General features: G+C 35.1%; 5 protein-coding genes and 2 pseudogenes across 7 annotated transcripts; 5 read left to right on the top strand and 2 right to left on the bottom strand.

The window, feature by feature from the left end:
* Positions 1–2,903: 2,903 nt before the first annotated feature.
* On the bottom strand, positions 2,904–4,396 carry LOC145606187 (uncharacterized). Its single transcript, XM_081662236.1, has 4 exons — positions 3,884–4,396; positions 3,610–3,795; positions 3,324–3,473; positions 2,904–3,248 (listed from the first exon to the last, which is right to left on the bottom strand). The coding sequence occupies exons 1-4, from the start codon at positions 4,394–4,396 to the stop codon at positions 2,904–2,906; spliced, it is 1,194 nt and encodes a 397-aa protein (XP_081518362.1).
* Positions 4,397–12,481: 8,085 nt separating this feature from the next.
* On the bottom strand, positions 12,482–16,539 carry LOC145603772 (polyadenylate-binding protein RBP47B'-like). The gene is made up of 8 exons (XM_081659753.1): positions 16,319–16,539; positions 14,650–15,133; positions 14,448–14,533; positions 14,231–14,361; positions 13,902–13,998; positions 13,637–13,792; positions 12,941–13,041; positions 12,482–12,832 (listed from the first exon to the last, which is right to left on the bottom strand). The coding sequence occupies exons 1-8, from the start codon at positions 16,451–16,453 to the stop codon at positions 12,721–12,723; spliced, it is 1,302 nt and encodes a 433-aa protein (XP_081515879.1). The 5' UTR covers positions 16,454–16,539; the 3' UTR covers positions 12,482–12,720.
* Positions 16,540–17,527: 988 nt separating this feature from the next.
* Positions 17,528–21,938, top strand: LOC145604793 (1-acyl-sn-glycerol-3-phosphate acyltransferase PLS1-like). The gene is made up of 11 exons (XM_081660747.1): positions 17,528–17,684; positions 18,568–18,690; positions 18,794–18,833; positions 19,015–19,088; positions 19,366–19,425; positions 19,963–20,040; positions 20,130–20,288; positions 20,553–20,678; positions 20,923–21,015; positions 21,260–21,346; positions 21,466–21,938. Exons 1-11 carry the CDS (start codon positions 17,604–17,606, stop codon positions 21,694–21,696), a joined length of 1,152 nt encoding a protein of 383 aa, XP_081516873.1. The 5' UTR covers positions 17,528–17,603; the 3' UTR covers positions 21,697–21,938.
* A 2,893-nt stretch (positions 21,939–24,831) lies between these two features.
* On the top strand, positions 24,832–35,625 carry LOC145603466 (xanthine dehydrogenase 1-like; annotated as a pseudogene). Its single transcript, XR_014104865.1, has 14 exons — positions 24,832–25,198; positions 26,251–26,350; positions 27,264–27,372; positions 28,438–29,934; positions 30,308–30,550; positions 30,675–30,989; positions 31,131–31,370; positions 32,334–32,618; positions 32,752–32,973; positions 33,381–33,540; positions 33,637–33,771; positions 33,861–34,097; positions 34,600–34,773; positions 35,236–35,625. The product of XR_014104865.1 is annotated as a xanthine dehydrogenase 1-like (transcript).
* Positions 35,626–36,130: 505 nt separating this feature from the next.
* LOC145603467 (1-acyl-sn-glycerol-3-phosphate acyltransferase 2-like) lies at positions 36,131–38,051 on the top strand (annotated as a pseudogene).
* Positions 38,052–39,967: 1,916 nt separating this feature from the next.
* Positions 39,968–41,280, top strand: LOC145606186 (uncharacterized). The gene is made up of 4 exons (XM_081662235.1): positions 39,968–40,315; positions 40,404–40,589; positions 40,702–40,851; positions 40,945–41,280. The coding sequence occupies exons 1-4, from the start codon at positions 39,968–39,970 to the stop codon at positions 41,278–41,280; spliced, it is 1,020 nt and encodes a 339-aa protein (XP_081518361.1).
* A 1,389-nt stretch (positions 41,281–42,669) lies between these two features.
* On the top strand, positions 42,670–58,348 carry LOC145603781 (xanthine dehydrogenase 1-like). 2 transcript variants are annotated; one of them, XM_081659763.1, is made up of 14 exons: positions 42,670–43,022; positions 44,520–44,619; positions 45,362–45,470; positions 45,981–47,489; positions 47,790–48,032; positions 48,166–48,480; positions 48,620–48,859; positions 50,192–50,476; positions 50,625–50,846; positions 56,162–56,323; positions 56,423–56,557; positions 56,637–56,873; positions 57,327–57,500; positions 58,040–58,348. In XM_081659763.1, the coding sequence occupies exons 1-14, from the start codon at positions 42,884–42,886 to the stop codon at positions 58,280–58,282; spliced, it is 4,113 nt and encodes a 1,370-aa protein (XP_081515889.1). In that variant the 5' UTR covers positions 42,670–42,883; the 3' UTR covers positions 58,283–58,348. The 2 variants fall into 2 exon arrangements, with proteins under 2 accessions (XP_081515889.1, XP_081515890.1); XM_081659764.1 differs by lacking the exon at positions 42,670–43,022 and having other exon boundaries at positions 44,550–44,615.
* The last annotated feature ends 2,728 nt before the right edge of the window (positions 58,349–61,076 follow it).

Genomic DNA, 61,076 nt, shown 5'->3' with positions numbered 1-61,076 from the left:
ATCAAACACAGTAAAAAAATTGACTCAAAATAATAACGTGTCAAATCGAGCTACCCTAAGACGAAGTCGAGCATTAATTAATCATTCCCCTAAGGCCCTAAGTAGTGGAACACTCCGTTATCTATCTAAGAACGAACCCATGCCTAATTGCCAATTCCAATTTCAAAGACGCGCGCTAACTCTCTTTCAAAATCGATTTAAAACTTGGAATCATAACAACAACAGAGTTTGTTACAATTTGCTGCCTCATTTTCTCTCTCTAAACTCCACTCAACTTCTCTCTGTAAACTCCACTCAAATTCTCTCTCTAAACTCCACTCAACTTCTCTCCCTAATATCAGCAACTCGTATACATTCAACCTCTCTTTCAAAATTCAGCTAATCAACAATGGAGGAATTCACTAAAACAGAGGAGAAAACGACAATTTCTCAAGAAACAGAGGAGACTGTCGCAATTTCTCAAGAAACTGAGAAGAATCAGAAGAAATCCTCTCAAGAAATCGCCGAAACAAAGGAGATGAATACAATCGCTGACGAAAAAGCTGATGATCAGAAAACAGAGAAGAAAGAGGTAAACTCTGAAAAAGCAGAGGAGAAAACACTTTCTCCAGAAGAGGCTGCGAAAATGGCGGAGAAGAGGAAGATGATCGCTAAAGGAAAAGCTCCAATGGAGGAAAGCAGACCTGATAAGGCCGCTAAAACGGAAGAAACGGAGAAGAACCAGAAAACCGCTGAAATGGAGGTAATCTGTGAAGAAGCAGAGGATATGATGATTTCTCCAGAAGAAGCCGCTAAAATTGCGAGGAGGAAGATGATCGCTAAAGGAAAAGCTCCAATGTTGGAGGAAGAACAGCTATTCCAGGTTAATGTTGAATGTTGTGATGATGATTTAGACGATTTTGAAGATTTATATGAGGAATTTCTCGCCGAACCTAATTCGGAATCTGATAGTGACGAATTCAACACTGCTGGTAAGTTTTTTAACGCTAATCTGGATTTAATTTACAGTTTAATGATTAATTTTATCAAGTTTAATCTAATTGAATGAACCTAGGGTTAGTAATTGAGGAAAATAATCCTGTCATGATCAATGTATGGTTTAATTACATAATCTAGGGTTCGTATGAAATTGTTTGATTCAAAGATTATTACGTTGTATTGATGAAATTGAAAGAATTGCAGTGTTAGATTTGATATAAGCATGCAGTAAATGTGTTTGATATAATGTGTACTAGTCAATTTTTTAATGCGTTGATGAATTTTTTGATTTCCAGCTTTAACGATTAAAAGTACTTTGAGATTGAATCAAGTTTACTGTTAACTACTAGTTTTCTTGAGGAAATTAAAAAAATAAGAGAGATTAATTGATGGTTTATACTATTATATTGATGTCTATAAAGAAATCACACGTTGTATAGTATTACATTGCATGTTACAAGAATTAAATGTCCGTCTTGGCAATTCAAAAATAATGACACGAAAATTTAAATTTCGAGATTTGGATAATTTGGCACGCGTGCAATCATAAACTTATATACATATAAAACTTAATTTGAACGTGTTTATGTTTGAATTTTTCAGTAGGTTGGAGCCTTGCTGAAGACTTTTTTCAGAAAATTGGAGCATCGAATGTTTACTGGAATTTTAGAAAAGCTCTGGACTCCGGCAACATTGAAGCTCTCAGTCATGATGAGCTCGAACCTCATCGACCTTTCGCAGGGATTCTGATGATATTTGGTGTGCATTACCACAAGAAGGAGAAGAAGAAAGAAGTGGTGCTGACAATTCTCAAGGAATTCATGATAGGTAATGGATCGAAGTGTGATGTAATTGGTTTCGTTAACAAGTATAATGTAGGAGAGATTCATCAGGCAGCCCTGCAACGCGCTATGTTTCTAGTGATGTGCATTTTTGAGGAGGCGGGTAAGGTTGATGAACCTTCAAACCTGGTTGCTGAGGCTTTTTTAGATGCTTATGATACAGGGATTTGGGGTGATGAAGTTTTCGGTACTATATACCGTTTTTTGAGGTCTCCATATAAGACTTTAGTGGTGGTTGGACTGGTCTTAGCGACTTCCTTGGCATTGGTTTGCAAAGACAGAAACAGTCCTGAATTGTCCAAGGTGATCCACCAAAACAAGTTTGTTGAAGTTGTGCACAAGATGGACACAGCTAAACTCGAAGAAGAAGTCGTGATGCGTGTAACAGCCTGTGTTGATGCCTTTGAAGAAATGCCCAAGCCATTAGACAGTTCGTCGTCTGATGAATGAATCACGTATATACCTGCTGTAGAGAATAAGCTAGCTGATAGATGTTGTTAAGTGTATAGTAAGAGTACGTATAACCTTAGGACATGTTTGCTGATGATATAGCCAGCCTGCTACGAATTACGAAACATTAATTCTTTCTAGCTGTTATTGCTTTGTTTAGTTTCAATATCTTGAAATCATGGTATAAAAGTATATATAGTATATAGTTTCTGTTATTAGCTGTTTTGCTCAGGTATAATGTTGCATTGATGTACCTAATGAATGGTATATACCGCTTTATTTGTGAGATTCAATTCAGGATTATAGATCATAACTTTTGTATGCTCTACTGTTGACCAGGATTGCTATTATCAATCTGATATGCATCAGCTGAGGAAGATGAGAATTTACCTAGAGAGAACGAATGCAAATTTCTGGATTATAATCTTATATAGAGAGCTTTGAATTGAACCCCAAAAAACCCTGTTTGCAAGATTTGATGTTGGGTCTTAAAAGTGTAAACATATATCTACAAATCGAAAAAATCATAGTAGAGAAACAATAAACATAAATTTAGAAATCAAAATTTACAATCCTAAAACAATACGAAGTATAATTTTATTTTTTAATTTCAAAAGGAAACAATCATATTTATTATAAAATCACCACATCCACACCTTCTCGAATTCGCTTTGCAAGTACCTCTGCTTGTCTTCTCCAAAAGCTGATATTTTCAAGTACAAAATTTGCAAAGTCCACATACATGTGTGTATTTCCACCCGTTTGGGGTTGATAAGGATCAAAAATTAACTTGTTAAGCATGGGTGCATGCTCGGCCAGAAAAAGTACTAGATTCACCTCTGATTCAGTTCCTGAAAAACGAGCGAACTCTACAACATGAAGGTGCTTATGGGCACGTATTGTTTCAATTTGAACATCATTTTGTACTGACATCGCGGATGATCTTGATGGATTACATATTGTTTCAATGGTAAAAAGCTGCAAGCCAACATCAAATAACATTTCAAATAATTAATTAATTAATTAATTTCTAGGTCAAAGTAAAATATTTACCTTCAACTTTAAGGTGTGCAGCACCGGGCATGCCTTAATGAAAGGGATCAAAGCAAAAAGGTTGTCTTTTCCATCGTCTGAAATCATAACATATATCTCCAATTGCTTAACATTAGGAAAACTCGGAAAATTAGTTGGAAGAGATGTTTCCTACATACAGCGTTGGAACAAATCAAACCCGGCAGATGGTTAAAATGGTTGAAAATAAGAGATAAATACTATACAATATACAAGAAACTGATTTCGACACATAACAATTAAAATAGTTAAGCATCAAACGACTAACCTTTAGAGACCAGGATAGAGAGAGTTGCTTCAGTTGAGTAGAAAATTTTGAAAAGACATTCAAATTGCAATTACGATACCAATATCCACCCTCAAAGGTTACATTTACAAGTGCCGGAACACTAGTATATTGTATCTTTGTTTTAACACCCAAGAACTTAAACCAAGTAAGATTTGGAGCTGAAATCTGAATTGATTTAATGTTGGCGCAACCATAAAACTCTAAGTGTTTCATCTTAGAGGAGGAAACAACAACTAACTTGTGTTTTAGGTACCGATCCACACAAGTAAAATTCACAATTCTTGACGGTTACACGATCAAGATTAAGACTGTTTGACAAAACATATTCAACCACATCTCCCTCGACTACTAATGCTTCCAAGTGAATAGTTTTCAGGGTAGTAACCCGATTATTGAACAGAAAATCCTGCCGAATTATGTACCTAGTCTTTGCTCTAACACGGAAGCCCCTACCAGTTGACAAGTTCAACTCCAAGTTGCATACATTTTTGCTCAAGGCCATAGCTATCCACTTATCGATATCAGCAATAAACGATCCCCAAAGAGGAAAATGAATTTTGAAGGTGCTCACATATGAGGCTCGATTCCCATTCATAACCTGATTAACCCATTTACAATACTTACTACTCTTATCATCATCGTAATACCATTCAGTAGAGTCGCGGAACAAGACAAAAGGAGGGTGTTCGAAATCAAGATGAAGTAAGTATGTCCAAACATATCTCCACCTTGTGGAAACAAGGCTAGTTCTTCCTGCTGATTTCATGTCCACAAAAGATAACAAGTGCAACAATACATCATTAGGCAAATCACTAATTCTATCCACATTGTCATTATTATTATTATTAATTAATAAGTTAACATCATCATCATCATAAAACCTAGTTAGCACTAAAATTAGTGTTAACGTAAGTATGTACGTACTATTAGTGTTGAAAAATTTGCAAACAATTCGGCAATGACAGCAAATTAAAATTGCACACAAACCTTCAACATTAATTGCACATGGAAAAGTTCTAGAGTCGAATTGGATAATTATAAGCGTACATAGTATTAGTATATAGTTCAATTACGACCCAAATCTAATACCCAAATTAATAGTATTGTACTAATATGAAAGTACACCCTAGATTATACAAATTCCGATCCAATGAAAAAAAAAAAAAAAAAAAAAACCATACCTCAAACACAAATTTTTGTATGCGGCTGGCCACATGGTGCGGCAGGGGTTACTTGTATGGCGTTACTATAGGTGTTACTTGTTTCTGGGGTTACTTGTATGGGTGTTACTGGTTTTGTCAGGGGTTACTTGTAGGTGTTACCTGTATTCTGGGGTTACTTGTATGGGTGTTACTGGTTTTGGTTAGGGGTTACTTGTAGGGTGTTATTGGTTTGGTACGAGATTTTGATCTCGGGTTACTCAACCCATTCAAGTGTTCCATACAAGTAACCCTAGAATACAAGTAACTCCAGAATTGAAACAAGTAACCCAGAATACAATTTTTTTTTTCAAGTGTTACTTGTACGATGTTACTGGTTTTGGTCCGGGATTACTTGTAGGGTGTTACTAATTTTGGTCGGGGTTACTTGTAGGGTGTTACTGGTTTGGTATAGGGCATACGTACAAGCAACCCTTGAACAAGTAACTCATACAAGTAACCTTGAATAAGTAACTCATACAAGTAACCCATGCATACAAGTAACCCTTAAATAAGCTAGTAACTCATATAAGTAACCCTTGAATAATTAATCATACAAGTAACTCTTGAATTAACTCATACAAGTAACCCCTGAATAAGTAATCCACACAAGTAACCCCTTAAAAAAAACAAGTAACCCCTAAAAAATACAAGTAATCAGTAACTCCTGAAAAAAAATAAAACAAGTAACCCTTGAATAAGTAATCCATACAAATAACTCTTGAAAAAAAAAATTATAAGTAACCCCTAAATAAGTAATCATACAAGTAACTCCTGAAAAAAAAAAAAAAAAAAACAAGTAACACCTGAAAAATACAAGTAACCTTGACAATACCAGTAACTCCCATTATTTTTGCTGACTTGACAGCAGGCCACACCATGTGGCCTGCTGCACCAAAAAGGCACTGTACCTCAAAAGAAGGGTGTAGGGTGAATAGAATCGATCTGAATTTGCAAGGCAAAAGCTTGAAGGCTATATATTAATTATTGAGCAATCAAAATATACGTAGCATATAATATAGAGAGTATGGCAAAAGTCTTAATTAATCTTTTTGTTTATTTGAAGGAAAATAATATTATCTTGGAAAACAATCATAAACATTACTAATACATATGTACCCTTAAAAAATAAACCAATGGAATTTACCTTTTTGACCCTTGAGATACAACTTATGTTTCTTTTTGTAAGAAAAATGCCGTATATATAATCTGAATGAAGTATGTGTGCATTTCATAGAAAAAAGAAATTACAAAAATAATAAAAAAAGAGTGTAAGGTAGAACAAAGTACAAGGAGATCAACTCAATTAAATTTAATTAATAAATTATTTGATAAAAAAAAAAAAAAAAAAAAAAAACTAGAAATGATAACATGTCAAGTGGACTAGTCGAGCACTCGAGCTAGCTACCCAAACACGAACTCGAGCATCGTAAGCATATTAAGCAAGCACGCCCTAACTAATACGGAGTAAATTTAAGAAGCCATGCCCAAATAGGCAAATAATGCCCAATTGCTGATTCCAATTTCAAAGACGCGCGCTAACTCTTATTGTTTTTCAAAAACTAGGAATAATAACAACTGAGTTTGTTATTCTCCTTTCCTCTCTATAAATACTCTATTCATCTTCTCTCTCCATAATCTGTTATTCATACAACTCACTTCTCTCTCTAAACGCCACTCTCTCTTCAACTTCTCTCTCTCTCTCTCTCTTCAACTTCTCTCTCTTCTCTCTCTTCAACTTCTCTCTCTCTCTCTCTCTCTCTTCAACTTCTCTCTCTTCAACTTCTCTCTCTTCTCTCTCTTCAACTTCTCTCTCTTCTCTCTAACATCAGCAACAATGGAGGAAGAGAATTCTGCCATTTCTCAAGAAACAGAGGAAGAAAAGTTTGCCGAGTTCACCGATTCACTCCAAAATTCACTCGAGGAATTAGACGAGGAAAAGTTGAGTGCTACAAGTAAGTTTTCTAATCACTTACTGGATTTATTTTTCTGATAATCTAATTGGATCAAACAAAAAATTCATAACGTATGATTTAATTACCAGCTAACTCTGGAAAAGCAGAGGAGAAGATGACTTCTCCGGAAGATGATGCTAATATGGCGCAGAAGAGGAAGATCGATGCTCCCATGGAAGACAGTAGACCTGATAAAATCGCTAAAATGGAAGAAACAGAGAAGAAGAACCAGACAACCTTTCAAGAAATGGAGGAAATCTCTGAAAAAGCAGAGGATATGGCAATCTCTTCAGAAGAAGCCACTCCAGCGGCAGAGAAAGATAAGCTTGCAGTAGAAAACAACTTCGACGATTTAATCGAAGAATTCGTCGCAACTGCGGAACCGGACAATGAAGAAGATGATATTCGTAAGTTTTCTAACCCTTACTTCATTTATTTTTCAGTTTTTCTTTGATTTTTTTTATATAATTAAATTGAATAAACCTAGGTTAGTAATTGAGGAAATAACAAAATCATCATCAATGTATGATTTGATTATTTGATTAAACAACCTAGGGTTCGTCTGAAAGTGTTTGATTCAAAGATTTTTATTGATTAAGCTGAATTTAGTACTTGAATAAATCATAACGTATGATTTTATTATTTTATATGTATATATGAAATTGTTTGATTCAAGTATTATTATGGATGAAATTGTACTATTTTAGTTAAATCGCAGTGTTAGTTTATTTTGAGAAGAATCGCAGTGTTAGTTTGATATAAGCAACTAAATTATGATCTCCGAAATATGATTATTTTTATTGCCTTAATTGTGTTTGTGTACTAGTCAATATTCCAATTTGTTACTGTGTTAAATTCCAGCTTTAACGACTAATAATACTTCAAATTAAATTCCAGCTTATTTCTCTAAGAAAATAACGAACATGCAATTTTGATTTTTGAATAGTGCGGCGGAGGGCTGAAGATTTTTTTAAGAACACTCTTGGAGTGCCGCGTGTTTACACGTGTTTTAGGGAAGCACTTATCTCCGGAAACAGTGAAGTTCTCCGTCAAGAGTTCAAAGGCCTCGAATCTGATCGACCTTTCGCAGGGTTTCTGATGGTATTCTGTTTACATTACCACAAGAGGGAAAAGAAGAAAGAAGTGGTGTTGACAATTCTCAAGGAATACTTGATAGAGAAGGGATCAATCGATGTGGTTGGATTTGTCAAGAAGTATGAGTTAAAGGAGAATTTGATTGCACTGGATACCTTGCAGCGTGGTTTGTTACTAGTGATGTGCATTTTTGTGATGGCAGGGAAAGATAATGATCCTGTTAAAATTGTTGCAGAAGCTTTTCTAGATGCTTATGATGCACAACTATGGGGAGATGAACCATTCGTGACTCTATATCGGTTTTTGAGGTGTCCAGACAAGACTTTGAAGGTTGTGGGATTGACCTTTGTAACTGCATTCGCCACGCTTTGCACAGATAGAGACAGACCAGATATGTCAGTGGTGCTCTCTAGAAGCGGAATTGTTGAAGTTGTGAAGGAGATGAACGAATACCGGTTAGCTATTCAACCATGTGTTAATGCCCTTGAAGCAATGCCGTAGCCATCAGAGAGTTCATCATAATTTTACTCGAAATTGATAGTACTTGGAAATGGTTTGTTGTGGAAACTGTCCTTGGGTGCTATAGGGGATATACTTGGAAGTGTTATGTGTAGTGAAAACCTTGCTTTTTGGTATTATTTTGGAGTTATGAGCAACTATGTTAGTAAATGTTGATAACTGAGGTAGAAAATTGAGGCTAGCTGATGTTTTAGTAGTGTCTATAGTAAGACTGTAAGAGTCATATATAGATGTTGGTATAGTATGACTATTTGATTAATGTCTAAATCATGTCTAAATGTCTATAGTAAGTCTGTAAGAGTCATATATAGTAAGACTGTAAGAGTCATATATTGAGTCATATGTAGCCTGCTTAACATTCAGTATCTTGCATTATAATGGTATAAAAGTATGTAGTATCTTGCATTATAATGGTATAAAAGTATGTAGTATATAGTTTCTGTTATTCATTGTTTTTTTGCTCAAGTATAATGTTGCATTGCATTGCTTTGTTGTACCTAAAATAATGATCGAATGCGGTGTACCACTTTTGAAAGATTCATGATATGTCAGATAATTTTCATTACTAGTCATTAACTCATTATACTTTTGTATGCACTACTGTTGATCAGGATTGCTAATTACTAGGTGGTAAGCTAGTACAGTATTATCTGATGTGTATCAACTGAAAAATATGAGGATTTACCTAGAAAGTGAATGAAATCAAATTTTATGGACTATCTAGAAAACTTTGAATTGAACTCCCAATTCAAGGGTCTCGTTTATAAGATTTGATTTCGGGGCTTAGAACGTGTTAGTAAGGTACAAGAAGGGCGTAGATTTTGAAATATGGGTAGCATTTTAATGTTTGACAAAATTAAAAATCACTATAGACTCGAATCCGATTAGAAATGTTTATAAGGTAGCTAATGAGAAACTCATTTTTTTTTTAAATACAATTTTTCTCTAAGCTAGTAAGAATAATTAATAAAATGTGTAGTTTATATATACTCATAACACCATATTTGTATTACTCACAAGGCAACTAAAAAGAGAAGGTATTATGCACTTTTCAAAGACTTCTACGCTCCTACTTAAACGTGACAAATTATAAGCTACTTGACTACTCAAGATTGACTATATTCTATAAGGCCCTAAGTAGTAGAACACTCCGTAATTATCAATATATCTAAGAACAAACATCATAATTTATATTCCATCCATTTTTTATTGTTGTAATATTATGTATTGCACAAAATTCTAGGATAAAGACTATATGATGAAATATAGATTTTTTTTTTCTCATCATTACATAATATGAAGTATACTTGCATTTCATAAGAGAAAGGTAATATAATGCGAAATAAAGTACAACTACTTGAGATCAGCTCAATTAACACACAATAAGGAAAAGAAAAAAAAAATCAACTTAAAAGTCAAAATTATAACGTGTTAAGTCGAGCTACCCCTAACACGAACTCGAGAAATCATAAGCAATAAATCACCCCCTAAATAGTGGAAGTGTAGAACACTCCGTAACGAACCCATGCCCAATTTCAAAGACGCGCGCTAACTCTCTCTTTTTTTAATTCAAAAAACGTACTGTATTAAATACTCAGAGTTTGTTATTATCAACAGAGTTTGTTATTCCTCCTCTCTCTCTCTCTCTCTCTCTCTCCATTTTCTCTCTCTAAAATCAGCAACTCAAATACACTCAACTTCTCTCTCTAAATCAACAATGGAGGAGAACAGACCAGCTAAAATCGCTAAAGTGGAGGAGAAGACTCAAGAAACAGAAATGGCGGATCATCAGAAAACAGAGGATCATCATCATCATCATTCTTCTCAAGAAACAGAGGAGAACACCAAAATCTCACCAGAAGAAGCAAAGGAGAAGAAGAATATCTCACCACCTAAAATGGCGGAGCAGCAGATTACTGAGATTGATTTTGAATATTATGATGAAATCGATCATGTATTCAATGAATTCCTCGCTGAAAAAAGTTTGATCGAAGAAACTGACGCTGATCGTAAGTTTAATTTTCTGACGCTTTCAGAATTTCAATTCCAGTTTATACGATTAATTAATAATATCAAGATTTAACTTAAATAGCCTAGTGTTAGTCCTTGAGGAGGTCACAAATTCATGAATGATGTTATTATTCAATTAATTTCAGGTTACTAGCTTAATAATTTATTTGTTTCTAAGTAAAAATTAGGGTTCTTAATCAAGGAAAAGAAAAGAATTATGATCGATTTTGTTATCAAGACTATAATTATGTTTAATATACTCCGTTTGAAGTATGTTAGTCGTATAATAAGCACATTATATGATATAAGCATATTTTGATGTTACTGTTAATACATTGTTACTTTGTTAGTCGTAAAATCACACTAATTGCTTATTAGTCATTACTTGTTAATTTACTAGTATTAAATATATTTTGATATAAGCATCTTAATATTTCAATTTGCTGCTATGACGAGATGTTACATAAGGTTATAATCATATTGTAAATTATAAGTCACAAATGTATGTTATACTTGTATATGCAATTCGTGTTATACTGTAAATATGTTGGATGAAATCCGGAAAAAGTGTAGGATAAGATGCAAGTGTCCAATTCGATTATTTAAAGTAATGGCCATTGGAACTCTTTTCAAGATTTAGACACGATCACACGGGACACGACAATCATTATACGTGTATATAAATATATAATTATATACGGAATAGTAATTAGTAAATATATTTGTAAGGAATTTTTAGAAAGGAATATGAAATTAATTATTCCTATTAAAAATTATTTTTTTTTATTACAGAAAATTGGATCTCTGTTGATGAACTATTTCAGAAACTTGGAGTTTCGACTGTTCTTGCGTCTTATACAGAAGCTCTGGAATCCGGAAACATTGATAAACTCGGTCATAACCTTGAACCTCATCAAGCTTTCGCAGGGATTCTAGTTATGCTCTGTGTTTATTACAAGCACAAGTATACAAAGGAAGAAGTATATTTGGTGCAGAAAATTCTCAAGGAACACATGATAAAATCCAAGTTTGATGTCGTTGGTTTCACTAAGAAGTTTGGTTCAGAAGAAATTGAGCTGCAGGAAATCCTGCAACGTGCAATGTGGTATGTGATGTGCATTTTTAATCTGGAAACCGAGGTTGATGTACCTGCAAAAATGATTACAGAAGCTATTATAGACGCGTACCTATCAAGGATTTGGGATGATGGAGTTTTTTCTACTCTAAGCAGTTTTTTGAGGTCTGAATACACGACTTTACAGAGAGTTGCATTCGTCGTAGTTACTGTCTTGGCAAAGATGAGCAAAGAGAGAGGCAGTGAAGAATTGTCGTCGATGATCCATAAAGCCAAAATTGTTGATGCCATAGACAGGATGGACTCAACTAAACTCTCTGAAGGAGTTCGAAAGCAGCAAGAGCCTGTTGTGAAGCGCTTGGAGAAATGCCAAATCCAACCCAGAGTTTGTCGTCTTTGATGGCTGCTCTTGCTGGTAAAGCAGCTACTGTATTGGAGAAGCAGGCACAATGACTGCATTATTCTACTTGAAATCGAATCATGGTTGTGGAAGCATGCTGTAATGGGGATACTTGGAAGTGTTGCATATGTGTAGAGAAACCTTACCACCTTTTGTATAAATTTTGGAGTCATGATCATCTATGTTAGTTGATAACTGTAGTAGAAATTGAGGCTGCTGATGGTGGGAAGTGTCTATAGAAGAGTCATATATGTTGGTATACAGAGTAGTATAATCTTAGACGATTTGATGAATGTTTATAGCATGTAGTAGAATGAACCTGCTAAACATTCTTTCCGCTATTGCTAAGTTGAGGTTCAATATCTTGAATTCATGGTATAAAAGTATGTAGTATATATACTAAATTCTGATAAGCTTAGATTAATACTCGTACAAATTAGCTTCTTTCATGTTATCCTTAGCTAGCCGAGTGTCCCACTTCCTGGGAATTCGAGTGACAATGCCCTCAATCTACTGAATCTAGTGGCCACCAACCTTAGTCCTTGAAAATGTGAGAAGTAGCTACCATTGTGACCAGCACCCAGATCATACAATTAGCTCAAAACAGATCATTATAAAGTAAATGCCTTTGCGTATATTACGTTTAAATGTATAATACAACGGCAAAAATTCAATCACTAGAAGACTGCCACAACATATTTATGTATTGTTAGTTTGTTACTGAATCTACTTTCTGCAGCAACATCTGAAAAACTAGCTGCTAATGATGGAGCTTGCAGGACTTGTAGCTTGTTAATAGAGACTAATGAAAACTGAAAACAGTCGAAAATGATATAACTACTGAGGTCTATTTACAACTGAAGCCTGTCTTGCAAGTGAAGAGGTTGTTGACCACATTGGACGACCCAGAATTGCACTTCCATGGACAGAAAGATAAGCTGCATTGAGCCTGGACGGAGTAGGGAAAAAAATAAAATTAAATAAATAAATAAAATTATAAATAAAGCTAGTATCAGAATTTGCCATGAAAATACAGCAGAAAAGAAGCTGGCAGTACCGATCAACATCTGGTGTAGCCAGGGGATCAGAGAGATCCTCCCTCTGCTCCATTCCTGGAACAACACTGGCTGCAGCAGCCATGTCTTGAACACCTTCAGGCTGTAATCAACACCACAACAAGTAAAGATGAATACCCGAGCAATAAGAGGACACAAGACTGACAATTTTAGCTATCTACTGAATTTCAACCTCTGTGTGTCAGCACAGGTCATGTGTCCTAGGTAAACACTCCGTTCCCATCCCCAGCACCCAACAAAAATGAAATTTATAGCAGAAAGACTCCGCATATTGCTAAGTCCAGCATCCAAGCTTCAAACATTATAATTAAATCTTACTTTTGTGCTTTTATAAAGGTTCAGAGGTCCTATCAGCTCATCAGTCCTCTAGCAAGTTTAAATTATTATTGATGTTATTCCGATCAAATGATTTATATCATATGTTCACTTATTCATGCCAGTTTTTTAGTAAGTTACCAGTATTCCCATCTTTATCCATCTTGCTAATGGATGTTCTCTTTTCAATTCTATGCAAAATTCATCAGAAACAGCATTCATATATCATCCCCAGACCCTACCCAACTTGAGAAGTTTGTATCATGGTATGTTACATAAAAGTTGAGACAAGGCTCAATTCCATTTCCGTTGTGACAGAAACAAGCAAACAACTGTATAAGAGCTTAGGGTTAAAACCACACCTGTTGAGGATATTGAGCATACCCAGCATATGCATTGTACGCATATAAGGATGGGTCTTGAACAGCACCATATGCATAAGCATCATAACCTTGCCCATAGCCATAATATGCACCCCACTGACTTGGATCCACTTGCTGACCCCATGCAGCAGAGTCCTATAGATATTTTAGAGTCAAGTATCAGCTTCTGAATTTGCTTAAAAACAAAGCTGAAAGCAAATGTACTCCAAAAGGATGCAATATACACAGAGGGGGGAAACATTACCTGCTTAGCAGTTGGACTCTTGCCCCATGAAGCACGCACTACTTGCTGACCAATCACAGTTCCTTGCAGCTTCTGCATAGCTTCTTCAGCAGATGCCCTGCAAACAGCACCATTTATTTCATTGCTAAGTTATTAGTCAAAAGAGAAAGATAACACAGATAACCAGAATATAATCGAAACAAAGTTAAGTCTTCAGGTAATCTTTAAGAAGAATCCATTCAGAAGAGGCTAAAAATAAGCAGAGAAATAGACAGTATATCTATAGTAAAATCCTGCAATGTTGGCATTTCAGAACAAGATTCCAGCTTCGGAAAGCTAAATACACCTACCTAGTTGCAAATTGCACAAAGCCACATCCCTTACTAGCTGGGATCTTGACATAGCCAATCTCTCCAAACTGCACGCAATGCTGTCTAAGCTCTTCTTCTGTCACGTTTGGGTCCAAATTGCCGACATATATCTGCCATAAAAAAAGTACATGTCAAAGCAATAAGAAACTTATAAAAAGTCGAAATTACACATGGTCAATCTCTGAATCCCACTTACCGTAGTATTGTTCGGATCATTTTCTACTGGCAATGGTTGTACTGGTTGGATTGGCGGCACTACGTATGTTGGAGCAGGATATAAGGCTGTCACAGTAACAAAAAGTTAAATCCATGCTGCATAATCAAACTCGCAAGGGAAAAGTTCCAGATGCAGACTGGCAAATAAGTATTGATATGCTATATGCCTAAAAATAGGTTACCTTTAGCTACAGCATACTGCTGCTGGATCCCTGGTGACTTTTTAGGAGTGGCAGCACTAATGCGCATGGGCCTTGACAAACAATATTGACCATTCATTTCAGTCATGGCTCTGTTTCTCTCCGTTTCATCTGCAAATTTAACAAACCCGTATCCCTTTGAACGACCAGTGCTCGGATCAGTTACAACCTTTGCTCCCCTAACTGAAGGATAGTGAGCCCTGAATGTCTCTTGCAACAAATAATCTGAAACATCAGGGGCTAAATCACCCACAAAGATAGAATGCTCAGGACCTGCATCAGGTCTTCTTTCTCCAATCCCAAAAGATGCCCAATTTAATCTGAAAGGCTGCTCAGTTCCTGGCATGGGAGTTCCATTATATGATTGCAAAACATGTTCAGCAGCTGCATGTGAAACAAATTCAACAAATCCATACCCCTCTGGATGGCCAGTAAGCTTGTTACGTATGACTTTCACAGAAATAACCTACAAAGATAATTCAGAACATTTTATTACGACATCAACATTACCAATAACAATAACTGTTAAAACAACCACCACACCCTGTATCAATTTCACAGAAGCAAGGTCAGGAGAGGCCAAAATGTACACTGCTTTTCTCCTAACTCGTCATAGAAACTTTCAATGATTCGAGAGGGAGCCCCTTCCCATGAACAAAGCATTAAAATCAAGTTTAACTAGTCTTAGCCAGGCTACTCAATCCGTAGCTTCTCAAAGTGAATTACTAGAGATCCTCAGGAGCATTCTTGTATGTCTTTCAACAGAACATCCACAAAGCAATTTTCTACACTCTCTAAGTGTTCTAACTCCTATATGTGAGCTTTTACACCCACATCTTTGTTCCACCAACAATTGCATTTATTTTCAAGTGACTAGATGCATTACTTGTCGATATGATAATGTGTTCAAACTTAAAACAAGTGACACGCCATTTTCATATTGTTACAGGAGAAAATGAGAAAATTGGAGAGGCCTAACCGCCTCACTAGGTGGTGATATATGTTATGACAATAAAAGGCATATAAGGTACATACTCCACAGCTTATTTTACCATGACAATCTTTGTAATACCTGAAACCAAACCCTGCCCCCTAATGGCACCCACATATCAGGCTCTCAGCCAGTCAGTCCCCACCAACCGCCTCACCGGACCTCCAAAACCTAATATCTGAACATCTTTTTAACTCCCGATGTGATTATTCGACTTACAATAGGAGCTTAAGATCATACAAGGTCATTAAAGAAAAAGTCTCAAATCGACAAAACTAAGCACTACATATCACAAATTCAAAACAAAAAACTGGTTTTAGCTCAAAGAAACAAGGCTCATTCAAAGTAGCTTTATTCTTGCTATTAATCGTTGAAAAATCGAACTTAAGTCACAATTTCTTCAGTAAATAATAGACAAAGCCAAATTAAAACTTTAAAACATTCACAATCAATTAATTTAATCCCAACCCATCAATTAAACAGCTCATACCCAACAAAATTAATGGATTTCTGCTTTTAGAAACAGTGTTTGAATTATAATTAACAACAAAAATCATAAAACCCACAAAACCCCACATCAAAAATCATAAAAGGAACATCAAAAATGATAAATTTAGCAGTGAATTGAAATGAATGAAGAAAGAAAGAGAGAGATGATACCTCGCCAGTTTGGGCAAAGCAACTGTGAAGATAGGATTCATCGACCCAAATTTGAAGGTCACCAATCCAAAGGGTTCGCACCTCTTCTAGGGTTTGTGGTTGATGATGGTGCGGTTGAGGGTGAGGAGCTGCCATTGTTGTTCTTTGTCTTCGCACTTGTTAACTTTCCTAAGGTTTAACTTTCTTTTCTTTTCTTTTCTTTTTCGTTTTGTTTGAGTACAAGTAGAGCGGCAGAACTGTTGTGTAATGGCCGGTTATTGATCCTCTTAATCGAAAATGTAAAACCCGCTGCTATTATAATTGTGTACACCAATTGATGGTTGGTGTAGTGATGATTGAGACTAAAACTTGATAGGGAGAACTAGTGTTCTATCCCCCGCGACAACAAATTTGGAGGGGATTCAAACCTAACCACCCAGAACTAATCCCCAAATTCAGATTAGCCCATAAGGGTGAACAATAATCAAAAGAGGGGTGTGTAAGAAAATACGATGTTTAAAAATAATTCCATTAGGTACAATTACACAAATACAAATATTTGTCAAGAATTACTCTAAAATAAGAACCATTACAAGTTCATATAAAATAAAGCTTCAATCGCAAAAATTATGGTTTTTAAGAAATTTGTATTAGATCCAGCAACTCTTCAAACCATCTTTTATGCCAATATTTGGTAAAATCAACACGATTACATGAGTGATCTTTAATTTTTTGTAGCCATGAAATTAATTTTCATCTAATTTTAGTCTTTGTAAGTGACATTTTGTTTCCAAACTAGAGAAATTATTATCATCATATTTAACAAACATACTTACACATAGGCTTAAACTATCGGAAAATCTCAATGCATACAACCCCGTTGTTTATGAGCTAGACCTAGCACCTAACTAGCCTCAAATCAGACTCAAATCACACTAGTTTACTTGATACGGCCCACAACCATCAATAGATACAAGTCTACAACTTTACAAGGTGTGCTCATAGAGCCCAATACCAGAAGTCATATCATTTTCAAGACAAGAGTCAACTCCAAAGTAATGATGCTAATGATTATATTATTATGCTGTAATTAGAGTACTTAATGAGTTAATTAATCATTTTGGGTTGTTGCTCACACGTCATGTGCATACAAAATTACAAACAATGATAATCCCAGCATTTGAACTTTGAAATTGGTCTCCCATGTTTCTCTTCAGATCGTTGCCTCCCTAATTATTTTTCTTAATTTTATTTAAGAAGCTAATTTAATTTTAAGCTGAAAATTTAAATTTAAGGTGTCAAAGTAATGGAAATACCTGTTATTTTTGTTATTATTCCAGTGGGATTAATTTTCCTTCTTTCAGGCCTCATTATTAATCTCATTCAGGTAACAAACCCCAATTCATTTGCTGTAGTTTATAATTTGTTATTATTTTTATTTCTTTATAGTCAAATTGATTGTTGAATATACTTCTGAATTCTGATGGGTTTTTCCTAAATAATGAGTTGAATGTTGGTTTTGCTGAATAAAATTGTTTGATGGGTTTTTAGTTTTGGGCAAAATTGATATCCTTGAATTTATTATCTTTGAATTAAAAACTAATTAGGCTACTAATCATCTGGTGGATATTATTTTACATGCATTGTGGGTATATTAGTGCAATTTACACTAAGTTTAGCATTTACATGTATATGTAAATATGTTTGATTAAAAAGGGAAGTAGTTCATATGTTCAATTTGTCTGGACTACAATTGAATAGAAGTTGGAATGAAATGGTGATTGTGTAATGGTTGAAGGTTGTTTATACTTTATAGGACTTGGGTTTTTCGGAACGTGTCTCAGTATTGACCCCCCATTTACCATGTACCTTATAATCTTCAATTCTAGAGAAAGTGGGTTCAATAATGGGATTCAAGTTAACTTGTATTACTTGTTGCTAGGAGAATAGGACATGGTTGATATATAATCCATTTATCATGTGCTTCTTGACTTAGAGGTGGCTGGACCATTGGATTTAGACTTTCCCGTGCTAAGCGAATTGAGATGTGACGATTTTGTGTCACTGATGTTGTGTAGTATGACCCAAGGCCATGAAATAATATAAACACAAAACATCATGTATGTTGACATGTTGTTTGTCTTAAAACAGAATCATGTCACTTTTTCTTTGCTAACATGCTGTCTAATTGCTTTTGTGTGTTGTTGTTGATGATTTTCTTTGACTGATGCATATCTTCAACCCTTACTTTGTTTTGCTTGTGTTTTCAGGCTATTCTTTATGTCTTAGTTCGACCCCTGTCAAAGAATATGTATCGGAGATTTAACAAAGTAGTAACAGAACTGCTATGGTTGGAGGCTGTTTGGCTCTTTGACTGGTGGGCTGGCGTGAAGGTTTGAATTCGACATTGACAGTTTGCTATTAGAAACATTAACACAATTACCTTTCTGTTTCTGTTTTTCCTTAGTTAAAAAATTGGGTTGTTAATTGTCATAGGTGGAGCTGCACACTGATTCTGAGACATTTCATCTAATGGGTGAGAGACTCATTAGGCCGGTCTAAGAATTCCTTTATTTAAGTACTTCATAAATGTTTTGAAATATCTTTTTCTTGTACCTCTTTTTTTTTGTTGCACAGGCATTAGTTAACATTGCTTCCAGATTTGGGTTAATATATAATGTATTTCCTTTTTTTCAACTTAATGACACCTTTTTCAGGTAAAGAACATGCTCTTCTTATCTCCAACCACAGAAGTGACATTGATTGGCTTATTGGATGGGTTTTAGCTCAGGTGCTCTTCAAAAACTTTATTCTAGATCCTAGAACTACTATAACTCTATGAATGCAGCACTCATTTTGCATTTGTAACTCTTTTGTTGCATTTTATTACCTTTGTCTGGTACCACATTGCTGAAATGACTGTATGCCTATAGAATTTTGTGATGTTATTAGATATACTGCACTTGTTACGGCCGGCTGCTATGATAACACAATTATTTTAATTGTTTGATCATCATCCACATGTTTACTCTTCAGTCATTAACAGCTGTGTGTTTGCCCTATAACAGAGAGCAGGTTGCCTTGGTTGTACTATGGCTATCATGAAGGATGTCTTAAAGTATCTTCCGGTGAGTTTCTTTTGCTTCAACTGTTGTGAGAAATTGGGAATCCATTTATCCATGTAATATGGGTGAAACTGTGAAAGCTTTTTACAAGCTGTAAACTAGAATTAGGAATTTTCATATCTGAGATTTTCAACTTCCGGTGACTTTCTATGGATGAGACTACTGTGTTTCTCCGGTATCAGATCTACATTCATGCAACTGATTTATAAGTTCATCTTTGATGATTTATATGTTACTCTGAAATCTGAATAACAATGTTAAAAAGAGACATTTGAATAACTTCATACATCTCTTGAGAATTTGAGATTGCTAATGATAATCTTTGGTAACTTGCAGTCAAAGTATTTTATGTATGATTATGCAGTTCATTAGTTCCTTACAAATTGATATATGATGATTCCAATACCATTAGACCCCTTTGTACTGTGCAATTTATCACAGGGTGACAGTCAGTCCGGGGTATGATAATATGATAGTTGTGCATTGATAGGTAGGTGTTCCTTTAAATTTTGAATCAAAAATTTCGTGCACCAAATGCAGGTTATTGGTTGGTCAATGTGGTTTTCTGAGTATATCTTTGTGAAAAGGAGATGGACTGAAGATCAAAGCATCCTAAAGGTATTCAAGAATCAAGATGCATCTTTATTATTTATTGGTTGAGTTGTTTCTTGTTGTAAAATAATTATTCGATGGTAAATATCACACAGTCAGGATACGAGAAATTGAAGGATTTTCCTTTTCCCTTTTGGTTGGGTCTCTTTGTTGAAGGAACTCGCTTCACACACCCAAAATTGCTAGATGCTCAGCAGTTTGCTATTTCAAAAGGATTAGCTGTCCCCAGAAACGTTTTGCTTCCTCGTACAAAGGTTTCTCTATTTTTACCTATTTTCTACAGCTTGCTTTTTTCTTTTTCTTTTTTTTTTTTAAATTCCCTATTTAGCTTGTGTGTGAGTGCATGCGTGTATGTGTGTGCCCCTATTGCCTAATTTACTCCTGTTGCCTGTTCTAGAGCGTATAGCCTTCCGTCTGATTGATTTCAGGGTCTTATTCTAGCTGTTATCTGGACTATCAATATGGTTTGAACTACCTTCTAATGATGTATACTGTTATTTCCATCTGGGTGCTTTCAGGGTCTAATTCTGGCTGTAAAACATTTGCGCTCATTTGTTCCAGCAGTATATGATATTACCTTCACTGTAGCAAGAGATAATTCCCCACCTTCATTGCTAACTTTACTAAAGGGCAAATCTTCTGTGGTAAGTAGCAGACATTTCTGTCATTATAGTAAGAGAAGTATAAAAAGAAAATGAGCTTATTGTGGTAAGTAGTAGACAATTTTGTCATTATAGTAAGAGAAGCATAGTAAAATAAATCTAGCTAATATAGCAAAAAATGCTGAATTTGGTCTTCCCCATTTTCTTTCTTTCTTTTGCTATGATGTGTTATTAGTGCCTTTTAAGACTTTCTTGATGCTGATGTGCTAGCTACTCTATGTTGCAGGTAAAAGTGCAGGTTAAGCGGCATTTGATGCATGAATTGCCTGAAACAAGCGATGATATTGCACAGTGGTGCACAAACTTGTTTGTGGCCAAGGTGAGGAGGCTAAGAGCTATAGTTAGAACTTAGAACCGATAAAATTAGCAGCACCTTAAAATAATGTCTACACTTTATCTAAGTTGCAGCAAATATACTTGTGAATTTGCATTGAAACAAAAAAATAGATCATTCTTATCAAGAAATTTTCCAAAAAAGAAAAGAGAACTAGCTAGTATATCCTCAGTTGATTCTTGTGAGGCTGCTTGATGTGAATCCTGTTTCCTTTGAACTCCACCACTAGGATGCATTTTTGGACAAGTACTTTTCAGGCGGCAGTTTTGGCAATGAGGAAATTCAAGATCTTGGTCGACCAAAGCAGTCGTTAACTGTAAGGCATTAATTGTTGGCTTAGCTTGCAACATCTATCTCTAAACGTACTGATTACTATACTCACTCTTTTGGTGTATGCATGGTTGATCTGCTTTTGTTGGTATTGTTTACGAACAGGTGATGATTGTTTGGTCGTGTTTAGTTAGTATTGGTGCTTTCGGATTCTTGTTATGGACCAGCCTCTTCTCAACTTGGCAAGGAGTAATAGTATCGGCTGTGTTTCTGCTACTTGTTATAGTCACAATGCAGATCCTCATTCTGTTCTCTCAGTCAGAGCCTAATATTGAATCTATGCCTATCTCGATACTGCCACAAGATCCAGTGAAAGAGATTCTTCTTCAAAGATGAACAGATTATTCATAGCAAAGATTGAAAACCCTTAGGCTGGGATGAACTTTTCTGTAATCATAGGTAAATGCTGGCCATTCATTCACTTGAATTCCTTTCATTTAATTTTTTGTTCAACCAATTTCTTTTTAGAGTATATCATTTGATTGTTGTATAATTTCTTCGTTTCTAAAAGTTATTCCTGTTTGGATGACGATTGTGTGACAAAAAAGTCGAATCAGGAATAATTTTGTAGATGTGGGGACTAGTGATATACGAAGTATATAGCAGTGTGATACTCATTTATAGGACATGGAGCAGCCGGGAAAGTTGCTTAATACTTTGTATGTAGAAGATGTTTTAAGAGCTTGATTTAACACTCTTAAGACCTTAATTCATATTCTTGTACTTTCAAATACTCCAAATTACATTATTACAACAATCTTTGAAGAGTTGTATAGGTTGATTTGGCACTCTCAAGACTTAATTCATATTCTTGTGATTTAAATACTCCATATTACGAGTTACGACCATCTTTGGGAGTTGTCTAGGGATTATGTTGTGTTAAATAATACATTGATAATTTGATACCATTTATTTCCTGTGATAATCTTCGTTACATCTTCTTCTTCTTCTTCTTTTATTTATTTATTTTTTTATATTTTTATTTTAATTTTTCTTTCTTTTCTTTCTTTTCTTTTGAAGACACATTTTTTTAAGTTTAAATACTACGTGTATATAGGAAACACCAATTCTATACTTCACTTTTTTCTTTTTTTTTTTTTTTTTTTTTTTTTTTTGGGTTATAAACTTAAACTTTTTTGCGATATTTACGTGTTATTCCCTCTATTTCGTAATAATCATAGCATTTTCCTTTTACATCCGTTTCATAAAAACTAATGTGTAGCCTGAGCGCTGCACCGGTTGCTACTTTAATTAACATTTATTTACATATTTATAATGTAGTTTATGAGTGACTTAAATGGTTAAATAACTATTTTTCTTATAAAAGGTTGGGTGTACGAAGACGTTCTTAGTAACGCCTTTTAATAGATTAGTATAGATTACAACACTTTCTTGTTTGGTCTACTATTTTATTATTTATCTCTCCTACCAACCCCAATTACACTACTTTTTTTTTTAATTTTTTTTTTTTTTATATTTACTCTTTCCTAATAACAATTAAAAATATCTCACTAATTGTCGTACTTCATATGAAGTATTATAAAATTCATCTTTTGGTCTAGTCCCACTTTATAATTCTCCTAAAACCTTTTAGCCATTATTACGAAAATGTAATATTGATCTATAAACAAATTATTGCACTCTCACCGGATTCAAAATACTAACTAATGTCACACAATATATATTAATAATAGTATTAGAAAGAAACTACTCCGTAATTCCTTTTTAATTTGAGAATAATTTAAGGTGCCAAGCTAATGTTGCTTTTATAACCAAATCATATTTCAACAATACAAAACCAAGGCGTTTGAGTACAAAAATATTACTTTACGATTAATTAATTTTTTACATATCATTCGAAATTATTTGGCTAATGTCCAAGACTCCAATTAAGTACTCAAATAATCCATATTTAAATAAATACTTCATAAACCCAATTATATATCCAACTGAATAATTGGAAATTTAACCAACAAGCTTTTAAAATTACGATATAGCCCCTAACAACTTAGGGCCTGTTCTCATTGACTGAACTCAGCTGAACTGAACTGAAGTGAAATGAATATTTTATAAGAGAAGGAAATTAGGAGCTGAACTGAACTGAACTGAATTAAACTGAACTGAACTGAACTCAGCTGAACTGAACTGAATTGAGCTGAACTAAATTAAACTGAGCTGAGCTCAGCTGAGCTGAACTGGATTGAACTGAATTCAACTGAATTCAACGTAACAAGCCCCTAAAGTCTTCTTATTTCCTTTCTATTCAAAAGTACGTAGTATAATGCAAGACTTTCATAGTTTCATGCATGGTCAACGTAACATAACAACCATGTTTGCCAAATGTCACAAACAACGTAAACTCTTTTCATGCATGCATGCCACTAATCCAAACTATTTTCTTCCTCCTTCAAAAATAACATTAACAATTTTAACATGATCTCATCATTGCTTACGTTATATATTAAGCTTCATCAATCCTTTATAAATAGCCATGCATGAAGAATAGCCCATACCACCGCAAACCAAGTATCAAAAGTAAGTAAAGCAAAATATATATACAAGTTAATATACTACTATAAGAGATTGATATAATTTGGTATGTGTACAATTAATTAATCCAATAAACTTCCTTGCACCTTGTTAGGTTATTGCTCTACAATCTCCGTTACAACCACCGCCCCCACCATTGTGTGACCATCGGAGAAGCCACCCTTGCCCTGCCGCCGTTTGTGAGACCAAGAATTATTGGTCTCCAACAACAAATGTTAGTATACTCCTTTATTTGATTATTTCCCAAAGTCTTACTCACTTTTGTTAAAACCAATATATACTCTTACGTTCATAATTATTTTAATTTACTACTATTTTGTTTTGCTTTGCATTTTACTTGTTTTTACTTAATTACTAAAATACAAGTGGAAAAGACTTGCACTGTACTTCGTATTAGTCTTCTACACTTGACTTACTCATTTGCGTATTTACTCATTAAATTGGTATGAGGTATAGAATCCATATCATACAAGTATGACCGTATGAGTATCCATACCGATCCATTTCAGCTTAATGAACCAAACGACCCCTAAAATATTTGGGTATAAATATCCAATGTGGTACACTTGATCACCAATGGATCGGGTTGAGCTTGGGTCAAACAAGTTGGCCCATTTAGACCGGGCTAAATTTAAGGCAATAAACTTGTACTCGAGTCCACTATTTTGAGCCCTAAAACAAAGGTGCCTTTTTCAAGCTAAGCAAGCCCGATTTGGGCCCGAAATTCCCCTCACCGACCCGGCTGACGGGCTCTTCCTCCTCTATCTTCCTTGTTTCTGTGTTTCATCACCACCATTAAAGTTTTCATGTTGAGGTTTTAATGGTCAAATTTTACCACGAAAACTCTAGATCTAGTGTTTTCATGCTCAAATTTGAATAAATAAAGCCGTTGTTAATGGTGAGAAGGTTTTTTTTTTTTTTTTTTTTTTTTTTTTTTGGTAAATAATGGTGGGATTCATGGAGGTGGATTTTTCTGGGTGAATGTTAGGTGGTGGCTAGGTAGAAGATGCTCTTTGATTAATTAAACTATACTATAAATTCCCAAATCAAATACTATTTGTTTTTTTTTTTTTTGTTTATTTCTTTCTGAATTATGGATAATTGATTAATGTAAAAGTAGAAATTTACAGTGATCTTCGGGGGGGAAAAATGGGATCTTTGATGAGTGAAGAAAAAGTTGGATTAACCGAAGAAAAAGAATCATATGAAGCTATTGTTTACATCAATGGTGTTCGGAAAGTTCTTTCTGATGGTTTAGCTCACTTGACTCTTCTTCAGTATCTCAGAGGTATAATACTAAACTAATTACTGTATAATTCTTCATTGTTGTTTTAAATTTGTAATCTTAATTCTACTTTTTTGAGTTCAAGTATGTATTAAGTTCTGTATTTTGCAAGTTTATGATCATGACTTATTCTGTTGTTACTGTGCTTTGTTGTTGAGAAATGATTTAGGGGGTGTTTGGTTCAAGCAGATTAGGTATAAGGTATGGGTTTGGAATGACCAAAACCCATACCTTGTGTTTGTTTCCTGAAATTTCAATTTTCAAACCCATACCTCAAACCCCCAAGGTATGGGTTTTTGAAACCCAAGGGGGGAGGTGGATATGGCTCATACCCATACCTTTAGGTTTAAAATTAAAAGGAAAACTATCATTCCTAGATAAAAACCAAACACATGAAATCAAGTATCAAGTTCCAATCCCATGGTTTCATTCCTCATTCCAAACCCATACCATTGTTTGAACCAAACGCCCCCTTAGTTTAATGATAGTCCCCAACTCCCTAGAATCCAAAATTAATGTCCAATGAAGAAAAAAAAAAAACCAATTGACGGTTGGTGTAGTGGTGATTGGGACTACACTTGGTAGAGAGGACCTGTGTTCGATCCCCACAACAACAATTGGGAGGGGACTAGAACCTAACCACTTAAAACTAATCCCCGAATCCGGATTAGCCCAAAGGGTGTTATGCATAGTTTGATGCATTGCGAATGCAACTGGCATCGGAACAATCTGTTTTTCTTATCTCCTATAGTGTAAGGAAGAGAAGCAGGGAAAGAGACTGTGTAAGGGAGAGGTGAGTCAAGGGAAGAGGAAGTAAAAGGGGGATATAAAATGAACCCATTTATCTATATCCTATGAGAAGATAGGCTCATTGCTCTTTTTCATACGGTCATACACTCATGACTCATTACCTTACAAGTGGCTGAAGGGTTTTTAAAATTTTTGTTGATTAATTTGGTGATTTGACTGTAAGTATTCATGGCTATAGCATTATATTCATGTTGCAATTTGATTGGTTTGTTTAATGATGATGTGATCTATGCTTTTTGATGCAGATCTTGGTCTAACTGGGACAAAATTAGGATGTGGTGAAGGAGGTTGTGGTGCTTGTACAGTTATGGTCTCCTACTATGATCAGCAGCACAAGAAATGTGTGTGAGTCTCTGTTTAACTAAATTATCTGCTTGTTTGCTCCTGTTTGGCTTGATCTATGCCCATTAATTAATATTAATTATAAGAAACTAAAGTGGTTACTGTCATCATCTATAAGTTGGGTATTGCTTAGAAGGGTTAGGAGGTTCTTTGCTTGGAGAGTTTTATACTGAATTATAATAAAATGGCAAACTAATAGCATGGTGTGAAAAGCAGCTGTTATTTTTGGTGGCTATGAGTGAAAGTAGGGAGCATTGTATCATATTAAAGCCTTCTGTCATACAAAGTTCTGTTAAATTTTTCAACTAACTGTTGTGCGGAAAGCAGTTGGGACTATGTGTGTTAACTAGCACTACGAAATCAGTTGTGACTGATAGCCCATCATTTTATTGCAGTAGCAATCTGTTAATATTGGCGTGGTGCATCTTGATACTTTAATATTATCTGAACGCCTGATTTCTTCAAAAAATATGTTATGCAGTATAGCCTATGATTATCCTCCAAATATAATGAATCACAAAGATGAATCGTAGTATTTGTAAATGTATCAATTGATGCAGTGATGATTGTGACTCATGAAGTACAAAGTAACTAGTCAGGTGCTGCTTCTGTCACTGTGATCGCAATGATGACTGTATACTACTTTTTCTACCGTCAGGAATTACCTTTGAACTTTAGAAGGATGGCATAGTTTCATCTGTAGGAACTCGTCTTGTCCATTTTCTGCGTAAATTTTACACTATTTGAATAGTAGTTACTTCTGCTAACTGCACTTTGTTCTAGCAGGATTAGAACATGAATCCATGTGGGTCGAGCACTTTTATTTTATTATTACTATCGCATCTTTAATGGATGACAAACCAAACCATATTAAAGAGATTGTTTTAATTTCATAGTTTTTTCCTTCCTCTACCAGGCACCATGCAGTTAATGCATGTTTGGCTCCACTGTACTCTGTAGAAGGAATGCATGTAATCACAGTGGAAGGCATTGGAAGTCGTAAACTTGGCTTGCATCCAGTGCAGGTTCAATTCTTCCCTTTCTATTTGATTTCATCGAAAGAGGATCAAACTTCATATATCATTATAAGTACACAAGAGCTTTTCAGATTTTGAAATGTTTTACAGGTTCTTCATTAAACAAACTTGAGGAAGGATGCTTTAAAGTTGAAAATAAAGGGTTTAGCAATTTTTAATTTCCTATCCTCTTCCCTGTTGTAATAGACTAACATAAGGAAGGGTAATATTGGAAGTGTAGTATTATTATTAGGTTAGAGTCTTTAGCTTTAGTATAAATAGATAGAGAAGGGAAAGTGGAAAGGAGGCAGAAATTTGATATGAACCCTTTAGAGAGTTATGGCCTAAAGCCATTTTGGAGAGTTGTGAGATAAACTCACTTTCGAAGATTGATAGCCTTAAGCTATTAAATTATCGTTTGTAACCCTTTTACTATTATTAATCAATTTAAAGCTTTCACCTTTATTACTTTGCTGTTTAAAATCTGAAATCACTGGGTGACCGAAATCGGTCCATTACACATGTTAGATAAAACTTTCAGTTAAGAAGACACGGAGTAGTTGGAGGAGTTGAATTACCTGATAGACTGCTCCCCCATCTCAAACCTAAACTTTGGTAAAGATAGACAAAATTCTGTTTCTAGAAAGAAAAACCAAATTTACTGGGTGTTTGTTCTGTTTTTATTGAGAATATACACTGTATTCAGAAACTTCTTGTTGGGCAATTGAGAGATATACGTGAGGCAGGGAAAATCAAAATATATGTCCTTTAAGTAGTATATGCCTTATGGCATAAGTGGTAGAGGCTAACAAGTTACAAATAGCCTCCACCTGAGCCTATGAAATTTTGTTTTCTTTTCATTTTTTTTTCAGCTTTTGATTATCTCAAATTCATCTGACAACAGGATAGCACTTTGGTGAAGAACTGCAGATGCAGCACTGTTTTCTTTTTCATTTGGGCTTTTGATTATCTCAAATTCCTCTGACAACAGGATAGCACTTTCCTGACAAATTTTAGTGAAAACTGGAACTGTTTTGTAACCTTTCTGTTATTTATTATAAGTTATCTTTGCAGGAATCATTGGCAAGGTCACATGGCTCCCAGTGTGGATTTTGTACTCCTGGATTTATTATGTCCATGTATGCTTTACTAAGATCCTGTCAAACTCCTCCAACTGAGCAGCAAATTGAAGAATGTTTGGCAGGGAACTTGTGCCGTTGCACAGGTTATAGGCCAATTGTTGATGCCTTCAGAGTTTTCGCTAAAACCGATGACATGATATACACCGATGCTACCTTGGCAGGTCGGAAAGGCAATGAGTTCATATGTCCATCTACTGGTAAACCCTGTTCTTGTGGATTAAAATCTGATAGCAACTCTGAAAATATGAAGGAAAGTGGGACTTGCAATGAAAGGTACAAACAACTTTCGTATAGTGATATCGATGGTAGCAAATACAATGATAGAGAGCTTATTTTTCCTCCGGAGCTATTGCTAAGGAAATCTGCCTTTTTAAGCTTGAGTGGTTTTGGTGGGCTTAAGTGGTATCGACCTGTGTCACTTCAACATGTTCTAGAGTTAAAAGCCAAATATCCAGAGGCAAAGTTGGTAAATGGTAACACTGAGGTTGGAATCGAAATGAGGCTGAAGAGGTTGCAGTATAAAGTTCTTGTGTCAGTTGCACAGGTGCCTGAGTTAAACATCTTACAAGTGAAAGTTAACGGATTGGAGATAGGGGCTGCTGTGAAACTGTCTGAGCTTCTGAGTGTTCTTAGAAGAGTTTCTTTAGACCGTGCTGCTCATGAAGTATCATCTTGTAATGCTTTTATTGAGCAACTAAAATGGTTTGCTGGAACTCAGATAAGAAATGTTGCATCTGTTGGTGGCAATATCTGCACTGCTAGTCCAATATCAGATTTGAATCCTCTTTGGATGGCTACCGGAGCAAAGTTTCACATTATCAATAGCAAGGGAAACATTAGAACAGTTTTGGCAGAGAACTTTTTCTTGGGGTATCGTAAGATTGATTTGTCAAGTGATGAGATTTTACTATCAATTCATTTACCATGGACAAGGCCTTGTGAGTTTGTGAAAGAGTTTAAGCAAGCTCATCGTAAAGATGATGATATTGCATTAGTAAATGCCGGGATGCGTGTTCACCTTCAGAAAAAGGACAAAGAATGGCTTGTTTCAGATGCATCAATTGTCTATGGAGGGGTTGCTGCTGTTTCTTTTTTTGCGTCAAAAACAAAAGATTTTCTCATAGGAAAGAGTTGGAACAAGGAGTTGCTAGATGGGGCCTTAAAAGTCCTGGAGGTGGACGTATTACTTAAGGAAGATGCACCAGGTGGGATGGTGGAGTTCAGAAAATCTTTGACATTAAGTTTTTTCTTCAAATATTTTTTGTGGGTATCTCGAGAATTAGATGTAAAGACACCTGTACCTCCATCATATCTGTCAGCGATACAACCATACCATAGGCCACCTGTAACTGGGAGTCAGGACTATGAGATTGTCAAACATGGGACAGCTGTAGGATCTCCAGAGATGCATCTATCTGCAACACTTCAGGTCTGTGACAATAATATCAGGAAAATCCCTTTTCACACAGAACTTTTGTTTTGCTTTCAAATTTTTATTTTGGTGGTTTGTGTGTGTGTGTGTGTGTGTGTGTGTGTGTGTGTGTGTGGTGGGGGGGGGGGGGGTTACGGAGCAGGGCTGTGGTTTATTCACTAAAACATTTTTACTTATGATTGTTCATTATAATGTTACAACCTGAAGTTGGCGTCATTTATGTAATATGAAGTATAAATTTAGATGTGAAGTACTTGATAATTTTGAATGATTATTCCTATAATTTTAATCTTTTTCTGTTTTTCATAAAGCTAGATTTTATATAGTTTTTTTTAGTGCTCTTACTATATTATTCTGTCACTCTTTATAGGTCACAGGTGAGGCAGAATATGCTGATGATATGGCAATGCCACCTAATGGGTTACATGCTGCATTGATCCTGAGTAGAAAGCCTCATGCTCGCATAGTCTCAATTGATGATTTGGGCGCAAAGTCCTCACCTGGCTTTGCAGGCGTTTTTTATGCTAAAGATATCCCTGGGGATAATTCTATTGGACCCATTGTCTCTGACGAGGAGCTCTTTGCTTCAGAATTGGTAACTTGTGTGGGCCAGGTATAGAACTATGATACAGAGCTTTAGAGTTCATTCTATTGGTTGTTAGTTCATCTAAAAGAATTAGTTACCTTGTTCAAACTTTATCCTGGCAGCTTTTGAACTAATGTCTGTGAATTTACAGGTGATTGGGATAGTAGTTGCTGATACCCATGAAAATGCAAATCTGGCTGCAAGAAGCGTGCATGTAGTGTACGAAGAACTTCCTCCTATACTATCTATAGAGGATGCACTTAAATCTAAAAGCTTTCATCCTGGCTCAGAGAGGAGATTCAAGAAAGGTGATGTTGATCTTTGCTTTCAGTCAGGTGAGTGTGACAGTATCATAGAAGGAGAAGTACAAGTAGGTGGTCAGGAGCATTTCTATCTGGAATCAATGAGCAGTTTAGTGTGGACCGTGGACAATGGTAATGAGGTCCATATGATCTCATCTACTCAGGTATGCATCTTTTTATAGTTTCATGTTTTTCTTATGCACCATTGACGGCATTGTAATGTTTAGTTTTAGATGTCTTCCGCATGTAAGTTTTCCTTTTTATTTTTTTGTTTATCAATTTTCATAAAATCAATCACTCTGCAGGCACTTCAGAAGCACCAAAAGTATGTTAGTCAGGTACTTGGTCTTCCTATGTCAAAAGTAGTTTGCAAAACGAAGAGAATTGGTGGTGGATTTGGTGGCAAGGAGACTAGAGCAGCTTTCATTGCTGCTGCAGCTTCTGTTCCATGTTATCTGCTAAACCGTCATGTAAAACTCACCTTAGACCGAGATGTAGACATGATGATAACCGGAAAGCGTCACAGCTTTCTTGGAAAATATAAGGTACAGTTTAGTTTCTCTAGTTTTTTATTTTGACTATTGCTATGCTGTGATTGGCATGCATGTTGGAGACTTGTGTGTTGTAAACTAAAACAATCCATAAATAATCTTGTTGTTAGATTATTCTTACACCAAACGTCATCTTCATTCCAAATAAAAAGCTCCATCAAACCTTTATGCTGCTTGTATAAAGACAATAGGTAACTCTTAATTTTGGTCTTCAACATTGACTGCAAAGGAGAATAGAAAATATGTGCATAATGGTGTTTTAAAATGTTAAGATCAAGGTAATAGCCACCAGAACTTTAGATTAGAGATCTAAAATTATTCGCAACTTGTAAAAATTGCATCAAATAATTACTTCCATGCTTTTTCGGTGGTGATTACATCTTCAGATTTTTAGGTGCTGAATGCCAACAGTTGTTTCATGCCAATGATTTGAATTCAACATATGTTAGCAATGGTAGGATTATGGAATGGGTTATGTACTATCTAGATAAACAACATTCTGTACTAGAATACACCTCAAAATCTATGTGGAATATTCCTTTCACAAGTTTCATGAAAACTTTATGGGCCAATAGCCATGGTTCAGAATAAGGTGTATGCCATGAGAAATTTTTTAAAATGAAATGTTCTTCTCTCTACCTTTATTTAATTTTTTACTTTATTGTTTCTTATTGCATCGCGTTCAATCAACATCCTCCATTGGGCAGTGGTGTAAAGATTTCAAGTGAAAAAGATGTCTTGCCCTTGTAAGACTTGTATCTTGTTCTCAGTTGAACATGAGTTGGAAACCTTGCATCCTTTTCTCACACACCTTGTGTCTGTGTTTTTTCAATTGACCCTTCCTATGTGAAAGATATATAGCCTTTCTATCCTTTCTATGACCTTGTTTCACGGACTTCAGATGTTCGATATTTTAACTTAATTGATGTAAATCATGTAATATTTCACTGAGTACAGGTAGGATTTACAAATGAGGGAAAGCTGCTTGCTCTGGACCTTGAGATTTATAACAATGCTGGAAATTCACTTGATCTCTCTCTTAATGTCCTTGAACGTGCAATGTTTCACTCAGACAATGTTTATGAGATACCAAATATTCAGATTAATGGAAATGTTTGCTTCACTAATTTTGCAAGCAACACTGCCTTCCGCGGATTTGGTGGCCCTCAAGGGATGCTTATTGCCGAAAATTGGATCCAGAGGATAGCCATGGAGCTCAAGAAGAGCCCAGAGGAGATCAGGGTAAGACTGTTTGCTGTATTAGTTTTTTTGTGAGGCGTTGATGCCTTGCTTGTAAAATTATTATCATTTTGATGAAATTACATTGAATATACTAATAAAGGTTTAGGTAATAATCTATTTTTTGTTGTCTTAGGAAAAAAATTTCCAAAGTGAAGGATCAATGTTGCATTATGGGCAAGTCCTTGAGCATTTCACATTGCGTGAGATGTGGAGTCAACTGAAATCTTCATGCAACTTTCCAAGTGCGCGTGCAGAGGTTGACAAGTTTAATGTTCAAAATCGATGGAAAAAACGTGGAATTGCTATGATCCCCACAAAATTTGGAATTTCATTTACAACCAAGTTTATGAATCAGGTAGCTTGAGGAACTAATACTATCGTTGCCAATTGGTTTTGGGATAGAACTTTCTGAGGCTTATATTTTGTTATCTACATTAATCTTAATAAGATCTGGGTATGATGATGGTATTGCTTGTGGAAGGGAAGTAGTCAAGTAGTAAATACTTGATCCTTCTTGTCCTTCTCTACTTCATTTTTGCTTGAATTTACTTATCCTGTATATGGGTTTGCATGAGGATGAGACATTGGATCGTAAGGGTTGGAGGAGGAAGATTTTTGTTGATGACTACACGGAATAATCACTTTTGGTTCATGTAGCCGAACCCACTTGTGAATAGTCTAGCATGTCTATAAAGAGAGTAGAGAGAGGTGTTTCATCTTTCATTCTTCATTGTTGTTATTTGTTGATTGCAATGAATGTAGGCAGGTGCCCTTGTTCGTGTATACTGACGGCACTGTACTAGTTACTCATGGGGGTGTTGAGATGGGACAAGGCTTACATACAAAAGTAGCCCAAGTTGCTGCTTCTGCTTTTAACATTCCTCTTAGCTCTGTATTCATATCTGAAACTAGTACAGATAAGGTAACAAGCAGCAGAAGATGTCAAATTCTCATACAGGAATAATTTATCGTAGAATCCACTTACCTGTATTTTGTTGTTTTTGTTGGCTGCCAACAGGTTCCCAATTCTTCACCAACTGCTGCATCTGCAAGTTCTGATATGTATGGTGCTGCAGTTCTAGATGCTTGTGAGCAGATAAAAGCAAGGATGGAACCTATTGCTTCAAAACACAACTATTTCTCATTTGTTGAGGTAGTATGTCTAGACAATAACATACTTTTTCCATTGTTTAGTTTTCCCCCTCTCTTTTAGATGATATTGACCACTTTTGTTTCTTTCAGTTGGCACATGCATGCTATGTGGAGAGAATAGACCTATCTGCTCATGGTTTCCATGCTACTCCTGATGTTGGCTTTGATTGGAAAACTTGCAAGGGGAAACCTTTTAGTGATTACACGTGTGGCTCTGCTTTTGCTGAGGTTGAAATAGACACATTGACCGGAGATTTCCACACAAGAGTTGCAAACATCATTCTTGATCTTGGACATTCTCTCAATCCGACCATAGATGTTGGTCAGGTACTTTTCCCTGCAGAAATTCTAAATCTTAACTGCTTGAGCTTATTGAATTAGAAGAATGGTTGGGGAAGTCAAGTGGAAATGGCATTGTTTGGTTTGGTTATAAGTTGGCAACCCATATATATTGATATGCTGTATTTAGCTTCAAATAACCTTTTCAAAATTGGTATCTGTGTAAAAGTTCCATTTTTTTTTATTTTATATTTTAATTACTTTGAAGGATTGATGGAACTTGAAATAACCTAGGAGTAGTGAGTCACGTGACTCATGTCCATGTTTTAATAACATGGAGAAAATGTCAGGACCAGTATTTGTTATAGGATTGACTGCTGTTGTGTATAAATTTTGTTTTACCAACTGTTTCTAAATTATGGTATTGACTCTTATTGCTTAAATTTGTAAAGTTTGGGATAGTTTCACATAAGTTAGAGAAAATCACTGCTAAACTTTACTGAACGTATATCCTGCATGATCAGTTCTTTATAACTCATATTTATTGCAGATTGAAGGGGCGTTTGTACAGGGGTTGGGTTGGGTTGCTTTAGAGGAGCTCAAGTGGGGAGATGATGCTCATAAGTGGATACCTCCTGGCTTCCTTTATACATGTGGACCTGGGAATTATAAAATTCCATCCCTGAATGATGCTCCCTCAAAATTCAGCATCTCTCTTTTGAAGGTTTGTACACTTGTCGTCTCTAGTTATAGTGTTAGATGCTTCTGTATACATCCTAATTTGTGAGTTATATAGAAGGAAATCCATAAGACTGTAGTTAAAATAAAAAAAAAAAAAAAAAAATCTGCTTGATTGCGTATGCTGCCAATGTATCCGTGCCCTTTATTAGATATTCCGTAGTATGTGCTTCACTGCTTTCAAACTCGGGAAGGGTATGCATGTAAGAAGGAAGCTTGAGCTTAATGCTAATGGCTAGAATCTCATCTTTTTTTTATTATTTTGAAACTTGGTTTCTAGTTAAGAAGCATATATATGGGCAAAGTAAAAGTGACCCCTAATAATGTTGCTTATATTCCTTGTGTTATTGCTTAAAGTTGTCCTTGTGTGTGACACTACAAATTAGAATCTTGTATCTGACTGCAAGTTAAATATGTTATAACATATTAATTTTGGACTGATGTGCAGGGATCACCACATCCTAAAGCTATACATTCTTCCAAAGCTGTTGGCGAACCTCCATTCTTCCTTGCTTCCGCTGTATTTTTTGCTATCAAAGATGCAATCATAGCTGCAAGAGCAGAAGCAGGTTACAGTGGATGGTTTCCTCTTGACAATCCTGCTACCCCTGAGAGAATCCGCATGGCTTGTACAGATGAAATCACCTTGAGATTTGTTGATTCAAAATTCCGTCCTAAACTCAGTATCTGAGCACCTAATTAAGCAGTGTAGGGTGAAACTTGTCTGTATACCTTCACCTATGGTGAAAAAGGTCTCTACCTGTAATCAAAGATAACTCTGACTCTGGTGGTTTTGAGATCGATTCATATATATGAGTGGACCTATGCTATTATCCTACATTACCTTCCAAAAGAAATAACCTTTCCATGTACTTTTTTTTAACTGACACACATAAAGGTAATGTATACAAGGATTATAATGGCCTTTAATCAGTTCAAGACTGATGAGTACATACAACCAAGTCATTTACAGCTGTGTGTTTGCTCTATAACAGAGAGCAGCTTGCCTTGGTTTTACTATGTGCCTATGGCTATCAAGAAGGATTTCTTCTTGTCAAAAAAAAAAAAAAAAATCAAGAAGGATTTCTTAAATTATCTTCCGGTGAATTTCTATTGCTTCAATTGTTGTGAGAAATTGGGATTCCAATGTAATCTTGCATTAGGAGTTTTCATGTCTGAAATTTTCAACTTCCAGTGAGTTTCTATGGATGAGGTTACTGTGTTTCTCTGACAGCAGATCTACATTTATGCAACTGATGTACAAGTTCATTTTTGATGATCTACATGTCACTCTGAAATCTGAGTAATAATGTTTAAAGAAACATTTCACTAACTAAATAAATCTCTTGAGAATTTGAGATTGCTAATGATGATCGTTGCTAACTAAATGCAGTCAAATTATTTTATGTATCATTATGCAGTTCATCAGTTCCTTACAAATTGATATAAGATGATTCCATACCATTAGATCCTTTTGTACACAATTTATCACAGGGTGACAGTCAGGTATCACAGGGTATTCAATTCCTATACGTTTTGAATCAATAATTCCGTGCTCCAGATGCAGGTTATTGGTTGGTCACTGTGGTTTTCTGAGTATATCTTTGTCAAAAAGAGGTGGACTGAAGATCAAAGCATCCTAAAGGTACTTCAATATACATCTTTAATATTTATTGGTTGAGTTGTTTCTTGTTGTAAAATAATTATTCGATGGTAAATATCAGTCAAGCTTTGAGAAATTGAAGGAATTTTCTTTTCCCTTTTGGTTGGGTCTATTTGTTGAAGGAACTCGCTTCACACACCCAAAACTGTTAGATGCTCAGCAGTTTTCTATTTGAAAAGGATTGGCTGTCCCCAGAAACGTTTTGCTTCCCGTACAAAGATTTCTCTAGCAGTCTCTTTTTACCTTTTTTCTTTAGCTTGCTCTTTTCTTTTTATTAATTTCCTTCTGTTGTGTGAGTGCATGTGTGTAATTGTATGTGTGCGTGACTATTTCCTATTTTAGTCTTCTTGTCTGTTCTAGAGAGTATTACCTTCTGTCTTGTTGATTTCAGGGTCTTATTCTAGCTGTTATCTGGACTACCTTCTAATGATGTATACTGTTATTTCCATCTGGGTGCTTTCAGGGTCTAATTCTGGCTGTAAAACATTTGTGCTCATTTGTTCCAGCAGTATATGATATTACCTTCACTGTAGCAAGAGATAATTCCCCACCTTCATTGCTAACTTTACTAAAGGGCAAATCTTCTGTGGTAAGTAGCAGACATTTCTGTCATTATAGTAAGAGAAGTATAAAAAGAAAATGAGCTTATTGTGGTAAGTAGTAGACAATTCTGTCATTATAGTAAGAGAAGCATAGTAAAATAAATCTAGCTAATATAGCAAAAAAAATGCTGATTTTGGTCTTCCCCATTTTCTTTCTTTCTTTTGCTATGATGTGTTATTAGTGCCTTTTAAGACTTTCTTGATGCTGATTTGCTAGCTACTCTATGTTGCAGGTAAAAGTGCAGGTTAAGCGGCATTTGATGCATGAATTGCCTGAAACAAGCGATGATATTGCACACTGGTGTGAGGAGGCTAAGAGCTATAGTTAGAACTTAGAACCAATAAAATTAGCAGCATCTTAGAATAATGTCTACACTTTATTTAAGTTGTTGCAAATATACTTGTGAATTTGCATTGAAACAAAAAATAGATCATTCTTATCAAGAAATTTTCCAAAAAGAAAAGAGAACTAGTATATCCTCAGTTGATTCTTGTTAGGCTGCTTGATGTGAATCCTGTATCCTTTGAACTCCACCACCAGGATGCATTTTTGGACAAGTACTTTTCAGGCGGCAGTTTTGGCAACGAGGAAATTCAAGATCTTGGTCGACCAAAGCAGTCGTTAACTGTAAGGCATTAATTGTTGGCTTGCAACTAACATCTATCTCAAAACGTACTGATTACTATACTCACTCTTTTGGTGTATGCATGATTGATCTGCTTTTGTTGGTTTTGTTTACGAACAGGTGATGATTGTTTGGTCGTGTTTAGTTAGTATGGGAGCTTTCGGATTCTTGTTATGGACCAGCCTCTTCTCAACTTGGCAAGGCGTAATAGTATCGGCTGTGTTTCTGCTACTTGTTATAGTCACCATGCAGATCCTCATTCTGTTCTCACAGTCCGAGCCTAATATCGATTCTATGCCTATTACGATACTGCCACAAGATCCAGTGAAAGAGATACTTCTTAAAAGTTGAAAAGATTATTTAGAAAAAAGATTGAAAACCCTTAGTAAAGAACTTTCTGTAATCATAGGTAAAAAAAAAAAAGTTTATCATTCATTTAAATTCCTTTAAATCTTTTATTTTTTCTGTTCAAACAAATATTTTTTGACTTCACCATTTAACAGGTTGAATACACTCTGTAATGTTCTTCCAGTTCGGATGGTGATTGTTTTACAAAAAATTCAAAACATGAAGAACTTCTCAAAACTAATGCTAGTGTTAATATAAAACACTGAGAAATACACATCTGTAGACAATACAGAGTAGTTAGTAAAGTTGCTTAATTTGTAGAAGCTGTTTGAAGAACTTAATGCATTTTCTTGTGTTCTTAATTACTCTGTATTATGCTTTGTCCTATTCCTATGTAATCTTTGTTATGACTTTGAAGTTTGAATAGGAAGACTTTTAATTCTTACTTCATTTTATGGTTGTTCACTTCAATTTTTTGTACGATTTTATTTTTATTTTTTGTTTTTACGTTCAATCATTTTCAAAATATCAATCAATGTCACACAATACTTAATCATAATATTAAAAAGAAAATAGTTTCTTCTTTTTAAAATTGAGAATAATTTAAAGTGCCAAGGTTCATTTGTAATCAAATCATTTTTCAAAAAAAAAAAAAAACAAAAAACTAAAAATCACTATCATATCGAACTAATAAATCGACTCATTAACGCTTCAAAGGTGATTATGAGCCTGTGTCGAATTTTTGTTAATTTTATGTAATTTATAATGTTTTTTTTTTTTTTTTTTTTTTTTAATGGATATGTAACTTTATTTGATAATGTTGATTAGTTGGAAGTTAAATTAATAACCAAGTTATAAATATGGTATTTCATTGCTTTCAAAAAAATATATATATATATAAAATGATCTTTTCCTTCAATAAATAAACACAAAGACACGGCTTGGTATTATTTTCTAAAGATAAGTAGGCCTTTTCTGATATTTTTCGCCATACTCTCTTATTATGTTGGATGCACAATAAGAATATATATTTTGCCATGCTCTATCGTTCCTAAGAATATATAGCCTTCAAGCTTTTGCCTTGCTATTTCAGATCCATTTTTTTTACGCTACTTCACCTTCTTTTGAGGTATGCTTTTTTTTTTTTTTTGTGTTTTGTTTTTTAATCATTGGAATATGTATTATCTATGGTTTACTTTCACACTACCTTTTATCTAATTATATCTTTTCTTAATTTAATTAAATAACCTCTGTGTAACTAATTTAGGGTTCTTGGACTATTGAACTATATACTAATACTTTATACATATTGAATTACTTATTAAATTAATATATATATAAAAAATTGCTTATAATAATTGAGGAATTGTTTGCAATATTTGTACCTAATTTAACTCCCTTGAATTGTTTTAACTAGTTTCTATGTTTTTCGCTAATGAGGTATGCAGTCGTATGGATTGGCCAAGGGATGATTTTATCCCATGCTATCATTCGATCAATTTCGGAGCTTTATTATGTAGTTGTTCTTTAACTAATGACAAAGTAATTCGTGCTGTGAGGAATTTGAAGGACTACGGATATGAAAATAAGATTATTACCTCAAAAGACGTCTACAACCATTCAAAGAGAAAGAGAAGGAGAAACAACGATGATGATGATGATGATGTTAATGACGACTTATTAATCACTAATAATAATTATATTAGTAATGTGGATAGGATTAGTGATTTGCCTAATGATGTATTGTTGCACTTGCTATCTTTTGTGGATATGAAATCAGCTGGAAGAACTAGCCTCCTTTCCAAAAGGTGGAGATATGTTTGGACTTACTTACCTCATCTTGATTTCGAACACCCTAGTTTTCATCTGATTCGCCGCCCTTTACCCAGACCATCATTTAATTATGAAAAACATAGATATTATGAATGGGTTAATCAGGTTATGACTGGAAATCGCGCCTCGCATTTGACCACCTTTAGAATTCATTTCCCTCTTGATGGACGATCGGATACTACTGCTGATATTGATAAGTGGATAGCTATGGCCTTAAGCAAAAATGTAAGCAACTTGGAGTTGAACTTGTCACATGATACGGGATATTGTATTACGAATAAGTATAGTTACATAATTCGGCAGGATTTTCTGTTCAATAATCGGGTTACTACCCTGAAAACTATTCACTTGGAAGCATTAGTAGTCGAGGGAGATGTGGTTGAATATGTTTTGTCAAACAGTCTTAATCTTGATCGTGTAACCGTCAAGAATTGTGAATTTTACTTGTGTGGATCGGTACCTAAAACACAAGTTAGTTGTTGTTTCCTCCTCTAAGATGAAACACTTAGAGTTTTATGGTTGCGCCAACATTAAATCAATTCAGATTTCAGCTCCAAATCTTACTTGGTTTAAGTTCTTGGGTGTTAAAACAAAGATACAATATACTAGTGTTCCGGCACTTGTAAATGTAACCTTTGAGGGTGGATATTGGTATCACGAGCACAAATTGAATGTCTTTTCAAAATTTTCTAATCAACTTGAGCAACTCTCTCTTTCCTGGTCTCTAAAGGTTAGTTGTTGGATCCTTAACTATTTTAATTACTATGTATCGAAATCAATTACTTTGTATATTATATGGTATTAATTCAACTGGTTTTGGATTGTTCCAATGTTGTATGTAGGAAACATCTCTTCCAACTAATTTTCCGAGTTTTCCTAATGTTAAGCAATTGGAGATATATGTTATGCTTTCAGACGATGGAAAAGACAACCTTCTTGCTTTGACCTCTTTCATTAAGGCATGTCCTGTGTTGCACACCTTAAAGTTAAAGGTAAATTTTTGTTTTGACCTTAAAAGTAAAATAAATGTGTAAGATATCATTTAATGATGATTGGTCTATCTATCATTTGATGTTGTTTTGTAGCTTTTTCCCGTTCATGGAATATCATGGGCGGCGAAGTTTGTACAAGGTGATGTTCAAATTGAAACAATACGTGCCCATAAGCACCTTGCTATTGTAGAGTTTGCTCGTTTTTCAGGAACTGAATCAGAGGTGAATCTAGCACTTTTTCTGGCCGAGCATGCTCCCATGCTTAACAAGTTAATTTTTGATCCTTATCAACCCCAAGTGGGTGGAAATACACACATACGTGTGGACTTTGCAAATATAATTTTGTATGAACATATCAGCCTATGGAGAAGGCAAGCACAGGATCTTGCAAAACGAATTCGAGGAGGTGTTGATGTGGTGATTCTGTAATAAATAGGATTGTTTTCTTTTGAAATTGAACAATTATATTGTTTTAGGATTGAAAATTAAGATTTTAGAATTTATGTTTATTATGAGGCTTTACTATGATTGTAAAAATCACTGATTCATTTTCTCAAAATTCAATCAATAGTAAAAAAATTTCAAAAATTAACTTAGTTACTTATTCATTTTCTCAAAATTCAATACGCAAAGTCCAAATAAACATAAATTCCATAATTGGCTAACTAATCAATACATAAGTAAAAAATTAAATGTCCAAAAATTAGTTACAAATGACTATTAACTTCAAGCCAAATGAACCAAACTTACGTGATGAATTGCAACCTAATAGATGATCATAGTATAGCATATTGAATTTATGGGTCACTTTTAAGTTGCTCAAATAATAAATCTCAAGCTAAGCGACCCAATTTTCAGAAAACATAGTCAAATAACCTTTACATACATACACAAGTTATGACCAATAATCGAAATTGTCTGAGATAATCATTATACTACGTATTAGGTACAACAAAGCAAAGCAAATTAGCAATGCAACATTATAAAAATACAGTTAACAAAAGAAACTATAGATCAGGTTAGAACCCTTCAAGCTGTTAGTTGCTTTGTTATTGAATTCAGTCTGCAAAATTTTGTTATTGAAGTAAAGATCAGCATTGAATTTTTTGCAAATAAATGCATAACACTTATCATATACGGAGGAAGTATAATTTTGAAAAACTAAAAAACCACAATGATGCCAAACGAACCCTTAATTATTAGTGATTTTATAGCAACAAAATTCTGGTTCCTTCAATTCGTCACATAGAAAAATATAGCTAGTGGAAAATAAATTGAATAAATCGCTAATATTGTAGCATCCAACTTTTAAAACATATTGTATTTGAGCTGGCCAATTTTATGCAATTTTAGTTGTTTTTTGGCTCAGCTCAAAAAGCCCACTTGGCTCGTCTAGTTTGGGCACACATTTTCTAGGCCACAGTTTGGCCCGAACCGACCCAATAAATGAACATATTTTAACCTTGGCCCAGACCAAATGCGGGCCGGCCCGTCCATTGATCACCTCTAGCCCTTAGTAGATATATCATTTGACACTCTATACAAAAAATACAAGTTTTTCTTCTTAATATTTATAGTGATAAAATTGTAAATAAATTAACAATTTTTCATATGGGTCATGTTAATATAATTAGGAATATGTCATACTCCGTACTAACTACACGTTCTTTATGTTAATTTATTTACAGTTTTGTCCTTTAAGTCCTTTTGGGATTCTTTAATACTCAAGACTCAAGAGTATATACTATATAAAGTAGAAAACAAAAGTACGATTTACGAAGTATGAAGTAACTTATTCCGTGTTCTTTTTTTTATCTTCAACATAATATCATATTATCTCGTCCGATCTCATCATATTTCAACACAATCTTTTTAATCGGTTCAACTATACTACTCCGTATAAAATTCTCAATTCAAATACTCTTTGTTCATCTTTTTTCGTCAATTTCTTTCTAAATTCAATCTATTTTTCTAAATTTGGAGATTAAATTAATCTACTAGTAGAAAATTCACAGTGATCTTCGAAATAAAAATGGGATCTTTGATGAGTGAAGAAAAAGTTGGATTAATCGAAGAAAAAGAATCATATGAAGCTATTGTTTACATCAATGGTGTTCGTAAACTTCTTTCTGATGGTTTAGCTCACTTGACTCTTCTTGAGTATCTCAGAGGTATGATTACTAATGATTTTATTCTGTAATTTTGTTTTTAATTCGTTATTTTAATTGAATATATTGAATTTATTAAGTTGAAATTTGTTTTAATTTCTGTATTTTGTTAAGTTTATAATCATGAGTTATGCTGTTGTAAGATGTTACGGTGCTTTGTTATTGAGGTATGATGTTTGACTTTTGATGAATTTTGATGGGAAATCATGAAATTGTATGATTGTTACAGTAGAATTTAGGAATTTAGCTAAATGATAGGCCCTTACCCCCTGGTTTCCAAATTTTGTGTCGGTTTCGATTTTCGAGGTTGAATTTTGATCAAGTTATCCTCAAATTTGAACGGAGTAGATGATAATTGTAAGAATTATGTTACTGTAACAAATTAAAGTGTGATAATGTTATCATGAAATGAAATTAAAGTGGTTTTGCTTTAGAAGGTTTTGATTGAGGTTTGTTGGAGAAAATAATAAAGAAAAAGAATCAACTTTACCCTTTTAGCCAAAAGAAATTTAACTTTCCCCTTTTTCTCTAAAGAGTGACAGTCCTATAGAATTATACTTCCTTTTTATTTTATTTTTTAAAATTATTAAAACTAATCTATCTGATCTTTTCTGAGCCCAAAATCCATCCATTTTCTTTAGTGCAACTTTTTTATCACATAGATTATGAGCTTCAATTGAATAAAGTAAAATACTCTGCAAGTGAGGTTTGTTGGGGAATAAATATGAGTTTATGACATGAAGGAAATATAGAGTTATTGGCTTTTTGTAAATTTCTTGTTACGATTCTTGTCTTGCAATTTACTCGGTTTCATTTTGCATAGTAGGACTTTCTCTAATATATCAAATAGCAACCATTTTTAAGCAAGCCACCACCCCAATGCCCTAGTGAAGACATGGACATGCTTTTGGCACTCGATATTGTGCTAATGAATATTATACTCCGATTACATCAGGAAAGTTGACAATATATCCATCTACTATGTTGAGTTTCTTTCTCATCCGTATGATTTTTTCCTCCACCCTTATCTTACAATGAAGAAAAAAATTATAGGGTGGGCGACTGTAAGCCTACCTAGTAATTTGTTATGCATAGTTTGATGCATAGAGAATGCAACTGTGATCACGCTTAGAGCCTTTGATAGAGGAGCAATCTGTTTTTCTTATCTCCTCTGGCAGTGGAAAGGGGAGGAGAAGCAGGGAAAGAGACTGTGGGAGGGAGAGGTGAATCAAGGGAAGATGAAGAGAAAGAAGCAGGGAAAACCAAGATGAAATAAGGAGGATTACCTATATCCGATGACAAAATAGGCCCAAATGATCTCTGTTGTTCTTTTTCATGCGGTCATGCACTAACACCTTAAAAGTGGCTGAGGGAATTTTTAATTTCTTTGTTTACCAATCTGGTGATTTGGCTTAAAGTATTATGCAGAATTAGCTGTTTTTCTGTGGCTATTTGATTTGTTGTTGATTAATGATGTTGTGATCAATGCTTTTGGTGCAGATCTTGGCCTAACTGGGACAAAATTAGGTTGTGGTGAAGGAGGTTGTGGTGCTTGTACGGTTATGGTCTCCTACTTTGATCATCTGCACAAGAAATGTGTGTGAGTCTCTGTAAAACAAAATTTTCTGCTTGTTTGCTCCAAACTTAAATTAATTATAAGAACCTAAAGTGGTCACTGTCGTCATCTGTTTACTATGCTCACATATGTCTACTGACTAATACTAAAATGGCTATCTTATATTATGGTGTGAAAAGCAGCTGTTATTTTTAGGGCTATGAGTGAATGTAGGGAGCATTGAATCATATAAAGCCATTCTGTCATACAAAGTTCTATAAGGTTAACTAACTTGTGTGAAAAGCAGTTTGGAATATGTGTGTTATTAAATCACACTATGAAGTCTGCTGTGACTGATAGACCATCATATTATCGCTATAGCTGTTATGATATGTTATTATTGTCATGTTGCATCTTAGTACTTTTATATTATACCTTTAAGACGATTTAAATTTCATATCCAGAATAACATACGATTATGCTCCAAAAATAATGAATTAAATTATTTTTATATGTTTTATAATCTTTTTCTACTGTGAGTAACCTTAGAAGAATGGCGTAGTTTCATCTTTAGAATTTTGACATGTCCTTTGTCTGCTTAATTTTTAAACCATTCTGATAGTAGTTACGTCTGTTTGATATTTGGCATAGCTGCACTTTGTTCTAGCAGGATTATGACATCACTCCATGTGGGTCGAGCATCTTTTTTTCATAATTGTCGCATCTATAATGGTTGACAAACCAAATTAAAGAGATTGTTTCAATTTCTTATTTTTTCCTCTAACAGGCACCATGCAGTTAATGCATGTTTGGCTCCACTGTACTCTGTAGAAGGAATGCATGTAATCACAGTGGAAGGCATTGGAAATCGTAAACTTGGCTTACATCCAGTGCAGGTTCAATTCTTTCCATTTTATATGATTTCATCTAAATAGGAGCGTACTTCGTACATCATTATAAGTACCCCAGAGCTATGCCCTCTAGCATTATTGGTCGATACTTACAAATAAACTCCGCATGAGTCTATGAAATTCTAGGGTTTGTTTTATTAACCTAATTTTTACTTATTTGAACTTATCTTATCAAAACTTATTTGACATTTTTAGAACTGAATTTAGTTGTAAATTGAACTTTAGGCAGCGTTTATAAACCCTTATCAAATTTTGTTAGGGCTTATCTTATTTGAACTTTCCTGAACTTTGCTCCGGTAGCCTAAACTTATCTCATTTGAACTTTCCTGAAGTAAGTGAAAATGAGTTGAACAAACAGGCCCTTATTGTTATTTTTTCGGCTTTTGTTTATCTGAAATTCCTTCGTTGACAGGATAGCACTTTCCTGACTAATTTTAATGAGGAAAAGGAACTGTTTTGCAACTTTTCTGTTATTTATTTATGTTATCTTTGCAGGAATCATTGGCAAGCTCACATGGCTCCCAGTGTGGATTTTGTACTCCTGGATTTGTCATGTCCATGTATGCTTTATTAAGATCCTGTCAAACTCCTCCAACTGAGCAGCAAATTGAAGAAAGTCTGGCAGGGAATTTGTGCCGTTGCACAGGTTATAGGCCAATTATTGATGCCTTCAGAGTTTTTGCTAAAACCGATGACATGATATACACTGGTGCTACGTTGGCAGATCATCAAGGCAATGAGTTCATATGTCCATCTACTGGTAAACCCTGTTCTTGTGGCTTAAAATCTAATAGCAACTCTGAAAATATGAAGGAAAGTGGGACTTGCAATGAACGGTACAAACAACTATCTTATAGTGATGTTGATGGTAGCAAATACAATGATAGAGAGCTTATTTTTCCTCCTGAGCTATTGCTAAGGAGACCTGCCTTTTTAAGCTTGAGCGGTTTTGGTGGGCTTAAGTGGTATAAACCTGTGTCACTTCAACATGTTCTAGAGTTAAAAGCCAAATATCCAGAGGCAAAGTTGGTAAATGGTAACACTGAGGTTGGAATCGAAATGAGGCTGAAGAGAATGCAGTATAAAGTTCTTGTGTCAGTTGCACAGGTGCCTGAGTTAAACATCTTACACGTGAAAGATAACGGTTTGGAGATAGGGGCTGCTGTGAAACTGTCTGAGCTTCTGAGTGTTCTTAGAAGAGTTTCTTTAGAGCGTGCTGCTCATGAAATTTCATCTTGTAATGCTTTTATTGAGCAAATAAAATGGTTTGCTGGAACTCAGATAAGAAATGTTGCCTCTGTTGGTGGAAATATCTGCACAGCTAGTCCAATATCAGACTTGAATCCTCTTTGGATGGCTACCGGAGCAAAATTTCACATTATTAATAGCAAGGGAAACACTAGAACAATTTTGGCAGAGAACTTTTTCTTGGGGTATCGTAAGATTGATTTGTCAAGTGATGAGATTTTACTATCAATTCATTTACCATGGACAAGGCCTTATGAGTTTGTGAAAGAGTTTAAGCAAGCGCATCGTAAAGATGATGATATTGCATTAGTAAATGCCGGGATGCGTGTTCACCTTGAGAAGAAGAACGAAGAATGGCTTGTTTCAGATGCATCAATTGTATATGGAGGGGTTGCTGCTGTTTCTTTTTTTGCGTCAAAAACAAAAGATTTTCTTATAGGAAAGACTTGGAACAAGGAGTTGCTAGATGGGGCCTTAAAAGTCTTGGAGGAGGACATATTACTTAAGGAAGATGCACCAGGTGGGATGGTGGAGTTCAGAAAATCTTTGACATTAAGTTTTTTCTTCAAATATTTTTTGTGGGTATCTCGAGAATTAGATGTAAAGACATCTTTGACAGAGAGTGTACCTCCATCATATCTGTCAGCAATACAGTCATCCCATAAGCCACCTGTAATTGGGAGTCAGGACTATGAGATTGTCAAACATGGGACAGCTGTAGGATCTCCCGAGATGCATCTATCTGCAACACTTCAGGTGTGCAACAATAATTTTGGGAATATCCCTTCATAGAGATTTATTTGCTTTAAATTTTTCTATTTTGGTGTGTGGGTGTGTTTAATGCACTAAAACGTGTTTTTATTTTTTATTTTTTATTTCTACTGGTTGTTCATTATAAAGTTCTAGGCTGAAGTTGGCATCATTAATGTCATATAATTTTAAATGTGAATTTGCTAATTTTGAATGGTTATTCCTATTTATTCAATCATGTTATCAAGCTAGATTTTATACATTATACTTAGCACTCTTACCATATTATTCTGTCAATCTTTTTAGGTAACAGGCGAGGCAGAATATGCTGATGATATAGCAATGCCACCTAATGGTTTACATGCTGCATTGATCCTGAGTAGAAAGCCTCATGCCCGCATAGTCTCAATTGATGATTCGGGTGCAAAGTCTTTGCCTGGCTTTGAAGGCATATTTTATGCCAAAGATGTCCCTGGGGATAATTTTATTGGGCCCGTGGTCGCTGATGAGGAGCTCTTTGCTTCAGAATTGGTAACTTGTGTGGGCCAGGTGAACTCCAATCTTACAGAACTTTTGAGTTCATTTTATTGGTTATTAGCTCATATTAGCTCATCCAAAAGAATTTGATACCTCATTTGAATCTTATTTAGGCATCTTTTGACTAGTGTCTGTGAATTTACAGGTGATTGGCATAGTTGTTGCTGATACCCATGAAAATGCAAAACTAGCAGCAAGAAGCGTGCATGTGGAGTACGAAGAGCTGCCTCCTATTTTATCCATAGAAGATGCAATTAAATCTAAAAGTTTTCATCCTGGCTCAGAGAGGCAATTCAAGAAAGGTGATGTTGATCTCTGCTTTCAGTCAGGTGAGTGCGACAGGATCATAGAAGGTGAAGTACAAGTAGGTGGTCAGGAACATTTCTACTTGGAATCAATGAGCAGTTTAGTGTGGACCATGGACAGTGGTAATGAGGTCCATATGATCTCATCTACTCAGGTATGTATCATACTAAAGTTGCTAGTTTCTCCTATGCCCTATCAATAAAATTTTAAATGTTTAATTTTTAAATGTCTTCTGCATGAAATTTTTCTTTTTTTTTTGTTAATTAATTTGCATTATAATAATCCCTCTGCAGGCACCTCAGAAGCACCAGAAGTATGTCAGTCACGTACTTGGTCTTCCTATGTCAAAAGTAGTTTGCAAAACGAAGAGAATTGGTGGTGGATTTGGTGGCAAGGAGACAAGATCAGCTTTTATTGCTGCTGCAGCTTCTGTTCCATGTTATCTGTTAAACCGTCATGTAAAACTCACCCTAGACCGAGATGTTGACATGATGATAACTGGACAGCGTCACAGCTTTCTTGGAAAGTATAAGGTACAGTTTAGTTTCTCTAGTTGGCTAATACAATTATTTTGTTAAGCTGCGATTGACATGCATGTTGGAGACTTGGAGTATGTTGTAAACTTAAACAATCCTTAAAAAGCCTCACACATTAGATTAGTTTTCCACCAAACAACATCTTCATTACAAATGAAAAGCTCCAACAAACTTTTACGCTGTTTGTGCATAAACATAGATGATTCTAAATATAGTTTTTGAAATGGACTGAAAGGAGAAGAGGAGGGAATTAAATGGATTTTGGTGTTTTAAAATGTCAAGATCAAAGTAGTAGCCACTAGAACCTTGGATTAGTGATCAAGAATATTTGCAACTTGTATAAATTGCATTAATAAATTACCTCCATACTTTTCCAATGCTGTTAAATTATCAAGTTTTTAGGTGCTGATTTTTGCTTCATTCCAATGAGGCAATGATTATTGCTCATAACTTATGTATAGCAATGGTAGGACTATGGTATGGGTTATGTAGTATGTACTATTACAGCCAATTTAGCAGCGGGTAATAAATTGCAGTAATGGAAATCAATTTTAAGTGTAATTTAGTATGGAAAACAACGTATAATCTCCATGGGATCACAATCTCATCCCCCAAGCTTGTGGTTTCTTCATATTTTTCCATTACCATTCATTACCACTTGGGAAGTGATACTAGGTGGGAATGAACATTGACTATCTTTCTGAATTTACATACAAATCCATTCCCATTACCATTGTGGCATTGTTTATAACTATTACCAAATGGGCCATTAAGATAAAGGAAGTATTGGACCACAACATAATGTACTAGAAGAAACAAGATAGGCACACCACAAAATTAAGTGGAATATCCCTTTCACAAGTAAGTGGAAATTTTTCTTCAAAAAAAAAGTAAGTGGAAATTTTACAATATGGGACAATATTACACTAACCATAGAGAGAAACACCATGAGAAATATATGGGATCAGACTCTAAGTTTTTCAAAATTCACAGTAAGGGGTATTATAATGTGTGTGTGCGTTTTTTTTTTTTTTTTTTTTTTTTTAAATTAATTAATTTATTTATTATTTTTATTGTATTACAGTCTATCAACCATCCGCCATTGGTCTGTGATTTAATTAATTTCAAATGAAAAGTTGTCTTGCTCTCAGTCAAATATGGATGATTTTGAAACCCTAGCATCCTTGACTCGTTCAGTTGTGTGTATGTGTGTGTGTGTGTGTGTTGTAGATTGATAGTTCTTTATGAAGATAGCCTCTCTATGAATTCATTTCACGGATCCAAATATTAAACATTTTAACTAAATTAATGTAATATATCACTGAGCAGGTAGGATTTACAAATGAGGGGAAGGTTCTTGCTCTGGACCTTGAGATTTATAACAATGCTGGAAATTCACATGATCTCTCTCTTCCTGTCCTTGAACGTGCAATGTTTCATTCGGACAATGTTTATGAGATACCTAATGTTCAGATTAATGGAAATGTTTGCTTCACTAATTTTCCAAGCAACACTGCGTTCCGTGGATTTGGTGGCCCTCAAGGGATGCTTATTGCTGAAAATTGGATCCAGAGGATAGCCATGGAGCTCAAGAAGAGCCCAGAGGAGATCAGGGTAAGACTAACTGCTGTATATGTTTTTAATGTATGAGGCACTGAGGCTTTGCTTGCAAAAATATCATCAGTTTTGAAGAAATCAACATATATTGTTTGTGAATACACTTGTTGAGTTATAAGTAATTCTCGAATTTGTGCTGTCTTAGGAAATAAACTTCCAAAGTGAAGGATCGATATTGCATTATGGCCAAGTTCTTGAGCATTTCACGTTGCGTGAGCTGTGGAATCAACTTAAATCATCATGCAACTTTCCAAAGGCACGAGCAGAGGCTGACGAGTTTAATGTTCAAAATCGATGGAAAAAACGTGGAATTGCTATGATTCCCACTAAATTTGGCATCTCATTTACAACCAAGTTTATGAATCAGGTAACCTATAATGCAATAGACATTGTAAATTGCCTACCAGTTTTTAAGCTTGAGAAGCTAATCCTTCCTTGATTTTGGTATGAAACCCTGTTAGGCTTATAAGTGGCTCAACTCTCCTCCACTTAGTGGGCATGACAAGGTCCCTTTTTAAAATGTCAACACAATTTATTTTTTTGCTGCTGTCATCTACATTAACCTTAATTAGACCCAGGCATGATGATGTTACTCGTGGGAAGGGCAATATTGGGTACTAACATTAATTTTTAGTAGAGTTGTCAAAAACTGACCCGACCCGAGAACCAAACCGGCAATGATCTGAACCCAACCTGTACCCGGACAATGGGGTGAAACTAGTGACCCGTAACCCGACCTGAACCTGACCCGATGTAAACCGACAACCGATTTGGTCCAATATTTGGGTTGAGGCCGGTTTTCAATTCGCTTCTCTCTCTCCGGCGAGGTTTGAACTAGAGTAACCGTCAACCGATTTAATCCAACCCAACAACAATCGGAACCCGAACTAGTACCCGACCCAATTAAAACCTGTACCTGAGTCATGGAAGGTTTAATAAAATTTATACGCCTTTTGTTCAACTTATATACTGGTACAAAACTGTAAACCCACAATCCGATTCAGCTTGTATACCTTTTGTTCTCTATTACTCATATATAGGTTTAATAAAATCTTAATAATGCTGATCAAATTATGGAAGACGTAATTATATAGGTTCAACTTCAGCACATCAATATTTATTGGAATTGAACTTGAACCAAAACCCAACATAACACTAACTCGAACCCGAATGTACCATCTATTAAACCACTTAAAACTGACTCACACACAACCTGAACCTGAAATTGAATCCGATCTGAATTTGGCTCAAATTGAACCCGACATATATCCGAAAAGTTGAATGACCTAGAATAACATCAACTAAAATATACCCGACCCAAACTTGAACCTATCTGAGGTAAAAAAACTACAAAATTGAAGCCTTCAATTTTGTAATTTTTTAACTTTTTTTCGCCCGGGAATAAAAATTAATGAGATTTTTACCATGGTCCCAAATACCCTCGTGAGTCCAATTGAGTCGGTGGAACCATCCAATATGCCCTTAAATGATCATTTTACACGTTCACAACTTGTAGTGATTTCGTAAACTCAAGCCTACCATGGACGTTTATGATAACATATAATGATCATATATGGTTTCAAACGACATTATATGATCCCGAGATGTATCCCTTAGGGTCTCAAGGATTTTCGACACCGAGTCCTAAAACCTCTAAATTTACACAAAAAACGTGGATTATAGCCTTCAATTTTGTAATTTTTTGACATTTCTTCGACCGGAAATAAAAATTGCCGAGATGTTAATCATAGTCCCTAATATCCTCCAGGAGTCCAATTGGGTAAGTGGAACCACCCAATTTGCCCTTGTCATTTTACCAACCTACAACGCACGTTTATGACAACATATAATGATCATATATGGTTTCAAACGGCATTATAAGACTCCGAGATGTATCCCTTAGGGTATTAAGGCTTTTCGACACTGGGCCCTAAAACCACTAAATTTACACAAAAAGCGTGGATTATAGCCTTCAATTTTGTAATTTTTTTTACCTTTTTTCGACCGAAAATAAAAATTGCCGAGATGTTAACCATAGTTTCTAATACCCTCTGGGAGTCCAATTGGGGTCGGTGGAACCACCCAATATGCTCTTAAAGGGTCATTTTACCCGTTCACAATTTGCAGTGATTTCGTAATCTCAAGCCTACAAAGAACGTTTATGACAACATATAATGATAATATATGGTTTCAAACGGCATTATATGACCCTAAGATTTATCCCTTAGGGTCTCAAGGCTTTTCGCCACCTGGCCCCTGAAACCTCAAAATTTACACAAAAAGCATGGATTATAGCCTTTAATTTTGTAATTTATAGACCTTTTTTCGACCGGAAATAAAAATTGCCGAGATATTAATTATAGTCCCTAATACCCTCTAGGAGTCCAATTGGGTCGGTGGAACCAACCAATATACCCTTAAAAGGTCATTTTACCCGTTCATAACTTGCAGTGATTTCGTAAACTCAAGCCTACAATGGACGTTTATGACAACATTTAATGATCATCTATGGTTTCAAACGACATTATATGACCCCGAAATGTATCCCTTAGGGTTTCAAGGCTTTTCGCCACTGGGCCCTAAAACCTCAAAATAAACACAAAAAACGTAGATTATAGCCTTCAATTTTGTAATTTTTGACTTATTTTAGACCAGAAAAAAAAATTGCCGAGATGTTTACCATAGTCCCTAATACCCTCTAGGAGTTTAATTGGGTCGGTGGAACCACCCAATATTCTCTTAAACGGTCATATTACCCGTTCACAACTTGTAGTGATTTTGTAAACTGAAGCCTACCACGGACGTTTATGAGAACATATAATGATCATATATGGTTTCAAACAACATTATATGACCCCGAAATGTATCTCTTATGGTCTCAAGTCTTTTCAACACCGTGCCTTAAAACCTCTAAATTTACACAAAATGCGTGGATTATAGCCTTCAATTTTGTAATTTTTTGACCTTTTTTCGACCGGAAATAAAAATTGTCTAGATGCTAACCATAGTCGCTAATACCCTCCAGGAGTCCAATTGGGTCGGTGAAACCACCCAATATGCCCTTAAACGGTCAATTTACCCGTACACAATTTTTAGTGATTTCGTAAATTCAAACCTAAAACGGACGTTTATGACAACATATAATGATCATATATGGTTTCAAACAACATTATATGACCCCGAGATGTATCCCTTAGGGTCTCAAGGCTTTTCGCCACCACCTCTAAATTTACACAAAAAGCGTGGATTAAAGCCTTCAATTTTATAATTTTTTGAACTTTTTTCGACCGGAAATAAAAATTGTCGAGATTTTAACCATAGTCCCTAATACCCTTCGGGAGTCCAATTTGGTCGGTGAAACCACCCTATATGCCCTTAAAGGGTCAATTTACCCGTTCACATTTGGAAGTGATTTCGTAATCTCAAGCCTACAACAGACGTTTATAAAAACATATAATGATCATTATGTTTTCAAACGGCATTATATGACCTCGAGATGTATCCCTTAGGGTCTCAAGGCTTTTCGCCACCGGGTCTGAAACCTCAAAATTTACACAAAAAACGTGGATTATAGCCTCCAATTTTGTAATTTTTAGACCTTTTTCCGACCGGAAATAAAAATTGTCAAGATGTTAACCATAGTCCCTAATACCCTCCAAGAGTCCAATTGGGTCGGTGGAACCACCCAATATGCCCTTAAACAGTCATTTTACCCATTCACAACTTGTAGTGATTTCGTAAATTGAAGCCTACCACGAACGTTTATGAGAACATATAATGATCATATATGGTTTCAAACGGCATTATATTACCCCCGAGATGTATCCCTTAGGGTCTTAAGGTTTTTCGCAAACCGGGCCTTGAAACCTCAAAATTTACACAAAAAGCGTGTATTATAGCCTTCAATTTTGTAATTTTTTGACCTTTTTTCGATCGGAAATAAAAATTGTCGAGATGTTAACCATAGTTCCTAATACCCTCCAAGAGTCCAATTGGGTCGGTGGAACCACCCAATTTGCCCTTAAACTGTCATTTTACCCGTTCACAACTTGTTATGATTTCGTAAACTCAAGCCTACCACGGACGTTTATCAGAATATATAATGATCATATATGGTTTCAAACGGCATTATATGACCCCGAGATGTATACCTTAGGGTCTTACAGTTTTTCGCCACCGGGCCTAGAATCCTCTAAATTTACACAAAAGCGTGGATTATAACCTTCAATTTTGTAATTTTTTGACCTTTTTGTATCGACCGAAAATAAAAATTGCCGAGATGTTAACCATAGTCCCTAATACCCTCCAAGAGTCCAATTGGGTCGGTGGAACCACCCAATATGCCCTTAAACAGTCATTTTACCCATTCACAACTTGTAAATTCGTAACTCAAGCATACCATGTACCTTTATGACATAATATAATGATCATATATGGTTTCAAACGGCATTGTATGACCTTGAGATATCCCCTAGGGTCTCAACACTTTTTTCCACCGGGCCTCGAAACCTCCAAATTTTCTCAAAAAGTGTGGATTATAGCTTGAGGTATCAAAAACTGACCTGATCCGAGAACCCGACCTTAACCGACAATGATTTGAACATAGCCTGTACTCGAACAATGGGGTGAAACTAGTGATTTGTAGCCTGTCCTGATAGTTACTGTCAACCGGTTAAATCCGACCCGAAAACAATCCGAACCTAAACTAGTACCCGACCCAATTAAAACCTGAACCCGAGTCATGGAAGGTTGAATAAAATTTTATTTACCTTTTATTTAGCTTATATACTGGTATAATTTTGTAAACCCTTAACCCGATTAATAAAATCTTATGTTCAACTTATATACCTTTTGTTCTCTATTACTCGTATATAGGTTTTATAAAATCTTGATGATGCTTGATCAAATTATGGAAGACGTAATTATATAGTTCAACTTGGCCACATCAATATTTGTTAGACTTGAACTTGAACCAAAACCCGACTCAACACTAACGTGAACCCGAATGTACCATCTTGTTAACCCATCCAAACCCGACTCAACATAACCCGAACCTAAAATTGAACCCGATCTGATTTTTACTCGAATTTAACCCGACCTAAATCCGATAAGGTGAACGACCCATTATAATTTGAACTGAAATTGACCCGACCTGAGATATGAAGCTAGATTGATCCGACATAACATGATCCTGATTTAACCTGAGACCTAATTTGACCCAACCCAAACCCAACTTGAATACCCGAATTGACAACTCTAATTTTTAGGCTTTAATCAGGTTGTATTGAATTCATACCATTATCAATTGTATGTGGTGTGGAAATGATTTTTTATTTTGTTTTGATTAGGTTCTGTATAATTTGGATTTGACTTTATCATGTGAGCATGCAAAGTTCATTCCTGTGTGCATTTTCTATCATTGTTGACCCTGCATGTTATCAATCTATCATACACATGCAAGTTAAGGTGACTAGCTTCCCTCCGTGCAATAAAGATTGCCTCCTAAAGACTTTTGAGGTCTGATATCTTAAACATTGACCAATAATGTATCAACTTACAGTGTGTTTTACAATGTACAAAGGAGTTTTTCTTTAAAGATTGGCATGTCTATAAAGTGAGTAGGTAGAGGTGTTTCATCTCTTGTTCTTCACTGTTCTTATGTATTGATTACAATGAATGCAGGCAGGCGCCCTTGTCCAAGTTTATACTGACGGCACTGTACTAGTTACTCATGGTGGTGTTGAGATGGGTCAAGGCTTACATACAAAAGTAGCCCAAATTGCTGCTTCTGCTTTTGACATTCCTCTTAGCTCTGTATTCATATCGGAAACTAGTACAGACAAGGTAACAAGCAAGCAGAAGATGTCAAATTCGCATACATAAATATTTTACTGTAGAACTTACAGGCACTTCTATTCTGCTGTTTTTGTTTGCGGCCAACAGGTTCCAAATTCATCACCAACTGCAGCATCAGCAAGTTCTGATATGTATGGTGCTGCAGTTCTAGATGCTTGTGAGCAAATAAAAGCAAGGATGGAGCCTATTGCTTCAAAACAGAACTTCTTTTCATTTGCCGAGGTAGTGTGTCTAGATAATAAAATACTTTTTCCAAAAATTATTTTCCTCTAGGAGATAATGACCACTTTGTTTCTTTCAGTTGGTACATGCATGCTATTTGGAGAGAATAGATCTATCTGCTCATGGTTTCCATGCTACTCCTGATATTGGCTTTGATTGGAAAACCTGCAAGGGGAAACCTTTCAGTTATTTCACGTACGGTGCTGCTTTTTCTGAGGTCGAAATCGACACATTAACTGGAGATTTCCACACAAGAGTTGCAAACATCTTTCTTGATCTTGGACATTCTCTCAATCCTGCCATTGATGTTGGTCAGGTACTTTCCACTACAGAATTCTCCATCTTAGCTGTTTGGGCTTAATAAATTAGATAGAAGAATGGTTGGAAAAAAATTGGTAGAAGTTGTGCATTGTTTGGTTTGGTTTTAACCTTTTCAAAATTGGAATTTGCTCAAAAGCTTTATATTTCATCTTTCTGTATCTACTTTGAAGGATTAATCATACTAAAAAAAAACCCTATTAGTAATGAGTCGTGTCCTCATTTTAATAAAAAAAATGGAGCAAATGTCAGGACCAATGCTTTTATATGATTGACTGCAGTTGTTTATTAGCTTTGTTTTACTGTCCGTGTCTTGATGATAATGTTAACTCTTATTGCTTGATTGTGTAGAGCACAGGATAGTCTCACATTAATCACAGAAAATCACTGCTGAACTTTACTGAATGTAAATCCTGCATATTCATTTTTTCACAACCCATGTTTATTGCAGATTGAAGGGGCATTCGTACAGGGGCTGGGCTGGGTTGCTTTAGAGGAGCTCAAGTGGGGAGATGCAGCTCATAAGTGGATACCTCCTGGCTTCCTTTACACATGTGGACCTGGAAATTATAAAATTCCATCCCTGAATGATGTACCCTCAAAATTCAGCGTCTCTCTTTTGAAGGTTTGTACACCTGTCGTTATCACTTATAGTGTTAGATGCTTCTATATACACCCCAATTTGTGAGTTATGGAATTGGATCTGTAGTAGGCTAAAAAATCATCTGGTTGATTGAGTATGCTGCCAGTAAATCCTTTCTTATTACATACTCCGTAGTGAGTTATGGAATTGGATCTGTAGTAGGCTAAAAAATCATCTGGTTGATTGAGTATGCTGCCAATAAATCTTTTCTTATTACATACTCTGTAGTATGGGCTTCACTGCCTCTAAACTACGGAAGAGCATGCATGTAGGAAGGAAGCTCGAGCTTAATGCTGATGGTTAAAAATTTGTCTTTTTTTATATCGTTATGAAACTTGGTCTCTAGATGAGAAGCATATACATGGCCAAAGTAAAAGTGATCCCATATGAATATTGCTAATATTCCTTGTGTTATTGTTTAAAGTTGCCCTTCTGTGTGACACTACAAATAAGAATCTGCTATCTGCAAACTGTGAGTCAAATATTCGATAACATGCTACTATTGGCTGATATACATGCAGGGATCTCCAAATGTTAAAGCTATACATTCCTCTAAAGCTGTTGGCGAACCTCCATTCTTCCTTGCTTCTGCTGTCTTATTTGCTATCAAGGATGCAGTCACAGCTGCTAGAACGGAAGCAGGCTACAGTGGGTGGTTTCCTCTGGACAATCCTGCTACACCTGAGAGAATCCGCATGGCTTGTACGGACGAGATTACCTCAAGATTTGTTGATTCAAAATTCCGTCCTAAACTCAGTATCTAAGCACTTAATAAGCTGTGTATGGTACTCAATTAGTTGCTTTTGGCAGGTACACAAATTGTTTTTTTTTTTTTTTTTTTTTTTTTTTTTTTTTTTTTTTTTTTGTGACATCCATGTACACAAATTGGAAGAATATATACAAATATGTAGATTAATACATATAGTCTATGTAATCTATTAAAATTTTTAACCATCAGCATTTGTTAAAAATCATGAATTATTGTAAAACATTCCAATTAGTTAAAATTTATGAATTATTGTAAAACATTCCAATTTGTACATTAAAATGCTACCCATATTTCAAAACCAACGCTCTTGTACATCAAATATACCTTACTAACACGTCTTAAGACCCGACATCAAATCTTGTAAACAAGGCCCTTGAATTGGGAGCTCAATTCAAAGTTTTCTAGATAGTCGATACAGTTGATTTCATTCACTTTCTACTTTCTAGGTAAATTCTCATTTTTTTTTTCAGTTGATACATATAAGATATATTGTCCTAGGTTACCCAAATAGCAATCCTAATCAGCAGTAGAGCATACGAAAGTAATGACCAATAATTGGAATTATCTGACATATCATGAATCTCTCAAAGTGGTATATCATTCATAATATTAGGTACAGCAAAAGCAATGCAACATTATACTTGAGCAAAAAAGTCATTTAATAAAAGAAACTATATACTAATAATACTACATTCTTTTATAACATGAATTCAAAATATTGATTGAACATCAATAGTCCAGCAACAACATAACGAATGCTAAGCAGGTTTATTCTACTACATACTATTACTATATACTTTCATCATCAATTAGCATAGTCTAAGATTATACTATATAGCAGACACTTCTCAACATCTGCTAGCCTCAATTTCTACTACATACTATATATATCGACAGTTATCAACTAACATAGATGATCACAGCTCCATCTCTTGTATACCAAAGGTAACATTTCGATCACTACAGGTATATATGCAACGAACATTTCCATGTACGATCCCTGGCAACAGCACGCTTCAACAACCATGATTCGATTTCAAGTAGATTAAAAATGCAGTCATTGTACCTGCTTCTTTAATACAGGTTCTTTACCAGCAGCCTGTTTATCCTTCAATGCTAGCTTTGGCATTTCTCCAAGTGCAGCAGAACAAACTCTTGCACGCTCTTGGTCTCCTTCAGAGTCTGTAGTTAAGTCCATGTTGCACACGGCATCAACAATTCCGGCTTTATGGATCTTCGACGACAATTCTGGACTGTTTCTCTTTTTGATCAACTTTGCCAAGACAGTAAGTACGACGAATGCAACCCTATGTAAAGTCGAGTAATCAGAACTCAGAAACCTGCTTACAGTAGAGAGAATGACTCCCTCATCATAATTCCCTGATAGAATCGGGTATATAACAGCCCTTGTAATGACTTTTGCTGGTTCAACCTCATCTGCCAGACTAAAAATGCACATCACATACCACGTTGCGAGTTGCAGTGCTTTCACCAGATTAAAATCTTCTAGAGCATACTTGACAGTGAGATCAATGACATCACTAAACCTGGATTTTATCATGTGTTCCTTGAGAAGGTTCAGCGCCAAAAGTAGATTTTCCTTGGTGTGCCTCTTGTGGTTTCCATAAACGCAGAGCATAACTAAGCATCCTGCAAAACCTTGATCACGGAATTCGTCAAGCTCATGACCGAATTCATCAATGTTTCCGGATTCGAGAGCTTCTCTATAAGACGCAAGAACAGCCGAAGCTCCAATTTCATAAAAAAACTTATCAATAGAGATATTTGGCCAAGTCATAAAACCAGGTTCTTCGTCTTCGTCAGAACTTTCTTCAGCAAAGAATTCATTGAAAACATCAACGAGTTCATCATAATCAATCTCAATTATTTGCTCCTCCTCCATTATAGCTGCTTCTTCTGCTGAGATATTTTTATATATTAGTATTTAGTAATAACACCAAAATATGCTGATATCATATAATAATGTGCTTGTACGACTAACATACTTCAAACGAGTAGATTATAAACTAGTTACCTGAAATTAATTGAATAATAACTAATAACATCATATTATTCATGAATTTTGTGATCTCCTCAAGAACTAATTAACACTATGTTATTGAAGTTAAAGCTTGATAGTATTAAATATTAATTAATCGGATAAGCTGGAAATGAAATTAAACTTACGATCAGCGTCAGTTTCTTCAATCGAACCTTTTTCAGCGAGGAATTCATTGAATACATGATCAATTTAGGTGGTGAGATATTATCATATTAAGATGCTTATATGTTTAATACTGTAAACTAACATTATACTAATAACTATGGTCTTCAGATATGCTTATATCAAATAATAATGTGATTGTACGACTAACAAGTAACAAAATATTAATAGTAACATCAAAATATGCTTATATCATATAATTATTGTCTTGATAACAAAATCGATCATAAATCTTTTCTTTTCCTTGATTAAGATTAAGAACCCTAATTTTTACTTAGAAACAAGTAACCTGAAATTATTTGAATAATAACGTCATATCATTCATGAATTTTGTTATCTCCTCAAGAACTAATTAACACTACATTATTTAAGGTAAAGCTTGATTGTATTATAAATTAATCGGATAAACTGGGAATGAAATTCTGAAAGCGTCAGAAAATTAAACTTACAATCAGCGTCATCAGTTTCTTCAGTCGAATGATCAATTTCATCAGAATCGATCTCAGTAGTCTGCTGCTCCGCCACTTTAGGTGGTGAGATATTCTTCTTCTCCTTTGCTTCTTCT

Source organism: Chenopodium album, chromosome 22 (genome assembly GCF_948465745.1).
Source record: "Chenopodium album chromosome 22, dcCheAlbu1.1, whole genome shotgun sequence".
Lineage (NCBI taxonomy): Eukaryota > Viridiplantae > Streptophyta > Magnoliopsida > Caryophyllales > Amaranthaceae > Chenopodium > Chenopodium album.
Note: the sequence above shows the minus strand (reverse complement) of the source record. Positions and strands in the feature narration are given on the sequence as shown.

Bases quoted from the DNA above. Each gene is read 5' to 3' on its own strand.
- LOC145606187 (XM_081662236.1), bottom strand. From the start codon at position 4,396: ATGAAATCAGCAGGAAGAACTAGCCTTGTTTCCACAAGGTGGAGATAT. The intron at 3,474-3,609 runs GTTAGTCGTTTG...CGCTGTATGTAG, and splicing joins CTCTATCCTGGTCTCTAAAG to GAAACATCTCTTCCAACTAA. The intron at 3,249-3,323 runs GTAAATATTTTA...GTTGGCTTGCAG, and splicing joins TGCACACCTTAAAGTTGAAG to CTTTTTACCATTGAAACAAT.
- LOC145604793 (XM_081660747.1), top strand. From the start codon at position 17,604: ATGGAAATACCTGTTATTTTTGTTATTATTCCAGTGGGATTAATTTTC. The intron at 20,041-20,129 runs GTATTCAAGAAT...AATATCACACAG, and splicing joins AAGATCAAAGCATCCTAAAG to TCAGGATACGAGAAATTGAA. The intron at 20,679-20,922 runs GTAAGTAGCAGA...TCTATGTTGCAG, and splicing joins TAAAGGGCAAATCTTCTGTG to GTAAAAGTGCAGGTTAAGCG.
- LOC145603772 (XM_081659753.1), bottom strand. From the start codon at position 16,453: ATGGCAGCTCCTCACCCTCAACCGCACCATCATCAACCACAAACCCTA. The intron at 15,134-16,318 runs GTATCATCTCTC...TTATCTTTGTAG, and splicing joins GCTTTGCCCAAACTGGCGAG to GTTATTTCTGTGAAAGTCAT. The intron at 14,534-14,649 runs GTAACCTATTTT...TTACTGTGACAG, and splicing joins GCAGTATGCTGTAGCTAAAG to CCTTATATCCTGCTCCAACA.
- LOC145606186 (XM_081662235.1), top strand. From the start codon at position 39,968: ATGACTGGAAATCGCGCCTCGCATTTGACCACCTTTAGAATTCATTTC. The intron at 40,316-40,403 runs GTACCTAAAACA...AAATCAATTCAG, and splicing joins AATTTTACTTGTGTGGATCG to ATTTCAGCTCCAAATCTTAC. The intron at 40,590-40,701 runs GTTAGTTGTTGG...TGTTGTATGTAG, and splicing joins CTCTTTCCTGGTCTCTAAAG to GAAACATCTCTTCCAACTAA.
- LOC145603781 (XM_081659763.1), top strand. From the start codon at position 42,884: ATGGGATCTTTGATGAGTGAAGAAAAAGTTGGATTAATCGAAGAAAAA. The intron at 48,033-48,165 runs GTGAACTCCAAT...GTGAATTTACAG, and splicing joins TGGTAACTTGTGTGGGCCAG to GTGATTGGCATAGTTGTTGC. The intron at 57,501-58,039 runs GTTTGTACACCT...ATATACATGCAG, and splicing joins TCAGCGTCTCTCTTTTGAAG to GGATCTCCAAATGTTAAAGC.